The 72,089-nt window shown below is 35.9% G+C and overlaps 1 protein-coding gene, 1 long non-coding RNA gene and 2 pseudogenes across 3 annotated transcripts in view; 1 reads left to right on the top strand and 3 right to left on the bottom strand.

The window, feature by feature from the left end:
• Nucleotides 1–31,076: 31,076 nt before the first annotated feature.
• Nucleotides 31,077–34,640, bottom strand: LOC125846980 (uncharacterized). The gene is made up of 3 exons (XR_007444429.1): nt 34,462–34,640; nt 32,767–32,938; nt 31,077–31,244 (listed from the first exon to the last, which is right to left on the bottom strand). It is a non-coding gene; the product is annotated as an uncharacterized LOC125846980 (long non-coding RNA).
• Nucleotides 34,641–36,534: 1,894 nt separating this feature from the next.
• Nucleotides 36,535–38,936, bottom strand: LOC125846959 (equilibrative nucleotide transporter 3-like; annotated as a pseudogene). The gene is made up of 9 exons (XR_007444426.1): nt 38,752–38,936; nt 38,559–38,663; nt 38,307–38,462; nt 38,068–38,210; nt 37,883–37,988; nt 37,429–37,607; nt 37,176–37,336; nt 36,823–37,081; nt 36,535–36,730 (listed from the first exon to the last, which is right to left on the bottom strand). The product of XR_007444426.1 is annotated as an equilibrative nucleotide transporter 3-like (transcript).
• Nucleotides 38,937–62,086: 23,150 nt separating this feature from the next.
• On the top strand, nt 62,087–68,837 carry LOC125846949 (uncharacterized; annotated as a pseudogene).
• A 2,600-nt stretch (nt 68,838–71,437) lies between these two features.
• The window catches only part of LOC125846957 (uncharacterized), a 3,176-nt gene continuing 2,524 nt past the window's right edge, over nt 71,438–72,089 (bottom strand). The window contains exon 5 of the mRNA XM_049526671.1: nt 71,438–71,787. Coding sequence (XP_049382628.1) covers nt 71,574–71,787 — 214 coding nt within the window. The 3' untranslated portion in view covers nt 71,438–71,573. The remainder of the gene's footprint in view (nt 71,788–72,089) is intronic.

The raw sequence follows: 72,089 nt of genomic DNA on the forward strand, positions 1-72,089 counted from the left end.
TTCGGTTGTTATCAAGATGAGAGAATTAACTAGGGTATACGTTTTTCCCATAAGCTCATAACGCAGTAATCCTAGTAATAGCAATCATTTCCTAATGTACTACATGCAAAGTGATAAGTTAGGTATTTCTAAATCCTTGGTCCGGCATCTAGAGAATTTCACCCTGCACCTTGGTCCGGCTACATGTGTATAATTTATTAACCCTTACCTTTACCTCATATTAGACATCACATCGATGTTTGGCTAAGTTATTACTTCTCACTAATCGCTCATGGTTCCCACACCCCTAGTTGTGGAGTTTAGTTACCCATAATCATATGAACACAATTCATTATTTTAGATAAAAGAATTATGAACTTACGTAAGAGGAATAAAAAACCCAGAAATTCAACTTGAATTGCAACACCAAAATCTTCAAAACGAACATAGGAAATTAAGAATTGCTAAAGTTGCAAGTTAATCTCCCAAGTCAAGAACTAGAATAAAAGTAATAAAATCCACCCCCCCCCCCAAAACGAGGTTTACATGCCCTATTTATAGAAAACAAGTCCTAAATTAAAAGGGAAACAAAATAAGGAAAGTTTGTTCAGGCACGCGTCTTCATTCCACGAGACTGACTCACGGACCGTCAATGGATCTACGGTCCGTGAGCCCTTCCGTCAGCCAAGACTTAGAAAATATTCCAACTTCCCAAAAACCAACTTCTCTGAAGCAAACGACGGAACTCCAGTATGGACCGTAGATCGATCTACGGTCCGTCAATCCCTCTCTGTATCTTCATACTTAGAATCTTCAAACATTAGGTACTGGAACCCTCGCAGTATCATTCTACGGATCAACAGTACAGTCCGTAGATCAATCTACGAACCGTCTATGGCCACCAGTGGTTCCACACTTGGTCAGATTTCCCTAAGTTGATTTCCATGCCTTGCCTTCTAATCTACGGTCACCATCTACAGAGTGTCAATGGACCTACGGTCCATAGATCACCTCCGTAGATGCATTGTTCTACATTTCTTTCAATTGTCTCTTTACTTCCGCGCCTAAACATCTTTCCTGCAAAAGATGATAAGAACACATAAAAACCAATACAAAAAGGCCCTAGACACACAACTCTCAAGTGAAATGTATTAAAAATACCATAAAATCACTGTATATCAACACCCTTAACTTAAAATCGTTGTTTGTCCTAAAGCGACGCACTAAGACTCTAAAAGGCACTTGTATAGAAGCAAGCAATTTCAATCCCAAGCAATCACATGGCTCTCTATCCCAACTCTCTTTTCTGGTGCGAAGTCTGTTCTTTTAGACTCGACAAGCTAATTCATGCGGGTCAAAGTATGAAAAAGATCAACCAACCAACACACAACATACATTGTTTCACTATCACTAAGGTACCAACTTTCCGACAATGTAACAAGTGAACTTACTTCAAATGAAATCCTTTTTTCACACAATGAATATGAATTTTAGTACAAGGATTTATTCAACACTCACACTCAGAAGTAACTTCAAGTATAGTTAAAGCTCAATACCATAGTCTTGCCCTTATTTTCACTTCTTAGACTCTCTAGACTAGACTCTAGGTTCATTATAGGACTTTCTTGGCTTGTAACGTAGGCTCAGGGTCAGGTGTGGTACATTTGGGTACTTCTTAGTGACTTTCTACCCTCATTGACATTACAATAGGCGCTCAACCTCTTTTTGCCCTATTTTTGACATCCTACCTTTTTACCTTTTTACTTTCTTTCTCTTGATTTTATTCAACGAAGGAGGTGACTTTAGACGTTGTAGCTCTTTATTTTTCACTTTCATCTTTTTCTTGCGTTTTATTCTTTTCTTTAGATTTCAACAAGTCACATCCTTTCCTCTTTTTTTGTTTTTCTCTTTTTCAACATCAAACTCTTTTCATACCCATTTTTGTTTCAGTTTCCTCTTTCATAGCCACCCTCAACTTATGGGTTTTCCATTGGTTGAGGTACACAATATCCGATGTACGATCAGGGCCAAGGTTGAGGTTACCTTTTACAGTAGCCACCCTCAACTTAGGCTTTTGGCCTAAGTCGAGGTGCACATGTCCAAGGAGGGACTAGGGTCAACATAGTAGATTATGGGAAGGTGAGTTAGGGGTTTAGAAAGAAATGGTCTAATTTAGGCTCAAAGCATTTGGATCAAAGGAAGCATTTATTTCATTTGGTAGGACTCATTTTTTAAGCAATTTGCGGTCTTATCAAAACAAGGGTCTGTGATCACTTCCTAACCTCTAGAGTAGATTGTCTTAACAAGACTAACCGGGAAAGTTCTAGATTAGCATAAAAACTGTTTGAACAATCAACTATTCTCACACACTCTTGGCACATAGCTTCATTATCAGATTATCAGATTACCTAGTTCAAGTTTTAGCTTAAGTCATGCCATCAAGTTGATTCATTATCATGTCATACTCAAAGTCAACACATTCAACTTATCTTTGCCTACAAATGCTAGCACACAAAAATTGGACAGGTATCATTTTTCATATGCCATCATGCTTCATTCATTTTCATGCTTCTACACATACGATCCTAACACATGCCGGTTCAACAGAAATTAAACAGTTTCTTCGGGAAAAAGAACACAGGCAAGAAAACCCCAAGAGATGATTATAAGTTGGGTTACTCAGATTTCACCCCATCACTCACAATCCATTTACCCCACCTAAAAAAAATGGTGCAATTGTCCCCAATGCACAGAAAAATAGTAAACATTAAAGGATTTAGGTGAAGCAAACCTGAGGTGCATAGCGCTAATGAACCTCAGACACGGGCATAGAACTCGGTGCCCTAACAACCATCTCACGGGCCCTCTACTGCCTCAGCTACTCATCTATTATGGAGGCGTTATGTGCCTTCTTCTCCTGCCTGCACTGCCTTTTGCTAGCCTTTTCCTTGTTTGTGAGCTCAGTTTTGTGACTAGATCGGTGCCTCTTACCTCGAGCACGTGCAGGCTCGGGCTGTGCATCCGCATCATCTCCACTGAATAGTGCACCCAGAACTGTATCATCGCCTAACGCAGAGGGTGCAACATGTAGCTCAACAGTTAGTGTAAAAAGAATGGTGTTAACATCGGCCCGGAGACTAGCTAGCTCGGTCCGGAAAGAGGAGATATCAGTAGTAGGACTTGGCCTCTGTAGGACTCTCAACGCAAAGGCATCGAACCGCTTATGAACTGCTTGGACCTTTGGGTCTATTTTTAGCCTCCATCCTTGATTCTACTCTCTCTTCGAACTCAGCAATCAACTTCCGTATACAGGGCTTAATATGGTGCAGCAAGGTGGCCATTTGGGCCTCTAACTTTTAGACTTGGGCCAGTGGTATAACATTAGCTCCCAAAGGCGAGGTGGCTCTAGACGAGCTGGGGGCCTGACTAGCGGCCTGAGAAGAGGAGGCGGGGGCATCATCACTATGGGCTGGAAGGGCAGGTTCATCACCATGCATCTGCCCCACAGCATCTACTAAATCAGTACCCAATGGCATATCGATCTGTGGCCCTCTGCGAGGAGCAGCCACATTTGCCTCGTCCCGGATCAGGTCAATATCTAAGGTCCTCGTAGGGTGGATCAACCTATCACAATGCCAGAGCGGCACTCCAGATTCCCTACACAATTGGAAAATCAAACATGGAAAGGGGTAAGTAGTGGAGGTCTTGAACGCCCTCTCGTGAATCTCTGCCAGCAGCATCTGGGCAAAGTCGATCTCCAATCCTTCTACCAATGATGTAACCATGACGGCTCTGTCCCATGTGAGTTGGTTGTCAGTTTTTGTAGGTGACACCCTGTTTCGCACCATCAACCAAAAAAACTTGGCCACCAAAGTCAAGGTGGCCTTTCGAATACCCAAATGTGGTGAACTAACCCACTCCATACGTTCTCCATCTGCAGCAATGTGCCTATCCAACCACAGTAAGATAGCCTCCCTCTGCTTGGTATTACGTGTAAAGGCTCCACTCCTCACAGCATCCCATCTGTAATCAAATTCAGCCATGTTAAGGGCCCAAGTTTAATCAGGACCAAGGCCATAAAGGAATCAACTGATGGTGGCATATGAGATGTCTACTGGAAAACCTCGGACCATAGTAGAAGTGATAGGGTCCTGGGCTGTGGGCTTGGCCCTCTTGTCAATTGAACCTCGGAGAGTGGCAGCATAGGAGGCATAGAACTCCCGCATAATCTCCTCGCTATAGGTCCCAAGGTCTCGAGCCATCCAATCACACTTGTGAAGTTTAAAAAGCTGGTGGATGTCAGGGACAGTGTGCAAGCTCCCCGTGACGACTCTATGCTCCTCTGTAATGAGTCGGGCCATCTTCTCTTTGTCATTCTTCATCTTAGCATCCCGATAAATGTGCCATTGGCCTTCAACACACCATCTATTTGGCATGCCGGCCACTGGAGTATCATTTTGTGGTGCTGGTAGTGATTCTGAGCTAGTGGCCTCATCAGACGAGGCTGCTTGTTCGTTATCACTAGAACCTGTGGCTGATTTAGCAATGGACCCAAAACCCTGGGCAGACTCGGACCCTAAAGTATGGGCAGACTCGGACCCTAAAGCATGGCTAGAGTCAGAGCCGGATGCGGACCCATTCTCTGAACTGGAAGCAGCACCAGTTGGTGACCCAATCAGTGTGTGCTCCTCATCAGACTGGAGACAGTGACTACGTCGGGAATCACCCTCTGGGTGCCTCTGGTGAGTCAGGGTACGGTGGGAGAGGTCCTTGTGTTGGGTGAAATGTATGTCGGATCTGTCTCCATATCATTATCATCGTCAATTAACCTGAAGCTAGGGGCGACAGATTTTGACTTGCCCATTTTTGTGTAGCTGACTAGCTTCTTGGGTGCCATCGAACCTGTGGAAGAGTTATTAGTATTAAGACTAGCTAACAACACACTCAAAATAATTTTAGAACTAAAAACGAACACCAACCAAGACTAACAAAAATTTCAGACAGTGGTAACAGTGGTCATCTACGGTGGAGATCTACGGTTCGTGGATCCCTACCGTAAATTAGACAACCAAAAATATTGGTTGCAGAGGGAAACCACGGCTGTACAGAATGGTCTGTAGATTGATCTATGGTCCGTATTCCACATCTGTGGTTAAACACTTACTGAACTTTTCAAGTGCTTCCATCCACGGACCTTATCTACAGTCCGTGGACGGGGACTCATGGATGGGGTCTGTGCCAGGTTTTAGACCAACTTTACTTTCAATCACACATGTTTGACTATTTTCAACAAGATCCTAGTCTAATCATGCATTTCAACACTTAATCGTGCTAGTTTGTCATTCTCAGGATTCCGATTAATCATTTTAACAGGTATGTAAGACAAACTTTGGAACCCTAAGTCAAAACTTACATTTAGACCTATAATTACATACAACAAAGCAACACAATCACTATCTATCGTCCTAAGGGTATTGTAATTTCCAATTTTAGCATGCATTTTCATCCAACAATTACCCAAGGTCAAGACCCAATCCCTGACTTTCTATATTCTATAAATGAATCAAAATTCAAAGTGCGGAGAAAGTCTACAACCTTATAGCGACGGGAATGGGGTGATTGTGTGTTGACAGATGCTTGCAAGACCAAAAATCACCTCTTCGTTACCAACCCAAACACCGGACCTTTTTTGTGGATTATGGAACGAGTAGTATTCAGAATGAGAAAGGAATCGTGGAAATTATGGGGGAATGGAAGGGATGATTTTATGGGGGAATTATGGAGTGATTTTAGGGGAGTTAAAGTGTTTGAAATGGTTGGAGAGTGAATGGGGGGAAGTGGAAAAGATTTCAAATTAGGGGAATTTTAAATAGGGGGTCCGGGTCGGGTCAGACAAAATTAGGGTTTGGATCCATGAGACCCCGTCTACGGTCCGTGGATCGATCTACCATCCGTAGATGGGGACCGTAGATCAAACTTGCACTTAAAAATTTAGAAACCTTACCTGGGATCTATGGACACTATTAACGATCTGTGGCCTAAACCACGGACCGTCAATGGGGTTCGTAGACCGCTGTACCAAACCTTTTTTCTCTACTGATTATGCTTTTCGCCCCTGCACATGTAGCAACCATTAGCATGTTTTTTTTTTACATTTTCTAGATACGTTTTAGAAACGGACCCTATGCTATGTCTAGCCAACACTAAAACAAAAGTAAAACAACTATCTAAACGAGTACAGAAAAGCAACTCAACAAAGAAAATTACTAAACGGAACACAAAAACCTATTGTTGGCTAGATTTTACATCTTGGGTTGCCTCCCAAGCAGTGCTTGATTTAACGTCACGGCACGATGCAGGCCTCTTGATTACTCAGACTTCATCAAGATGATAGGCCTCAACAACTTCTTGCACACTTTCTGAGTTTCCCAGATAGATCTCGATCCTTTTCCTGTTAACCATGAACCTTGTTCCTTCACTATTTTCAAGCTCAACCACTCCATGGGGAAGCATTTTTGTGAGCAAAAATGGCCCGGTCCATTTGGATTTGAGTTTACCCGGAAACAAGTGCAGCCTAGAGTTGAATAGAAGCACAAGATCACCCACAACAAATTCTCACTTTTCAATTCTTTGATCATGATACCTCTTCATCTTCTCCTTGTACAAGGCTGAACTTTCATAGGCTTTTAGGCGAAACTCATCAAGCATATTCAAGTCATTCATTCTTTGATTAGATGCGGCGCCCCAATCCAAATTTAGCTTCTTCATCGCCTACAAAGCCTTTTGCTCTAGCTTTACCGGTAAATGGCAAGACTTCCCATATACAAGTTGGTAAGGAGACATACCTATAGGGGTCTTGTATGCAGTGCGATAGGACCATAGAGCATCATTAAGCTTTCTTGACCAATCCGTTCTATTGGGATTCACAATCTTCGCCAAAATCTATTTGATCTCTCTATAGGACACTTCAACTTGTCCGCTAGTCTATGGATGGTAAGGAGTAGCTACATTGTGGTGGACACCATACTTCTGAAGTAGTGCCTTGAACAACTTATTACAAAGTGGATACCTCCTTCACTAATAATCGCCCTCGGTGTACCAAATCTAGAGAAGATATTCTTTTTCAAAAATGCCGTGACACTTTTACCTTCATTGTTGGGGAGCGCAACTGCATCCACCCATTTTGATACATAATCAACCGAAACAAGAATATACTTCATCCCATGTGAACTCACAAATGGACCCATAAAATCAATGCTCAACAAATCTATCACCAATATAGGATTCATAGGAAGCTCTTGCCCCTTTGAAATCCCTCCTTCTCTTTGGCAACGATCACAAGATTTGGCGAATTCATGAGCATCTTGGTGGATGGTAGGCAGGTAGTACCCACACTGCAAAATTTTATACGCAGTCTGAATACCACTATGATGGCCACCAATAGGCGATGAATGGCATGCTTCAAGGACACTCAACATCTCAACCTCGGGCACACAGCGACAAATGATCCCATCAGTACTACGATACAAGTAAGGCTCATCCCAGAAGAATTTCTTCACATCATGCATAAACTTTTTCCCTTGGTGAAAAGACAAGTCTGGGGGCACCAAATCGCTTGCTAAATAATTAGCAAAGTCTGCGAACCAAGGAATCAGATCATGAGAAGCAGCCAATACATGTTCATCTGGGAAAGAATCATTAATTTCAGCCTTATCACCAAGCTTAAGCATAGCCTCTTCCTCTAATCTGGACAAGTGATCGGCAACTTGATTTTCGATCCCCTTTCTATCTTTTTACCACAAAATCAAATTCTTGCAGCAACAATACCCATCTAATCAGCCTCAATTTTGCATCCTTCTTTGTCATCAAATACCTTAACACAGAATGGTCAGTATGCACTATGACCTTAGTACCAAGCAGGTAGGCTCGAAATTTTGAATGCGAAAACCACTACAAGAAGCTCTTGTTCAGTCACAGTATAATTCTTCTGGGCTACATTTAGAGCTTTGCTAGCATAATAAATAGGATGGAGAATTTTCTCTCACCTTTGTCCCAATACTACACCAAGCGCCACTCCACTCGCATCGCACATTACCTCAAACAGTTGTTCCCAATCCGGTGTAATAATGATAGGTGCAGTAACCAGCTTCTCCTTCAACTCTCAAAATGCTCTTAGACAAGCATCATCAAAATCAAACTTAAACTCTTTTTCGAGCAGTTTGCACAAAGGATGTGCAATTTTAGAGAAATCTTTGATGGACCTCCTATAAAAACCGGCATGCCCAAGAAAACTCTTAACACCTTTTACAGAGATAGGTGGAGGATGTTTTTCTATCACCTCAACTTTCACTTTATCTACCTCAATGCCCTTCTTAGAAACCCGATGACCCAGAACTATCCCTTCTTTCACCATAAAGTGGCACTTCTCCCAGTTTAGCACCAGATTGCAGTCTTCACACCTTTTAAGCACCTCAACCAGATGATTCAGACATCGATCAAAAGAGTCACCTACCACAGAGAAATCATCCATGAACACTTCAATAGTGTCCTCCACCATATCATAAAATATCGACATCATACAACGCTGGAAGGTCGCTGGAGCATTGCACAACCCAAAGGGCATCTGTTTGAAGGCGAAGGTCCCATAAGGGCAAGTGAATGTGGCCTTCTCTTGGTCCTCCGAAGCTATAGAAATCTGATTGTAGCCCAAATAACCATCAAGAAAACAATACCAACCTTTACCAGCAAGTCTATCCAACATCTGATCTATGAATGGCATAGGGAAGTGGTCCTTTTCTGTCCAAGCATTTAGCTTCCGGTAGTCCATGCAGACTCTCCATTCAGTCACGGGCCGCATCGAAACAAGCTCGTTTCTCTCATTAGGAACCACAGTAATCCCGCCTTTCTTGGGCACACATTGAACAGAACATACCCAACTACTATCTGCAATGGGATAGATAACTCCAGCATCCAACCACTTGATGATCTCTTTTTTAACTACCTCTTGCATAGGCGGGTTTGATCTTCTTTGGTGCTCAATACTAAGTTTGTTATCTAGCATGAGTTGGATTTTGTGGGAACAAATACCGGGAGGAATCCCAATAATATCTGCAATAGTCCACCCAATAGCTCACTTGAACCTCTTCAAAACAGTCACTAAGCACTCTACTTGTCTCGCATTTAAATCTGCCGCAATGATAACCGGCAAAGTATTATCTCTACCCAAAAATACATACCTCAAATGTGGTGGTAGAACCTTAAGCTCTAATTTTGGTGCCTCCACAGTAGATGGTCTCGTGGGTGGAGACTCGTGATTCTTCATGTCTAACTCATACTTCTTTGGCTTTGACTTTGACTTATATTCGCACCTATCGAGTGCAGCTACCAACTAATCGTACTCTTCAATTCCATCACTAGCAAAGTTCATCATCACTGCTGCTAGTGCCTCAACACTGAGTCACTCTTCAATTTGCACTTTTGTTCCACTTTCAACTCTGTAAGTTATCGCAGATACCAATTGGAACTCACTACTCTGTTTTATGGACCTACAAATATTGAAAGTTGCTTCTTCATTGTTTAGTATGAACTTCAATATCAACCAATGCACGCCTTGTGGCAAGGAATGGTCTCCCAAGGATGATAGGAACCTCAAAATCAACCTCACAGTCAAGAATCACAAAATCCGCCGGAAAGATGAACGACTCCACTTTTACTAGCACATCATGGAGCACCCCAATAGGCCTTTTCATGGTTTGATCGGCCATAATTAATAGCATCATAGTAAGGTTTGGATCCCCTAGACCCAACTTCTTATAAATAGATAATGGCATGAGATTGATGTTGGCACCAAGGTCACACAGTGCCTTAGCAAAATGTAACAACCCTATAGTACATGGAATCGTGAAAGCACCAGGCTCTTTCTTCTTCTGCACAAGAGACCTTGTAGCAATAGCGCTACAATAAAACTCACAGACCTTTTCTTTGTCACCATATCTTTCATGAACTTCGCATACTCAGGCATTTACTCCAAAGCTTCTATCAATGGAACGTTGATGGAAAGCTGCTTCAACATAGTAATAAACTGGCGATATTTACCATCTTTCGTCTTCTTCACTAACCTCTGCGAAAACGGTGGTGGAGGTCTAGGTATGAGGACCACTTTCTGAGATATATCTACTTCTTTCTCTGTCGCATTCTCAGACTCTTCTCTAACCTCTACCACATCATCTTCTTTTCTAATCTCAACATCCACCATAGACGGCATAGGTTGATCAATGGTTTGCTTGCCCCCTCAAGTAGTAACTGTCATACAATGACCATCATTCTTTGGATTTTGGATGTTGTTGCTAGGAAGAGTGCCAGGTTGACATAGGTTCAATGAAGTAGACAACTGAGTCATCTACTTCTCTAGATGTTTTATTGACACTGCATGGGCATCAACTTTTTGGCCAATACCAGACAAGTCACTTCTCATCTCCTTCACATTCTCATCAGTTGCATCAAACCTTCTCATCATCTTCTGCATCATATCTTCAATACGCGTCATATTGCCTCCAGCTTTCCTAGTACCAGATTTCTTATTTTTATGGGGGACATAAGGTCCAACCCGATCGTTTATGTTGCCATAGTTGTTCCAGTTGTAGTTGTTATCACGATTTAAGTTCCCATCCCAGACATATTGAACCTCTCGATTGTAATTGTCATAGTTTCGACCTTGGTTTCCTTGACCTTGGCGCCAATTATTCGTGTTGGATCCTTGGGCATTTGGTCGAAAACCCCCCGTTTGATCATTCACCGCATAAGCATCCTCTTCATAATAACACTCTTCAACTGATGGATAATTTCTAGTCAAGCAAGTCACAGCATTTACCTTTTTCGCACTTTCGCTCACATGCTTCAATACCAACCCTAACTCGGTCCTCATCTGAGCCATCTCTTCACGAATCTCATTAGTTGACTGGTTGTTTGTAGTATAAACGGCAAATGTGTTTCTTCCAGTGTCTGACCTCCTAGTACTCCATGCTTTATTGTTGCGAGAGATCTTCTCCAGTTTTTCTGCAATCTGAGCTTATGTGCACTCACCATATGATCCTCTAGCTATAGTATCAAGCACTGCTTTATTGTTGTCATCCTGTCCTCGATAGAAATATTCCTTCAACGACTCATCAACAATATGGTGATTCGGAACACCTCTTACAAACGCAGTGAATCTGTCCCAAGAGCTACTCACAGATTCTCCAGGTAATGCCACAAAATTGTTGACCTTATATTTATGATTGAGCTTCTTTGACACTGGATAATATCTTGCTAAGAACACATCTTTCAGTTGTTCCCATGTATAGATTGAGTTATATGGGAGCTCAGTGAACCATACAGCAGCATCGCCTGTCAGTGATAACAGGAATACACGCAATCCGATAACATCCATATCCAAGTCTGGTAGACCTACACAGCTTTTGCAAACCACCCTTCGCTTGGCTATGTGAGCATGTGGGTCCTCCAATAGCGACCCCGAGAACAAGCCCCTTGTTGTAAGCATCTGCATCAAGCTACTGGTCACTACAAATGTGTGCCCCGGAGATAAAGGGGGTAGAACAAGAGGTCCATCTGAGTTAGCAATGTTTACGCTACCCCTAAAGTTGTCATGCAGTCGTGGGCCTGGTGGTACATGCACTCTCACTGTATCTCCCAATTGATTTTCAGCTAGAACATGGTTGTCTCTACCAACTACCATCGGAGGTTGCAACTCAACTTCATCTCCAAGGTTACCTCCAATAGGATTAACTTGAACTCCTTGATTGTTCATTCTTCACAAAGTTCGATTCAACTCTGGATCGTAAGGAGTAAGTGGTAAACCTTGGCTCCGTGTACTTGGCATACACTTGTGTCAGAACCTGAGAGAGACAAAAACAAAAAGAAAAATTAAATTAAGAAATATTTGACCAAAGTTCAATAATGTGGTTAAAATTAATCTAAAAGCTAATTTCCTCGGCAGTGGCGCCAAAATTTGATACGCTCAAATTACACCTCCCTAAAGATGTATAAGCGATCGTTATCAAGTAAAGAACCCAACTTGTAGGTTGGGGTCGATCCCACAAGGAAAATGGTTTAGACTTAACTTTAACCAACAATTATATTTGTTTAGTCAAATTACTTCCAGAAATAAGTAATTAAAAGGGGGGTTTGTGGAACAAATTGTAAGAATTCAGTAAGTAACCAGTAAACAAAAGTCAATTTCGGTTGTTATCAAGATAAGAGAATTAACTAGGATATATATGTTCCCCACAAACTCATAATGCAGTAATCCTAGTAATAGCAATCCTTTCCTAATGTACTACATGCAAAGTGGTAAGTTAGGTATCTCTAAATCCTTGGTCCGGCATCTAGAGAATTTCACCCTACACCTTGGTCCGGCTACGTGTGTATAATTTACTAACCCTTACATGTACCTCATATTAGACATCACATCGATGTTTGGCTTAGTTATTACTTCGCACCAATCGACACTAGCCTATTAGATAGTATCACACTAAATCTATGTTGATAATTCTTTTCTTGTTGATTACCTCCTTGATTCGGCAAGTAGCAACAAGGCGAGTTCTAACGTTGCGCACCATTAAAAAGACTTTTAAACGAAAGACTTATCAATACATGCAAAACACCACTCAAGAATTGCTTATTTATTATTCATACTTTGTTAATCGATCATGGTTCCCACAACCCTAGTTGTGGAATTTAGTTACCTAAAAATTCAACTTGAATTGCAACCCCAAAATCTTCAAAACGAACATAGGAAATTAAGAATTGCTAAAGTTGCAAGTTAATCTCCCAAGTCAAGAACTAGAATAAAAGTAATAAAATCCAACCCCCAAAAACGAGGTTTATATGCCCTATTTATAGAAAACCAGTCCTAAATTAAAAGGGAAACAAAATAAGGAAAGTTTGTTCCGGCACGCGTCTTCATTCCACGAGACTGACTCACGGACCGTTAATGGATCTATGGTCCATGAGTCCCTTCCGTAATCCAAGACTTGGAAAATATTTCAGCTTCCCAAAAACCAGCTTCTCTGAAGCAAACGACGGAACTCCAGTACGGACCATAGATGGATCTACGATCCATAAATCCCTCTCCGTGCTCCATACGTAGAATCTTCAAACATCAGGTACTGGAACCTCACAGTATCATTCTACGGATCAACAGTACGATCCGTAGATCAATCTACGAACCGTCAATGGCCACCGCGGTTCCACACTTGGTCACATTTCCCTGAGTTGATTTCCATGCCTTGCCTGCTAATCTACGGTCACCATCTATGGAGTGTCAATGGACCTACGGTCCATAGATCAACTCTGTAGATGCCTTGTTCTGCATTTCTTTCAACGGTCTCTTTACTTCCGCGTCTAAACATCTTTTCTGCAAAACATGATAAGAACACATAAAAACCAATACAAAAAGGCCCTAGACACGCACAGCTCTTAAGTGAAATGTATTAAAAATACCGTACACTCACGGTATATCACGATACCAAAATTGACATATGCGCACTTTGCCCCTTTATTATAGATCTTTTTTAGAAAAAAAAAAAGTGGGCAAAAGTGAATAATGACATTGCTTTAATAGGCGGCCCAACAAGCCCATATTGTCAAGAGGCCTGGTTCTAAAAGTGTTGTCTATGTTTGCAAATTTTTAATTTCAAACTTATAAAGAATAACATTAGTTAAAATCTAGTAATATCATCTTACTAAAAATAGTTGTTTCATATTAGTTGTCCACCTTACTAAATCAAGAAAAAATTAAATAAAATTTTCCTATATTACCATTACAATTAATTCTTTTTGAAAGTGTTCACATTTGTTTGTAAAATCCCAAAAAAATTTCAAGGGGTAAATTAATAAAATTATCTTCTTATTTATGATTTCTCAATATGCGGGTAAAAAGAAAATTGATCAACTAATATGGACATAAAGAGTAATATTTTGAGACAAATGGAGTAGGTTTTGGTTAAATTAATCTTAAATGTAACATCATTGAGCTTTTTAATTAAGAAGATAAACGAAAGTTAGATAAAGAACCAAAACTTATACCCTAAAAAAGGGGAAATTATACCTCATTCTAAAGTATAGAATTAATCGACAATGATATATAATTTAGTATATATCAAATTTGATGAAGTTTAGAATAATAATATAAATTTAAATAAAAGTTATCCAGTTTTATAAAATTCAAATAAAATTTATTGAAAATTTTCAAAGCATATATAATATTGTAGGAAGTTTCATCAATAACTTGATTCTTTATTTGCGTCTCTTTTCCTCTTTCAGGTGTTTATTTATTTCCATATTAAAGGGCTTCTCAATTTCCCTTCAAAATTAAATTACTCCCTTCTCTAAAATTGAGAAAATAAAAAAAGATTTATGGGTTTGGTATAACAATAAACATATAGATAGACCAATAAAGATTGTAGTAAAATGGTAAATACTCATTCATTATTAATTAGGGCCTATTAATTATACGTCATGGGTTTAAGTCTCATAGGTTAGATAAACTAATATTGTAGTTTTCTTTTATTTTTAGTTGTGTTGAACGGATAAAATTTGTTTATAAAGAGCATAAAAAGATATACAAATACGAGCATCATGACATATACAAATATGACATGGCGCACTTTCAAAAGATTATTATAAAAGTAGTAATATTAGTCGTAATATGAGTTTTGATAATGATTATTAAAGCATTACTGTCAGTGGTAATTGTAATGGGAGATAGTATTAGTGGTAATTGCAATGGGAGTTTGATGAGTCTGAGATTTGGACTCATTTACGGCTTTACTTACAATGATGTAGTGTCCTCAATTGCTTATTTTGTGCCAATAACTGATGTAAAACACTTGATTTCCAGGTATATGGATTGTGAAACAAAGGAAGGACACTAATTTTGCAAAAAGGAACGAAGCGAGCTGAAAGAATGAAGAAAAGCAAGCCTGGTGATCACAAAGTCCACTTGGCGAGTCGTCGAATGGCTTTTTGACCGCCTAAAGTTCCAGTGTGCCCAGCCCTGAAGGAAAGAACAAAGTTGGTAAGAGAAAGGAGCAGTCGGTGAATCGCCGAGTGGTTCCGCAATGCAGTGTTGGATCACCCAAAGTTACAGACCTTGAGTGTGTAGAAGGCCAAGGCAGAAAGGCGATGGAAATGAACAAAAGGCAGGTCACCAAGTTGTTTTTCGGCGAGCCCGACTTACTTCACTGAGTGACTCTTCGCAGCACATTTTTGGCGACTATATATACATTTTTGAACATTTAGTTTAGTATCGAATATCATAATATTTTAGTCCATTATTAAGTTTTGAACTGGGAGACAAGTTTTCTCTAGTTTTCCTTAGCTTTGAAAAATTGAAGTTTTCCACTTTTGAAAAATTAAAAGTGGGTCTTTGAAATTCTTCGAATTGGACCATTGTAAAGACGAAATCAATCTTACCCAGTTGATGGACACTCAATTTGATAACGATTTCAATCTTTTTATAATGTCTAGCTTGAACCCCAATTCTTGGGGTGTGATTATGTGATTATGGGCTAATTTAGTTTATGGGTATTGCTAATTGTTAGTTTAAATGCTATTTAGAAGTGAGTTTAATCAATAATTGGGGTTTAATTTAAGAATTATAGTTGCAAATGTTGTTCTACCCTTGTGTTTTTGGCTTACTTGAGAGAGAGGTTTTAAAACTAAGATTATTGACTGATGGTCTGTGGTATTGGGTTGACATGGGTTCAGCTCGAGAAAGTGAATCCTAAACCCAATCCCACACATTCAGCTCAAGCGAGTGAATGGCTAAGGTGTGGGTTGTTCTTGTTTTGCTTGCTTATTGATGTTCAAGAGAAATCAATTTGAATCGGGATAAATTGTTCGAGAGAAAGTTTATCTCCTTTATAGCCTAGCTTACTCAGTAATATTTAGCTATTTTCTAATAGCTACAATTACACATTTGTCTATATTAGCCTAAAATCGAATCACATCCCAAGAACCTAACTCATTATTATTATCTTGTACTGATTGTCGTTGTTTGTAGTTGATAATTTCAAATCAAAACCCCCATTTGACATTCGTGTCACCCCTTTATTTGAATTATGTCTTTATTCGATAATTTCTATTCCTATGACTGATTTGATCATATTCATACTTCCTAATTGATTCTTAAACACATACCGCTCCCTGTGGGATTCGATCCCAACTCATTTAGTTGGGTTTTATACTGACTAGCGATCATTGACACTTAGAATTGGAAGAAGTGTCCTTGAAACGTTAATCAAAATAGCGCCGCTGCCGGGGAGTGGTGTTGTTTGACATTCTTTTGGAGAAGTTGAATTTTGTTATTTTTAGTCATAGTTAAATCTACTTATTTTTAGTTTTGGATTGTGTGTTGCTATTTAAAACAGAGGAAATGAGTGTCAACGGAAGCAATGGTAGCCAAGTGGGCCACCAAGATGACATCAGCAACCTCAGCGATGTTAATGAGCCGAATGTTAATAACCCTCATATAATAAGTGGAATTGGTGTCATTCGCTTGCCTCAGGCTGAAGGGAACGATGTGTTCCACATTAGAAGTACCATGTTGCAGTTCTTGCAATTTAAAGGGTTGTTTGGTGGGTTGGCTCATGAGGATCCCCACAAGCATATAATAAACTTTGTTGATGTTTGCAGGCCATTCTCCTTCAAGAACATATCCCAAGACTCGGTCCGGTTGAGGTTGTTCCCATTTTCTTTAATGAGAGAAGCATGTAAGTGGTTGGTTGAATTGCCAAGAGACTCCATCACTTCGTGGGTAAAGCTTGTCACCGCATTTCAAGTGCAATTTTTCCCTCCTTCAAAGATGATGACACTTCGAGACAACATCCACAACTTCAAGCATTTGGAGGGTGAGCCAATTCATGAGACTTGGATAAGATTTAAGAAGTTGGGGCTGCAATGCCCAACTCATGGTTTGCCCGACAACGTTTTGCTGCAATATATTTACCGAAGCATTGATTCGGTGAACAAGGGCATAGCTAACCAACTTTCTCCGGGAGGTTTGATGCAACAACCTTACATTATAGCAGCTCAGCTTTTGGATGGTATGACCAAAATTAACCGGGAATAGTACACCCGTGAAGAACAGGTCTCCCCTTTCACTTTCAAATTGACAAAGGATCAGCTTGAGAAAGACCAAGAGAGGGACCAAAACATGGCAAAGATGATGACTCAACTTGACATTTTGGCCAAAAATGTCATGGAAGTTGGTGCTATGAGTGTCAATGTTGTGGGTGTGGGGTGTGTAAAGCCCGATGAGGCCAAGTTTGAAGCATTGTACAATGAGAACGTGAACTTCCTAGCCAACCAAGGAGGAGGTTATCGAGAAAACTACCCAAGGTAGGGTGGTAACCAAGGTTGGAATAGGGACGAGGGCTGGAGAGATCGTGATAGAGAGTGGAGGGATCATAACCCCACTTGGAAGGAAAGAGACGGGGAGAAGGATATGTATGTTCCTCCCCACGAGCGTCAAAAGCCCAAAGATTCTGAGGGTGGCCGTTCTGAGGATATGCTCTCTCATATTCTCAAAAAGGTTAAGGGGTCCGATAAAATCTTGAAAGAGATGAAGGAAGATGTATCGACCCTTAACTTGACGGTCACTTCTCATTTCGTCTCTATCAAGCAGTTGGAGACCCAAATGGGTCAAATTTCTTCTCATTTAAACCCGAGACATCAAAGGGGGTTGCCTAGTGATACTATAGCAAACCCCAAGAATGAAGTTTGAGTGAGCACTTGCGCCATGCCACGATGTTAACTCAGGCACTACTTGGGAGGCAACCCACGTTTTCATTGCTTTATTTTTGTTCTTGGAATAATCGTGATGTTGTGCAGGTTGAAAGTGTGGAACGTGTTTGAAAAGTGAAGGTTGATGAGCAAAATGTCCAGTCGGCGAGCCTGACTTGGACCATCGTTGGGCTCAAGAAATCAGAAGATGGAGTCTATAAAATTCAGCGGGCCCATGGACGAGTCGGCGCGCCTGACTTTGTCCGCCGTTTGGACCCCCACATTTATTGGAGGTCTTGTAAAACTCGGCGAGGTAAGTAACCACTCGGCGTGTCGCCGAGTGGTTCGGTGAGGTCAACTAATATTGCCAAAAGGGCGCAAACTGAAAGGTTTTAAAAGGCCAAAGGTTTAAAATTTCAAACTCTTTCACATTCCCTCACTTTTTAACTTCACAAAATCACACCCGCACTCTATATTTCCTATATTCTTGCATTTTCTTGCTTTTTGGTCGTTGATCGTGTGTTTGGAGTTGGAAATATTTGTCGCCTAGCATTTCAATTCTTATCTTTGGCATAAAAGGTTGGTTTTTCGAACCCCAAAACTCATAATTAGCGGTTATACTCATTTGCAATTGTTTTGCTCTTAATGATGTGTGATGGGCCTCTCTGAATTCATATAAGTGTGCTTGTTTGCTTGTTTTAATTCTAATATCATGCCTTAAATGCCAAATTGTTAATTTCTCAAGTTTCTTGCTTTAAAAATTAATTGAAATCTTGTGGTTGTGCTTAATTATTGATGGGTCGAGTCGGGTGAAGTCTGAGTAACCCAAATTTGTGCTAAATGACGTGCTTTGCCCAATGATGGAGCGGTTGACGTCATTCTTAAGGGCTAAAGTCGTCAAATGGACAATTTTGGCCAAACCAGGAGAAGTCTGAGTACCCCGATGGCATGGGGTCCTATGGGGTTGAGTCTAAATGAATAACTGAATGCTTTGATTTTAATTTTATTTTTGGGGTTTGTTTTGGAAGTTGGGGTAGAAAGTAGGCACGTTGGGTAGTTTGGCGAGCTGGGTCGAGCTCACCGAACCACTCGACGGTTCACCGAATCCCCTCGATCGCCTTTAATTTCATGCTAATGTTAAGTTTGGGTGCTGTAATTTTCGGCAAGAAGTTTGAGTTCACCGAGTGCACTTGGCGACTTGCCGAATGTCTTTTTTGTTCGCCCTTTCTGCGTCCCCCATCCCTAAAATACACTGTAACTTTCAGCAGGATTGTCTATACTCACCGAATGATGTCAGTGATTCGCCAAATTATGTCGGTGATTCCCTGAAAGGCCTTTTCCATCGCCGACAGGCCATTTTTCTGGAAAGTTTTTAAGCCAATCCTTTTGGCGAGCCCGATCTGGCTCGCCAAAGTGATTCGGTGACTCACCGATCGGTTCGGCGAGTCTTTCTACAACCTATTTTCCTGCATTTTTCTTGAATTGTTTCTAACTCTTTTTGATACATTTTGCAGATATGGCTAGACCAAAGGTAGAAGGCCGCGACATGCAGCCCCGCAAGAGGGCCAAGGGAATCACAATTAATGAGGATGCAGCTGCATCGATGGCAAGGGCAACAGAACTTCCTACCACGGGTGGGAAAGGCAAAGGGAACAGCAAAGCACCTGCTCCTGCGTCACCGGAGGTCAGCTCCGAGTGTGATGAAATTTATGCCACCCACTCACCACCTCTGAGAGTGAGGGTGAGCACCAGAATCCTCAGGCTACCACTTCTGAGCCTGGGGATGATGAGCTACTGATAGCCCAGAGAGCAGAGCTGCGATCCAAAAGGATGAATGATCCGTCTAGGATTAGGACTCCCTAGACCACTGCTCCTTCTCCTGTTCTAGACCAGGTTGTGGTTCCAGCACCACCTTCACAGGGTCCTCCTCACCAGTCAATAGATAGACTGAAAACTGAGGGATTGAGGACCATCATCGAGGAGAAGAGGCTATCTATTGATGGATTAATAGAAAGATACCCAGAGTTTATGAGATGTCTGAGATCCCACAAGTTCCAGATATTCACTAGACCTCGTGGCCCTTACGTTCCAAATTGGGTCTGGGAATTCTACATTGCATACGGAGCCCTAGTGCCACAAGGGAAGAAGCAAGCCGCCAAATTCATGCCTGTTGATTATGTGGTTGTCAGGGGCAGGAAGGTGAAGTGTAATAGTGATCCTATCAGTGCAGTTCTGGAGTGAAAATGATATTGAGGATGATTGCCAATACATGATCAGAACGAAAACGATGGAGAACATGTTGGCCCCTCTATTATCAGACGGTACTCCTAGGTAGATCAAGGCTGGAGCACCCATTGAAAAGGACAAAATGTAGCAATAAAGTACTTATTTGGCTTCATCAGCAATACTATCGTTCCATCCCAGAATGAGTCGATTATCTTCCACGCCAAAGCAGCCAGCCTTGGTTGCATCATTGATGGGACAAGGCTGAAGTTGGGTATGATCATTGCACGGGATATGGTCATGAGGGCCAAGCAGTGCCAAACCTCTCTTTCTTCTCTGGTATTGATAACTAAGTTGTACAGATGGGCTCGAGTGCCTCGACATAAGAAGAAGGATGTGGAAGTGATTCCTACATCTTCTACCGATATCTGGCATATTGAGGCGGAGTACTTGAAGGATGAGGCAGAGAAGAAGAAGGCAGCCTCGGTGGACACCTCCCCGATTGTTTATACTGATACACTACCTGCAGAGGCAGTATTGCCTACTCCAGCCCCTGGGCCTTCAGGTATGTCTAGTGTTGTTCCTTTTGTGACTCCCAGTTCCTTTACATCTCCCCTGCCTCTTAGGTCTACTGTTTCCTCTTCCCAACCTCCACTCACCCACCTACGATATTACGGATGGGGCAGCTAGCCCACTTTGCTGATAGGAGTGCCTCCAGGCTTGAGGCCACCATCCCCGAGATAACTTAGAGGGCCCTCACTACTGCTGTGACACCTCTGAGTGTGTCTATTGATGCCCTTGCGGCAAGGATAGCAGTATGTGAGCAAGGCCAAGGGACCACTGAAGAGGTGACGGCTCTAAAGGCCGCTATTGTTGAGCTGAGAAAGGACGTGGACCAGTTGAAGTCCACATATATGTCCATGATTTTTGGGACGGTGGAGATCCCCGACATGCCAGCTGATACAGATATGCCTCCGGCTACCACCAGAGTTGAGGTTTGAATTAAGAAGATGTTTGTTGTTGACTCCGAGGCTAAGACTGATGAGGAACAGCTTGATGTCGATGATGAGGCTACTTATGAAGTCCTTACAGTAGTTGAAGAGGTGATGGTAGATTCAGTTGTGCATATCTCAGTGGTAGACACACCCATGGCTGACACTAGTGGAGCTAGGAGTGCTGATGCTACATCGGGCACTGATGCCCTAACAGATGCAGCGACTGTGTAGACAGGACCCCTATTTACCTCCCTCTCTATATTTTTTTATTGACTTTTTAGTTTTTGGTTGCATTTTAGGACAACTGCTTTTTGTTGTGGTGGGGTGAGGTATTTCCATACCTACCTCTTGTGATTATATTTCTTGTATATATATTGGGTTTTTGTGCTGTAAATTGTGTTTTGACACTGTTTTGTGGATATTTGAGCTTGTGGCTAAGTATTTTGAATGCAAATGGTTTTTGATGATTTTTTACCCTTTTGAAAAATTTTGCCACCTCTTGTTGTGCTTAATTATGGTTGTTCTCATGCAAATTTGAGTATCGGTTATGATCAATACCGATGACTTGAATAGTGCTCTTAATCGAACAAAAATGAATGTGCGGCTACAATGAGGCCAAATGAAGTTGCATAGACAATATGTGAACTTTTTGCATCTCGTTGTGACTAGTCGGTTATCGAATTAGTCTCTTGTGATGAACATTGCACACTAGTGAAAGTGTGGAGTCTTGTTTGATATAGGTTCAAATGCCTTGTGTGATGAACTTACCGTGAACCTTGTGTGATGACACCTAGAATTTTCCATGTTGGTCCGGTTGACTAAGTGATACAAGCTCTTGAAATGATCTTAGGCAACAATTTTGAAGAGTGAAACAATTTGTTATTATACCTCTTTTGTGGCCTACCTTGTGAGTGTGTGAACTGTGCTTGAACACTTTTTCAGCCTTACCCTTTTCTTGGAAGAAACTTGATGAAATTATAACCCTTTTTTACCCATTCATCCATAATCCTCATGAAGTGTGGTTTGTGTGAATAGCCAACTTAGGCCAAAAGCCTAAGTTGGGGGTGTGGTGAAAAGAGAAGGTAAATCAAGAAGTGCAAAGAAGTCTCCCTTGATCCATGGTTTTGAGAAAGATGGAACCCCTTTATACAAAAAATAAAAGAGAAAAAGAAAAGAAGATTGAAAAATAAAAAGATCGAAAAAGTTGAGAAATAAAGCTGTGAAAGTTGCAAAAGAAATGGGATATCCAGTATTCCATGAGAAGTGAATAATGAGGTAAATTTTGAGCACGAGTGGAAATGACGAAAAAAATAAAAAGAAAGAGATATGCATACCACATTTCATGAGAATAGCAGCCACTGAGCCTAAATTACCACATCTTTACACTCAGCCCCGTTACAAGCCTTGAAAAGACCTTTTTTATCTTGAGTGAGCTGAAACGAATGTTGGCTAGAAAATAAGAGCAAACCTATGGGTGAAGTCATGCATGTGTTCATCTCTGTGAGTGTGAGAGTGTGCATTCATGATTGAGTCTTTTGCAGCACTGTTTCAGACATCCTTTTTGAACTACTGAACTTGAGTTTTACTTGAGGACAAGAAAAAGTTTAAATTGGGGGTGTTGATGAGTATGAGATTTGGACTCATTTAGGGCTTTATTTACAATGATATAGTGTCCTCAAATGCTTATTTTGTGCCAATAACTAATGTAAAACCCTTGATTTCCAAGTATATGGAATGAGGAACAAATCAAGGACACTAATTTTGCAAAAAGGAACGAAGCGAGCAGAAAGAATGAAGAAAAGCAAGTCTGGTGATCGCCAAGTCCACTTGGCGAGTAACGGAATGGCTGCTTGACCACCTAAAGTTCCAGTGTGCCAAGCCCTAAAGGAAAAAACCAAGTTGGCGAGAGAAAGGAGCAGTCGGCGGATCGTCGAGTGGTTCCGCGATGCAGTGTTGGATCGCCCAAAGTTACAGACCTTAAGGGTGCTGAAGGCCAAGGCAGAAAGGCGATGGAAATGACCAAAGGGTGGGTCGCCAAGTGGTTCGGCGAGCCCGACTTACTTCGCCAAGTGACTCTTCGCAGCACATTTTTGGCGACTATAAATACATTTTTGAACATTTAATTTAGTATCGAATATCATAATATTTTAGTCCATTATTAAGTTTTGAACTGGGAGACAAGTTTTCTGTAGTTTTTCTTAGCTTTGAAGAATTGAAGTTCTTCACTTTTGAGAAATTGAAAGTGGGTCTTTGAGATTCTTCGAATTGGACCATTGTAAAGACGAAATCAATCTTACCCAGTTGATGGAAACTCAATTTGGTAANTTTTCTGTAGTTTTTCTTAGCTTTGAATAATTGAAGTTCTTCACTTTTGAGAAATTGAAAGTGGGTATTTGAGATTCTTCGAATTGGACCATTGTAAAGACGAAATCAATCTTACCCAGTTGATGGAAACTCAATTTGGTAACGATATTTATCTTTTTATAATGTCTAGCTAAAACCCCAATTGTTGGGGTGTGATTATGTGATTATGGGCTAATTTAGTTTATGGGTATTACTAATTGTTAGTTTAAATGCTATTTAGAAGTGAGTTTAATTAATAATTGTGGTTTAATTTAAGAATTGTAGTTGCAAATGCAGTTCTACCCTTGTGTTTTTGGCTTGCTCGAGAGAGAGGTTTTAAAACTAAGATTATTGACTGATGGTCTGTGGGTATTGGGTTGACATGGGTTCATCGAGAGAGAGTGAATCCTAAACCCAATCCCACACATTCAGCTCGAGAGAGTGAATGGTCTAAGGTGTGGGATGTTGTTGTTTTGCTTGCTTATTGATGTTCGAGAGAAATCAACTTTATTCGAGATAAATTGTTCGAGAGAAAGTTTATCTTCTCTATAGCCTAGCTTACTCACTAATATTTAGCTATTTTCTAATAGCTGCAATTACCCATTTGTCTATATTAGCCTATAATCGAATCACATCCCAAGAGCTTGTCTCATTATTGTTATCTTGTATTGATTGCCATTTTTTGTAGTTGATAATTTCAAACCAAAACCCCCATTTTGACATTCGTGTCACCCCTTGATTTGAATTATGTTTTTAATCGATAATTTCTATTCATATGACTGATTTGATCATATTTATACTTCCTAATTGATTCTCAAACACAGACCGCTCCCTGTGGGATTCAACCCCAACTCATTTAGTTGAGTTTTATACTGACTAGCGATCGTTGACTCTTAGAATTGGAAGAAGTGTCCTTGAAATGTTAATTAGAGTTCAGACCCTGATTACGAGCCAAGTTGAGAATCGATTACAAAATTTCTAAAATCAGGCGTCGCGTGAGTAATGTGCAGACGCCTAGCAAGATTCTCTAAACATCGTTGTAAATCATCGTTGAGGGGACTAAAAATAACGGAAAACACACATCCATTGCATAAGTTGCCTGAATAATATTTTGTGCAGGCCAACACGTCGTCATTGGAAGATGTAGTTTATCGAAAAATAAGAATAAGAACAAGAAGAAGTATTGAATTGTGGAAGCGTATGAATATATATATATATATATATATATATATATATAATAGCAGTAACCAACGAGCAATTATAACTAACTTTGTTACTATCCTAACAACTTTCACACTAACACTAATAGAAAATTTTTTTAGACTTTCTTATTTGGAAGCTTTCGTGGAGTTCATAGTATCTTTGTCGTTGGTTGTAGAATAGCTAGTCCAAGCTCGTCGCAACACCTTTTCATCTCTTCTATTTCGATACGATATTTATAAGATTAGAAAGTCTTTGTTACTGTTTGGTCACTGTTTTCTTTGATTGAGTTTTTGTGTCTTCATATGCTATAGGAGCCTTTATCTAGTTTTAACATTGATTATCATTGTATGATTAGTTTTGTTATTCCTTCGTTTATATGTTCAATTTCGCTCGTTTTATTATGTTTCATCTTGAATACATATGTGTATGCCGTGAACATGTTTTTTAGCTTACCCTAGCTTGTTCTAGTTCTTGTTTTTCCTTTCAAAGTTGTCGCATGTTCATATTCTTCATACCTTTAAGTCTTCTGAAGTTGAGCCTTGTCGAAAGTGTAGAGTTCTTATAGTCGTATACATGTGTGAAATCTGCTCTTATCTTAGTTATTTGCTATAATTGTTGAGAAAAGTTCTTTAAATGGTGTATTTATTATTCTGAAGTGATATCTTGATCACTGTTTCTTTATAAGTTATGTGAGATGTATCTTTGTTACTAAATGCTTATGCTTTTTGTGTGCAGTTTATATGTCCAGTGAATAGTTTTCTCATGATAAGCTTATTAGCTTAAATGTGCAAAAGATCCATTTGTTTGGGCTTGTCCATTAATGAGAATTTGGAAATCTCAATCGATATTGTAATCATCCTTTAATTTCCATTTTCACTTTGGTATACTTATTTATAATTTTTGGCTTGTTGTAGTGTCATGTGAATATAATTTCATTTTGACTTAAGCTAAACAATGTGTTCTTAGCATATCCTTTCATGTGTCTTTTAATTTAGTCGTTATATACTTCCGTCTACTATTCTTGAACGCTATATGATGCTATGAGCTTTCAAGTTTTAATATTTAGTTTGGTCAAGTTAGCTTGTTTAGCTCCTGGTTGGATTGAAAATATTTTGGTATAACTATGGTAAGTCTCAATGTTAAAAATCAGTAGCATCATCTTGGTGTATACATGTGCAGTGACCTCATTTTGCTTAAATATCTTTTGTTCTCAATGTCCTTTCCTTTGGTTCTCTTTAGACTTTTCAATTTCATGGTGTTGCTTTTTCTTTCTGGTTTGTAAAATTATTTTTTAAAGTATCTAATTTACTTGATTTTTCTTTTTATGTATAATCCCAAAACTTCACGTAACATATATGTCATTATATAATTTAATGAGAAACATATATTTATTTATTACTATTATTTTATCATCAGTTAAAATCATTTAAAGCAAGTTATATAAATTATTATTTTAACTACCTCATGTTAAATTACTGCAATATATATTATATTAACTTTTGTTAATATTTTTAAATTCTCATTATTTGAGGTAAAACATTCATTCATCAGGTATATAAATTACTTAAGAAAAAAAAATTGTTACTATACTAGATTGTTCTCCTAATTTAATGAATATAAAGTCATAACTTTTTTTCATCCTTTTATCACTTTGTAAATAATGAGATGATTCATTCTAATTTTCATCAAGTAGGTCATTATTTTTGTTTGTTAAATACCTTTAAACACAAATTTATAAGTGTGTTCAAAATTAATCTATAGATGGATCAGTAGACTTTATTGCTTCATATATTTTATGAAAATTGTTAATATATTGAGACTCATAAATTTAATCTATTCTGTTGAATAATTTTCAAATAAAATAAAAAAATAATATCATAAAATTAATTATTTAATTCGAATATATATGTTTGACATGATGTTATAATAATCACTGGAGCATGTGATATTTTATTATTATTTTTTATCTTGTTTATTTGAAAATGTCATAATAATTATTTTTTAAAACTAATTAAATTTCTATTATAAATATATATAATATTGTAATATTGGGCCCGTAAACGAGCCTTTCATTATATAGGAAAAACTACAAAATATGGCAAACGTCAATATATATTTAAGAGAAATAGCTATATTTTGTTTTTTTTTTCATGTTATATGGATATAACTTCACAATAAATAGCAAAGTTACTTATAGACAAATTATCAATTTTTTTATTGTATTTAATATAAATAAATATTAAATAGGAAAGTTATTATTACATGCCTAATTAATTATGTTAGGCATGTTTTACTTGATATTTTTCCATGTTTATCATCATCAATATTTTCTCTTTCATCAATATCATTGTATCACATACTTTCTGTTTTTCTTCCCCCAAATTCCTTTCAATTGAAGATCTTTTTGCATCATTCTAGGAGCATCTTTTGTGATTCATCAAGTATCTTTTAATTACATTTTTATCTCAATCTTATGAATATTATATTTCTATACATTTATATTTCCATCTATTTTCATAGAATTTCGATTGAAGAATTTGTTTTTCAATTACAGTGGCTGAAATTTGTACTCCAAAGAGAATTACGAGAGGTATAAATTGATTTGTCAAATTATTGGATGAGCTACCTTCTTTTGATTTGTGTCTTACTCAACGACAAGTCAAAATTTCAGACTCTATTGCTGCAATGTAGAATGAAAGAAGAACAAGAAGGTTAATGACCATATACTTTTGAATTTACTTAAAGAATTCGAACATGCAAAATCAATGAAGATGAAAGCAGGTTCAAACCTTGTGAAAACTACTCTGGAAAAAAGAAGAGAAATTAAAATCTTGATTCAAGTGGCAATGGAAAAAGAGTAATCTAGCAGGAACATGAGGCAAATGAGATTAAGATTTGTTTGCTTTATTTTTTTTTGTTTAATGTCATATATTTATACGTATATATTTTGATATTTGTATTGTATGACATTGTCATTATGAATTGTCCTCTTGTATTGAAATAGTTAAACAAATTGAATGTGCATGTATATAGTTGTAGAAAAATGAGTACAAGAAGAACATGAGCAAAAAGAGATTGAGGGTTATGTAATTGTCATTTTCAAAATATAGTAGAATATCCATATACACAGATACTTGTAATATAATATTGACAAAAGTTGAAGTGGTGATTTGTGAATATAAGTGTGTGTGTCTATATATATATATATATATATATATATATATACTTGTAAGCAAAGTAGTACACAAGGAACATGGGCGAAATGAGATTGAGGTTTTGTGTGATTATCAATTTTGTATATAGTAGAATATTTGTACACATAGATACTTGTATTTTTATATAAACACAAGTTGAAATGTTGATTTGTGAATACAATTATATCGGATACATAAGTACTCTATCCAATTAAAAAGATTGATTAGGGAATACAAGTATAGTTGGATACATTAATACTGTATTTTTATAATAAAATACTTGAGTTAACACCAAATATCAAGTATTACAGGAAAGTTGACCAAAAAGACATTGACATTTGTTGATTTTTTTAATTTTTTATATAGTCGATTACTTATACAGTTTGATACCCACACATTGTATTAATTTTCATTTTTCTTGCTTTTGGATTGTCGAATGTATCCATCTATTGTTTAACTACAATGTATTCATATGTATACTATAGTAGTGTATTCATTTTTTATTTAACAATAGTGTATCCATTTTTATAAATTGTCGTGATCTTATGTTAAATTTCTATATTTTACATTGTTTGATATATTAATACATTGAGTTTTAATAAATACTTGTACCTTGGATATATTAAAACTATAAGTTTTATATGCTAATTGTACAAAATATATTTTTCATTTGTAGGAAATTAGATTATATGTGTTAGATCGTCCGATTGAAGTCCACATATGTAGATATACGTAACTCATAACATAGTTCATTATTTGAAGGAGAAGTTTCCGCATGTGAAGTTTAATAAATTTAAGAATATATGTTTTTGGTGTGTAGACTCGTATGCATGGGTGTCGTGTTCAAAATCAAATCTTTAGGTGCTTAATGATTTGCAAGTTGGAGGATAATTCATCAGATATTTTGTTCATTCATATAAATCGGACCATATTTCAATTCAGTATTCGAGAGTTTGCCATCATATCTTAAAAAAATAATATGAATACAACATCGATGAAGTTCACCTATTTAAAAATCAAAATACTTAACATCCGTTCACAAATATAATAATTAGTTGACATACAATAACTTGAGTGAAGAAAACAAAGTTTATGAATACTTTTAGGATGCCTCAATAAGAAATACGAAGACAGCAAGAAAATTGAGTATGATGTATAACAATTTTCGTTAAATTGATTAGAATATGATCGGATATGTCTTCAAATATATATAAGTAATTATTAGTTGTTAATTTAATAATGGGAAGTTGCTCCTTTTATGGACGTAATATAAGGACATAGTGTTATGTTTACAAATTCCTTATTTAGTTCATTGTAATTAAAGTTGTATCAATGTATAAATAGAAAAATAAAAAACATATACAAAAATAAACCAACAAAAGACATAAATTGTAGTCATTTTTTGTAAATAACATACTTATAGCTAATGAACTTCAATAACCGAGAAAATGGCCAAAAGTCCCCCTAATCTATAGTCGAATTCCCAACTACACACTCATACTTTATGGGGTCCTATTACCTCCCAGAATTTTATAAAACTAAAATTATTACCTCCCTAAATGTTTACCTGGCAAAGTGAGTGTATTTCACTCTCTTTGAGAGAGTGAGCAGCCAAAACAATATTAAAATTTTATTTTAAATATCTCTTTCCAATAAATATATTTATTTTAAATTATTTTTCGTTCTTATTTGTTTTCTTTCTTCACCATAGCAATATAAATCACATATCTTCATCTTTCACCATCTCTAAGTCATTGTTGTCGCCACCATCTCCACCAAGTTTATCATTATTGATTCACAAATAAAATTTCAAACTCATGTAAAACTCTTGCAAAATCAATCAACCTAAATCAATTGTAGATAAATTTACATATTTGTATCACCCCAAAATACTTTAGATCTGATTTGAGAAAAATGAACCTGGGTTTACTTTATATTAAAAATAAAAATAAAAAATTAATATAATATATTAATTTACTTGAAGAATTCTTTGGGTACAAAGTGCACAATCTCTTAAAGATAATCATCAATGTGTACAAAAGTGCACATTTTACATATGAACACATTGTGACTCCAACCATTTGACAATACCGTGCTTAATCTCTCCATGGAGTTCAAGGATGCTTGAACATTCCTCCCAGATTCGTTGACCTATTTATGTTCATATATTCACCTCATTTGGGAGACAACACTAGACACTGTAGAATGGGGCACACCATTTTTCTTCTTTCTTGCCTTTTAAGAACTAGCATCTTGGGGGATCTGGGTTTACTTCAAATTTAATTTTTTTTACTAATAGATCTTTTAATTATCAATCTCAAACCTCAGTCAATCAACTACATCTCAGAAATTGTCGCTATCAATTTCGTTAATTCATCAATCGTCGGTGAATCGGGTTTTTCCTCTTCGAAATTATCGATGATGATGTGAAATATATCGTAGGCTCCTCCTCCTCATCTTCCTCGAGAGCTTCAGTGACCTCCATTAATGGCAATATTCTACCATGTTCGTCCTCTCTCCCCTATTCCTTCACTTTTTTTAATTTGTTATTTAGATTTTCAAAGCAATGTCCAAATAACTAGGAACGAGTTCTGCGATCATCATTCACCTATCTTCCTCAAAGACTCAGTTCATTATTCACCTATCTTCTTCAAAGACCCAATTTTGATGAACTTATGGTGTTCTAGTAATGATGAAAATGGTGAAAGTGCTTTGGTGATGTAAGCGATGGATGAAAATATAAAAGAAAAGGGTAAAGAAATATAAAAAGAGAAAAAACATAATATTTTAATGACTTTTCCACGTGTCAAATGCGTGAAATTCACATGCCAACATAGATCTGGTTATGGATTTTTAAGGGTATAATTATTTCATTTTTAAACATTTCAGGGGGTGATAGGACTCCCGTGAAGTTTAAGTGTGTAGTTCGAAATCTGGATTTACGTTGAGGGGGCATTTGGACATTTAAATGGCCAAAACTCCCCCTAATATATTGCCGAATTCCCAACTACACACTCATACTGTACGGGGGTCCTATTACCTCCCAGAATTTTATAAAACTGAAATTATTACCTCCATAAATGCTTAACTGGCAAATTGAGTGCATTTCACTCTCTTTGAGAGAGTGAGCAGCCAAAACAACATTAAAATTTTATTTTAAATATCTCTTTTCAATAAATATATTTATTTTAAATTATTTTTTGTTCTTATTTGTTTTCTTTCTTCTCCATAGCAATATAAATCAAATCTCTTCATCTTTCACCATCTTTAGATCTGATTTGAGAAAAATCAACTAGGTTTACTTTATATTAAAAATAAAAATAAAAAATTAATATAATATGTTAATTTACTTGATGAATTCTTTGGGTACAAAGTGCACAATCTCTTACAGATAATTTTCAATGTGTACAAAAGTGCACATTTTACATATGAACACATTGTGACTCCAACCATTTGACAACAACGTGCTTAATCTCTCCATGGAGTTCAAGGATTCTTGAACATTCCTCCCAGATTTGTTGACCTATTTATGTCCATATATTAACCTAATATGGGAGGCAACACTAGACACTGTAGAATGGGGCACACCATTTTTCTTCTTTCTTTCCTTTTAAGAACTAGCATCTTAGGAGATCTGGGTTTACTTCAAATTTAATTTTTTTTACTAATAGATACTTTAATTATCAATCTCAAACCTCAGTCAATCAACTACATCTCAGAAATTATTGTTATCAATCTCGTTAATTCATCAATCGTCGATGAATCGGGTTTTTCCTCTTCAAAATTATCGATGATGATGTGAAATATATCGTAGGCTCTTCCTCCTCATCTTCCTCGAGAGCTTTGGTAACCTCCATTAATGGCAATATTCTGCCCTGTTCGTCCTCTCTCCCCTATTCCTTCACTCTTTTTTAATTTGTTAGTTAGATTTTCAAAGCAATGTCCAAATAAATCGGAACGAGTTCTGCGATCATCATTCACCTATCTTCCTTAAAGACCTAGTTCATTATTCACCTATCTTCTTCAAAGACCCAGTTTTAATGAACTTATGGTGTTCTAGTAATGATGAAAATGGTGAAAGTGCTTTGGTGACGTAAGCGATGGATGAAAATATAAAAGAAAAGGGTAAAGAAATATAAAAAGAGAAAAAACATAATATTTTTAATGACTTTTCCACGTGTCAAATGCATGAAATTCACATGCCACCAAAGATCTGGTTATGGATTTTTAAGGGTATAATTATTTCATTTTTAAACAGTTCAGGGGGTGATAGGACTCCCGTGAAGTTTAAGTGTGTAGTTCGAAATCTGGATATACGTTGAGGGGGCATTTGGCCATATAAATGGCCAAAACTCCCCCTAATATATTGCCGAATTCTCAACTACACACTCATACTTTACGGGGGTCCTATTACCTCCCAGAATTTAATAAAACTGAAATTGTTACCTCCATAAATGCTTACCTGGCAAAGTGAGTGTGTTTCACTCTCTTTGAGAGAGTGAGCAGCCAAAACAATATTAAAATTTTGTTTTAAATATCTCTTTTCATTAAATATATTTATTTTAAATTATTTTTTGTTTTTATTTGTTTTCTTTCTTCTCCATAGAAATAAATCAAATATCTTCATCTTTCACCATCTCTAAGCCATTGTTGTCACCACCATCTCCACCGAGTTTATCATTATTAATTCACAAATAAATTTTCAAACTCATGTAAAACTCTTTCAAAATCAAACAACCTAAATCAATTTTAGATAAATTTACATATTCCTGTCACCCCAAAATACTTTAGATCTGATTTGAGAAAAATGAACCTGGGTTTACTTTATATTAAAAATAAAAATAAAAAATTAATATAATATATTAATTTACTTGATGAATTCTTTGGTTACAAAGTGCACAATCTCTTACAGATAATTTTCAATGTGTTACAAAAGTACATATTTTACATATGAAGACATTACGACTATAACCATTTGACAACACCGTGCTTAATCTCTCTATGAGGTTCAAGTATTCTTGAACATTCCACCCAGATTAGTTGACCTATTTATGTTCGTATATTCACCTCATTTGGGAGGCAACACTAGACACTGTAGAATGGGGCACACCATTTTTCTTCTTTCTTTCCTTTTAAGAACTAGCATCTTGGGAGATCTGGGTTTACTTCAAATTCAATTTTTTTTACTAATAGATCCTTTAATTATCAATCTCAAACCTCAGTCAATCAACTACAACTCAGAAATTGTCGCTATCAATCTCGTTAATTCATCAATCGTCGGTGAATCGGGTTTTTCCTCTTTGAAATTACCGATGATGATGTGAAATATATCGTAGGCTCATCCTCCTTATCTTCCTCGAGAGCTTCGGTGACCTCCATTAATTGCAATATTTTGTCATGTTCGTCCTCTCTCCCCTATTCCTTCACTTTTTTTTAATTTGTTATTTAGATTTTCAAAGCAATGTCCAAATAACTCGGAACGAGTTCTGCGATCATCATTCAACTATCTTCCTCAAAGACTCAGTTCATTATTCACCTATCTTCTTCAAAGACCCAGTTTTGATGAACTTATGGTGTTCTAGTAATGATGAAAATGGTGAAAGTGCTTTGGTGATGTAAGCGATGGGTGAAAATATAAAAGAAAAGGGTAAAGAAATATAAAAGGAGAAAAAAATAATTTTTTTAATGACTTTTCCACGTGTCAAATGCGTGAAATTCACATGCCACCATAGATCTGGTTATGGATTTTTAAGGGTATAATTATTTCATTTTTAAACAGTTTAGGGGGTGATAGGACTCCCGTGAAGTTTAAGTGTGTAGTTGGAAATCTGGATATACGTTGAGGGGGCATTTTGGCCATTTAAATGGCCAAAACTCCCCCTAATATATAGCCAAATTCCCAACTACACACTCATACTTTACAGGGGTCCTATTACCTCCCAGAATTTTATAAAATTGAAATTATTACCTCCATAAATGCTTACCTGGCAAAGTGAGTGTATTTCACTCTCTTTGAGAGAGTGAGCAGCCAAAATAATATTAAAATTTTGTTTTAAATATCACTTTTCAATAAATATATTTATTTCAAATTATTTTTTGTTTTTATTTGTTTTCTTTCTTCTCCATAGCAATATAAATCAAATCTCTTCATCTTTCACCATCTCTAAGCCATTGTTGTCACAACCATCTCCACCGAGTTTATCATTATTAATTCACAGATAAATTTTCAAATTCATGTAAAACTCTTGCAAAATCAATCAACCTAAATCAATTGTAGATAAATTTACATATTCGTATCACCCCAAAATAATTTAGATCTGATTTGAGAAAAATCAACCTGGGTTTACCTTATATTAAAAATAAAAATAAAAAATTAATATAATATATTAATTTACTTGATGAATTCTTTGGGTACAAAGTGCACAATCTCTTACAGATAATTTTTAATGTGTACAAAATTGCACATTTTACATATGAACACATTGTGACTCCAACCATTTGACAACACCGTGCTTAATCTCTCCATGGAGTTCAAGGATTCTTGAACATTCCTCCCAGATTCGTTGACCTATTTATGTTCATATATTAACCTAATATGGGAGGCAACACTAGACACTGTAGAATGGGGCACACCATTTTTCTTCTTTCTTTACTTTTAAGAACTAGCATCTTGGGAGATCTGGGTTTACTTCAAATTTAATATTTTTTACTAATAGATCCTTTAATTATCAATCTCAAACCTCAGTCAATCAACTACATCTCAGAAATTGTCGCTATCAATCTCGTTAATTCATCAATCGTCGGTGAATCGGGTTTTTCCTCTTCGAAATTATCGATGATGATGTGAAATATATCGTAGGCTCTTCCTCTTAATCTTCCTTGAGAGCTTCGGTGACCTCCATTAATGGCAATATTCTGCCCTGTTCGTCCTCTCTCCCCTATTCCTTCACTCTTTTTTAATTTGTTAGTTAGATTTTCAAAGCAATGTCCAAATAACTCGGAACGAGTTCTGCGATCATCATTCACCTATCTTCCTCAAAGACCTAGTTCATTATTCACCTATCTTCTTCAAAGACCCAGTTTTGATGAACTTATGGTGTTCTAGTAATGATGAAAATGGTGAAAGTGCTTTGGTGATGTAAGCGATGGATGAAAATATAAAAGAAAACGGTAAAGAAATATAAAAAGAGAAAAAACATAATATTTTTAAAGACTTTTCCACGTGTCAAATGCGTGAAATTCACATGCCACCATATATTTGGTTATGGCTTATTAAGGGTATAATTATTTCATTTTTAAACAGTTCAAGGGGGTGATAGGACTCCCTTGCAGTTTAAGTGTGTAGTTGGAAATCCTGATATACATTGAGGGGGCATTTGGCCATTTTCTCTCAATAACCCTATAAATATAGTCATTTTTGTATGTTGCTCTATATTATATTGGGACCCATATCACGGGCCTAAAATGATCTAGTATATATATATATATATATTGTACATACCTTCACTTGAAATATATATATGATTTTCACTTTTCATACTTTTTACAACAAAAGAAAAAAAAGTGAGGAAGGTTTTGCACAGATTGGAACTTGTCTTGTATCCTTTCAATTTCAAAATTTGTAAATGAATCATATGGAGATCTTCTTCTAGCCTAAGGTACCATCTCTTCCAAATATTAGACCAATCAGTTTTTATTTATTTATTAAATATTAGACTATCAATAAAGAAGCTATTGAATTAAAATTGATGTGATAAGTAAGCAAACAACTATTAAAAAAAACATAATGGCTATATCATAATAGAAGAGACAAAGAAATTAATTGATATTGTAGTAAAGCTTTCCTCACTCTCATTTTCTTTCCAAAAGTATTATCTATGTATGGAAAGAGAATAAAAGAGAAAATCATATATATATATATATATATATATATATATATATATATATTCATTTTAATAATGAAAAGTTGAATGAGGCATATATAAGATTGAATTTTAATTTTCAGTCTGTCCAGATAAACGCTATTGTAAATCACATTTTAGATATAAAACGTGCCTCAGAATAATGAATTATAAAACGTTACTGACAATAATGTTTTCTGTCTGTTTACTCTGTCAAGTCTTTGTCTTTTTGTCACTGAATTTTTTTGAATAAAATATAACCTAAAACATTACTGAGAAACGTGTTTATACTAGTTTTGTAAAGTTTAAAAAAAACGTATTATTCTGGTGAACTGATTTTAATATTGACTTATTTTGGTAAAAAATTCTTATATTTTTTTCTTCGAACCCTCTCAATGGAAATCCTCGATCCGCCACTGGTTGGCTTACCTACTAGTGGGAGTTAGTAGGTGTCATGATGACCTGAGTTTTTGAGTCATGACATAAAATAAAATTCAATTGATTGTCGGTAGAATAAAAGTAACGAAATATGAAAAATGCTAGGTAGGTTAAGTGCAAATTTGTTATACAATAAAGCACTTTCACTAGGTATGTTGGTATTGTAGTATACCTGTTCTAGAGCAAATATTTGTAGCTTTGCTAAAACTCTTGAGTGATAATCTAGACTTTTGTTCGTGCATTTGTTGCACATTCAGCATTTTGTATTATATTCGTTAATTTCTTATGACATGTTTTGATTGTTGATGGCATTTTCCTGTCCTTTCTTTGCCTTTATTTTTTTCCCTGATGTGCAATATATATAGTTATATTCATTCCTTGAGAAAATATTGATGATCAAGTAAACTAATTAATTACATCTTTGTGAAGAAAATATTGATGATCAAGTAAACTAGAGCTTCAAAAAAGTTGTAATTTAATGCCAAAAGAGAACATCATATATATACATTGAATGAAATTAGATAACTATTCCAAATTTTGGGAAGTAGCTAAAATGGATGCTTTACCAACCTTTGCCTATAAGCCACAACCAATCTAGAGTTACACCAGCAAATATACCTCCTAAAAGAAACAAAACTAGAAGATTTCCTAGTGCATTTTGCTCTGGTCCCTGTAGGATAAACCCAAAATCAATTTTCACATACATGTATGTAGTCATGACTTTGAATATAAGTGATTAATTAGGGAAAAACATCAACTAACCTTGTAACCTTTTGGTGCACAAGTGAGGACACACATTGTGAGGTGCCCATTACTTACTCCCAACAAGGATGTTAACATAATCATCCATCCTTGATCACCATATTTGGCTGTGAAGTAGAAAGCTGGGACAAATAGAGAACGCAAAAGAATCACTACCATCAGCCCTTTCCGCGATTCCAGCTTTAAGCATTTGATTAGTGGGATGTATCTCCCTATGAGATCCCACACATTGTACATAGCGATAAGGACAAGTGCATACCTATAATATTACAATGAATTTGTACAAACGTAAGAATGAGTTATTGCACATTTATAAAGTTAACGAAAAATGAGAAGAGAAATCACTAATCAACCATGATCCTAAGCTGTGAGATCCAGTATCCTCAGACAAGAATCCAGGGAAAATCGACAATGTTAAAGCATATATCAGAAACAAATCTATTGCATAGTCTATGTTCTGCAATAACAATTCTTTGTTGTTAAGTCGCTCAACTTGTTGAGGATCATGCTCATCCTGCAGCAAAATTAACACAAGAGCAACAACGTTAGCACCATGTTGTGTACAAGTTATAATGACCCATCAATTTAAGAAAAAATTGCAATGACCTTTGTTTCTGGTCCTTGTTTGTAAACTCCGGCTGCAGCAAGGTCACTAGCAACTGTCTTTGATCCCTCTGAAGCTGCTTTTGCATGATAGTACTTCACTATTGGTAGCTTAGGGAAGACAAATGCATATAGGAGGACACAAAGCAGCTCAAAGAGTGTGGATACCGCGAAGAACAGAACTGCAGTAGGGAGTTTCAACAACTTATTGGGGGATAAAAATGGAATAGCATTCTAAGATATAAAATCTTAACAAAACTAAATTCCACTCGTAAATCAATTTATTGGTAGAAATGAGGTGATCATCTAAATGTTTTCAATGAAGTTAGAAGGAAATGAGCACAAGACTATGTCAAAGTCATTTTGCACTTGCCTTTAGCAATTTGGATCATTTGCGAAAGATAAACAGACAAGAATTTATATCAATTGAAGCGGACATAAATGTTATGACACATACTTGCACCCTTTCGAAGACCGTGCTGTGAATTGTCAAATGCTGCTTTGGTAATTAGTCTTAACGAAGATGTTAGAGCACCAGAGGCAGCCAAGCCAGCAAGGAAAGACTGAAAATAACGTTTTATTAAAACGAGAAATGTATAGAAGGTGAAACAAATGAGAAAGAGATGATGTAAATTAATTAACCTGCAAAAATTCAGGTAACATGAATGAAAGGTCTCCAATCATTCCACCTTGCACATGAGCATCTGCAGCTCCAAAGGCACCACTAATGAACATATCCCAATAAAACTTCCTAATCCTCCCTTACCAGATGTAGCTAAATCCAACTGTTAATTAGTTAATGAGACATAGAAAACCAAATTAGATGAACAATAAAGAAACTATGGAAATGTGAAAGAGAAAAATGAATGCAAATTACTTACAACAAGAACTATGAATGTAGCGATAAAGAAAAGAGTATATCCAAAAAGATTCCTTTTCCTGGTGTTAATTTTTGCTTCATTGTAAGCCAATATTGCAAGTGTTCCCAATGCAAATGGTTGATAAATGAGTGTAAGGACCCTTGAGGGATGGTAATTCTGTGCAAACACCAAATTTCAAACATTATTGTTTGCACATTTCATAATATTACAATATTCAGCTGGTCAAGTAAAACGTGAATAAATTGAAGTTACCGGAAAGAGGGCGACATAGTAGTCCTGAATAGTTAACATACTGTTCCAAGAGAAGAGGCATCCATTGCCCAAAACCCAACAGACAAGCATTGCACCATACTTGCCCTGCAAAACTTGAAACGAATTAGAACTGAGTATTTATATAGTAATCGATCACATGTATGTTACGGAATACGGAAAAAGAAATACGAACCTCAAGTCTAACTGGAGCTCTAGTTTTACCCTCAGCCATGGCTAGTATTATAGATTGATTCCAGCAGCAGTATGCATTTAGCAATATATTAGTTATCAAATTTCATTTTGCATTGGGAGATGATTTACAAGGAAAAAAAACCTAAAAAGATCTGGAGCAAATCAAAACAAAATAATAGAAGGCCCAAATAAAGCGGATCGATCACATCTCCTAATCCCATTATTAATAAATAAATAAAAACCTAACTAATTATCCCTATCCATATTTATATCTAATCAAACCTTAATTCTAATTTATTTGTCCTATTTCCTTCACATAAATGTAAAAACTATAAATAAGACTTTTGAACCTTTTTCATATAATTAATCTCATGATTTTAAAAATGTCATATGAAAAATTTAAAGTAAAGAGTTGCTAAAAATAGAAAAAGATATACTCCCTCCGTTCACTTTTATTTGTCATAGTTTCCTTTTTCAGAGTCAAACTATAATAACTTTGACTAACATTTTAAGACGTATTTTTTCATCATATTAATATGTAAAAAACTACAATTTATAGTACTTTTCATATAGTTTTTGAATATTTAAATTTTTTGTTTAAAATATCAAATTAATGCAAACTAATTTAACTTTTAAAATTATTCAAATTATTTTTCAAAAATGCAATATAACAATTAAAAATGGAAAGAGCTAGTATTTTTTAAAACACACTAAAAAAAAGAAGAATAAATAAATTGAATCGAAGAGAGTAAAAGAATATACTATATGAAAAAACACAGTACTATATATTAAATGGACCTAAGCAACTGATGCATCTAACTCTTTACCAATAAAAGGATGGTTCTGTCTTTTTATAAACTAGTTGAATGTACATGTTTTGTTCTTATATCACATGTTAGTTAATAAAACTATTAAAATACACTATGTTATACTTATATCTATTTAAATAAATGACATAAATAAATATTATATCTCAATTATGTTAATATCGGTTGGGTGTATATTTATTTTTGTCTCTTTGGCTGTTTTATCATAGTATATTCTTTATTGTCGACATTGATTGTTTTTTTAAAGTGCAACATATTCATTCATGTGAAATATAATATTGCGAAAAAGTACACTTCAACCTTTAATATAGTTTGACATTATAATTTGTTTATTATAATTACAAATCACAACTATATTTGAATCAATGAATAATTCTTCTAAATTATGATTAAAATATATTTTTCATTTTCTTACAATAGCTTTTTATTTTATAAAAGTATGATTGTCACAAAAGAAGTATTAACTGGAATATATTATGGACAAATATATAATAAACACCTTAATAACATAAATAATGTCAATATGAATGAGAAATAAAATTCTGAAAAAAGAAGAAGCGTGCCTTAAATTCTACTCTTAATCGGCACGAAGTCTCATTGACAAGCTCTACATAAATCTCCCTTAACCTGCATGGAAATTATGAACAATTAATAACTTTATAAAGTCAAAGAAACATATTGATGAGTGAATTTTTTTTTAAAAAAAACAATAATATTATTGAAATATTATATCTTTAAGAATTAGCTTTTGTTTTCACCTTGGATACATGTTGATCAGGGGTGGAGCTAGTAAGGGTCCAGGGGTTCATCCGAATCTCCTTCAGAAAAAAATTACATTGTTTATATATGATTAAAATTATTTTATATAGTAAATATTGAATCCCTTCGACTTTTTTATATGTGTACTTCTTCATATTTTAAATCATTTTAGTGTAAATTCTAACTTCACCACTAATGTTGATATGTAACTAAAATTAGGAAGAGATATCCCTAGCAACTCAAAATAGAAAAAGAGTTCCGAACTATTCCAAGTAAAACAAAAGAATTTAACTCAGAAACTAATATTTTATAACCCAAAAAGTACTCTTTAACCTAAAGTAAGTTGAAAGTGCTCAAAAATTTGACCTACAATATTTATGACTTTATGTTTAATTTATAAATATACACTCATAACACTGTATCAACATTAAACATTGATTTCTAACTTTTTAGCTAATTTCTTTTACCAATATGTTATATTACATTGTTCAGATAATGAAAAATTTAATGAGCAAAAATTAGTTGATTTAAAATTTAACTCTTAAATATTAGAAAGGCTTAAGTCATATTGTCACGACTCGAGGCTACACTCTGGACGTGGCCGGCACTCGAGAATCATTGTTGGCCCTCAAGCAAACCCTCAATCTGGCTGACTACAAGCGGAAGACTAACTTGAGCATATATAAGCATCAAATTGAAAAAAACCGTTTAAAAACAGTTTATTGAATCTCAAAACTTTATTGAATATACTTAGTATGAAACATAAGTTTTAAATAAAATATTTGAAACTGAAAGACTCTCCAAGATTGTTTATCTATGAAGCCTCTACTATTAAGAAAGGATGTCGGGACAAGACCCACGACAACTCAAAACTACTCACTGAAAAGTAACTGTGAAATCCTCTGGAATAAAAGGAGGCTCACCAAAGCTAACTAGAGTGTAGAGTGATCTCAACAAAGCGTCTGTTGATAATCATGAATACCTATATTTGCATCATAAAAGGATGCAGGTCGAGTGACATCAGTATATGGAATGTACGAGTATGTAATATGGCTGAATAAACAAATAATTGAACAGAATGACTGAAAACTACTCAACTAAATCAATACATGAACATGAAGTGAAAACCATTTAAGCTTTACAATAAAATATACAGAAAAGACATAAAGTCACCACTGAAGTTGTCCCGTATTTTCATAAAGACACCTTAACTTTGGAAGTGTCATGTTACCCCCACAAAACTTTTTAATATCTTTTTAAATGGACCATCTTGATCCATTCCCTCGTCTGGATTGTGACCACGCCCATGAGGTGCGTGATGCAGTGTTTTCACTTCCATTAACTAGTTTAAAAGTGCCACGTGTCGCTTTATTTCTTTATTATTGATTATTTAATTAATTTACATCATCTTCCCTAAATTTAAACTCAAAAGAGCCATTGGTAGCCCTCTCTTCACAATTTCATTTTTTTTCCAAAGCAAGATCAATGTTCGTACTCTCTCTTTGACGAATTCATCATCTTCCCCAAGCGCAATAAGGTGGGAATTTATTTTCTCTTTTAATTTCCTGTAGAAAGGGTTAATTTGAAGTTTTTTAAGATTTAATTTCTTCTTAATTTTGTGAGTAGGTTTTGATCAAAAATGTCAAATTCAATTTCTTGTTCCTCCAAGAATCTTGACCAAGAAACATCAACAAGGAGATGATTAGCACAAAATGGTTTCACCAAGATAGACGGGAAAATGTGAAGAATTGGGAAAGCTGAGAAATAACAAACGGAAAAAAAAAATTCTAGTAAAGAATCGGGCTGGGCTGAACAGGTTGAAAAGAGTGAGCATCACGCTCGATAACCGAAACGAGGAAATGAGTCAAAATGACCCATTTACAAAGATATCAAAATGTTTTGTGGGGTGATAGGACACTTCCAAAATTAAGGTGTCCTTATGAAAATACGAGACAACTTCAATGGTGATTTTATGTCTTTTCTCTAAAATATACAATGAAAGCAACATGAAAATAATATACTTTACTTGTGGGGAGTTTCTCTAACCGACAACCATTACCATGATCCTAGCAATGATACAACGTTTCGCCTCACGTTGTCAGGGTCATCCTATATTTTTTCGGGTATAAGATGATATATTGACTATGGATCCATCTAATTGGCCTTCTACGAGGCAGTGAGGAGTCGCATGAAGAATCACTACTAAAAAATTGCTGAAAAACGACGGCCAAAGGCGACGGACTGTGTCACTTTTTTTGTCAAAATCAACCGAAAAGCGACACAGTCATGTCCGTCGCTTTTTGGCTCGACGCTTTTCGAAAAGCAACGGACTACATCGCTAAAAAGCGACGAACTGCGTCGCTTGTTGATTTTTTTTTCCAGGAATTTTTTTTAACAAAAGCAACGGACTCCGTCGCTTTTTTAAATTTTCATTTTTAAAAAATTTCCAAAAGTAACGCAGCTCGTCGCTTTTTTGGAAATTTACATTTTGAAAATCCCAGAAAAACAATGGACTAAAGGACCCTGTCCGTCTCTTTTCTGGAAATTATTTTTTTGAAAAACCCTGAAAAACTACGGACTAAAGGACACCGTCCGTCACTTTTCTGGGTTTTAAAAAAAATAAAACCCAAAAAAGCGACGAACAAAACCACCCTGACCGTCACTTTTTCTACAATTTTTTTACAGCAGAAATTGGCTGCCCACCTGCAAATGCAATTCAATTCAATTCAGCCTAATCAAAAACACAACATTATAAAGAAGCTACACAAAACATAAAACAACAAACTTAAATTAACATTCAAAGTATCTAAATCAGAATTTAAAGACTTATAAAGTCTTTCAAAATTCGTTTCAAAAAGTTCATAAAAGAGACCTAAACTAGGGAGTGTTATCTACAAAATCATCATCCTCATCACTGTCGTCGTCGGTGTCCTCGGCAGGAGAAGATGTAGTGGGTCGACGAGAGAGGTTCAACACTTGTTCTTTGATTTTCTAAACGGTCACACTCATGCTTTGTTGTTCAGCTACTCTTCTCCGCTCCGTCTTTGCCAGTGCCGATGTAAGTTGTGCTATTTGAGCCAACATAGCAGCAATTTGAACACTGTCAAGTGCCTCGGGCTTGACGTGACGATCCAATACCTTGTAAGCCTGACTGGAGTCGTCTTACATCATTTTGAGAGCCTAGACCATAGACTCTACCCTTGTGTGTCCCCCCTACGAATTATTCTGTTCAAATTTGGGTGGACAGTTCAAGTGTCATTTGGACCGAACTATCTATATTTGTTCAGCGACGTACTGATGAAACTCATTATACATATTAAATATAAAGATTGACATCTATATATACATATATATATATATATATATATATCATAAATATATTCACTATTAATATATATTATTCATATTAAATAACTTACAAAAGTTAGTTCGATCCTTTCCTCCACCCACACATTCGAATCCGGCTCATTTTCTATCTTCTTCACATGAGTCTTCTTGAAAACCTCCGGTCTAATGGGAGTGCGCCCCAATTCTTTTTCCTTTAAATAAAAACTGAAATTTATAACGATTTATATGAATCAACTAATTATTTATTTAAAAGTTTGAATTAGAACTTACCATCTCTCTTGTAATTGTTCCAACAGTCTTTGCACCTTCGGTGTGCAACGAGCCAAGACTGCCTCTAACCCTTTCGGCTTGTTTTGGCATTGCCTTAAACTTATCTGTGTTCCAATATTGACGCATTTCATCAAAAACATGAGGCAACATCCAACCCGGACGTTGATCAGTATCCCGATCTTTCTTTAGTCAACTAGATAGTCTCGCGGAATCCCTTCTCTTAAATGTGATTGCAATGACCAAATTGTACCTTGACTCCCAAGTACACATAGTCTGGAAAAAAAATTGAATAGCGTTAATTAGATCAATAGTAAAAAAGTAAAGTATACTAAAATTATTAAACTTAACTAAAAAATATATACCTTAAATTCATTAAACATCGCTTGGCGTATACTGTTTGGAATCTCGCTCCAAGAGTGATAAGTCTGTGTATAAAGTCTTCTAACACAATCTTTTAAAGTCCAGGCAGCATCCTTTGCAGGATGCCACCTGCAAAACACATAATAAATATGTTAGTTCATGAATAATATATTAAAGTATAAGAAATAAATAAAATAAACTAACAAATAGATAACAAAACAAACTTACGATGATCCATCCGGCTCAATCATGACTCTACCAAGTCTATCCTTCTGGCTAGGAGCTAGAGCTGGCATCTCATCATCTAGTGTAGCACTAGGTGCAGCTGTAGATGAAGGTGATACACCAGGATGCACAAAACACTGACTCAATGGAGGTGTATCGTTCATAACATATGATTGCACGCTACTAGAATCTCCAATCATCATGGCATATAACTGAGGAGTTGTACCTATGGGAGATGGAGTACCATCCAATATCCTACTTGCCGATAAGGGTTGTGGTCGACGAATAGCCTGTAAAGGTATGTCATCGTAGAGCCGTGGAGGCAATGCCTGTGAAGTAGAGGAAGCACCGACTGGTCGACGATAATTAGGATAATATGCCTGAGGATCCGCCGTACCAAATGGAACAACAAATAAATGAGTATCATGACTGATGCGCTCTGGCACAAAAGAAATAGATCCTGGAATATCCTTAGGATCTATTGGTCTCCAGACTTCTTCTTTTTAGCCTTATTAGTTTGGCTAACTCCAAGATGCTCGCAATGTCTATCACCATCACCGCATGATGACATCTATATGCAAATTTACATGTATAATATATAAAAATCATAAATTAAATGAAATTAGCAAAATAAATTAACTTACATATATACTAGCTTTCATTCTACTACTATTCCTCCTCGCTTGTTTCAATTCCATCATTCTCCCATTCTTCCTCCTCAGTTGTTTCATTTTCATTATCGTCCCATTCTTTATTATCAAATGATTCATTTTCCTCATTCTTGGATATTTCTTCCTCAACATTCATTAAATCATCATCAGATATTTCTTCTAATATGTGTTGAGGATGTTGTAGTGTAGTTTCCAATTCAACATCAACTTGTTGATGAACAATTGCAACATCATTTTGATACGCCACATCTAAGACATTGTCAATTTCAATTATTTCCACATGCTTAGTTTTATAACAACCTACCAATCAGCTTTGTCTCTACGTAATGAATATGGAGCGTAATACACTTGTTTAGCATTTTGTGCAATAATAAAAGGATCATAACTTCTGTATTTCCTGGTGTGCTTAACTTCAATTATATTATGTTGATGGTCCACCTTTGTGCCTCTATGTGATGGGTCAAACCACTCACACTGAAACAATACAATCTTCTTCTTAGGCCAACCTGAATAGCTCACTTCAATAATCTTATGAATGACACCATAATATTCAATAGTTTGGCCAGTACCATCAACCTCACCTTGTATTTAGACACCGCTATTATTTGTTTCTTGTTCCTAGAAACTTCTTCAGTTTGAAACTTAAAACCATTGACACAATACCTATTTATTATCTGTACTTAAGATTCAGGTCTAAGTGTTACTTCTTTCACTCATTGCAAATGTTGGACACTTGAGTATTCATCGTAAACCTACGTGATTGTTCTTTCTAAACTCATGGTCCATTGGCAAGAAATGGCGATGACAATCAAACCATATATTTTTTCTGTCATACTTTAAAGTGAATGCCTTACTATTTTCCATGCAATACGGACATGCTAGCTTTCCAGCTGTCATCCAACCAGACAACATCCCGTATGCAGGAAAATCCTTAATAGTCCACATTAAAGAAGCACGCATAATGAAATTATGCTTAGTTCATAAGTCAAAACGCCTTCAAACCACAATTGTTTGAGCTCATCTATCAATGGTTATAGATAGACATAAATCAAACTTTTTTTATTATGGGGATCTGGAATAATTCTACTTAGAAAAATGTAGGGACTGGTCATGCACATTTCAGGAGGAAGATTATATGGAGTAAGAAATATCAGCCAGCATAAATAAGGGGAAGCAGCATTAGAGAATGATGTGAATCCATCTGCACACAACCCCAATTTAACATTTCTTGATTCACTAGCAAAATTAGGATATACATTATCAAAATGCTTCCATGCTTCACCATCAGATGGATGAGACAAGACACCCGACGACCTTCTATATTCACAATGCCATCTCATATGTGGGGAAGACCTCATTGATGCATAAAGCCTCTTTAACCTAGGAATAAGAGGTAGATAATGCATCGCCTTAACTGGGACCATCTTTCCAGCCGGAGTCCTCTTATAACGAGCATGTCCACAAAACTTACAATTTTCTAATTCACTATCAGTCTTGTAAAATAACATGCAACCATTAACACAACAATGAATTCTATCATACGTCAATCCTAACTTGGCAACCAAATGCTTTGCTTGATAGAAGTTCTTAGGTATGTTAAACTCCGGATTAACTAGTTCACCCAAAAGATCAACCATTGAGTCCATAGCCGCATTAGGAACATTCCAATATGATTTAATATTCATTAATCTAATCGCAACTGACAAGGCCGCATGCAGACTCCCTTCACATAGTGGACGACTAGACTCTTCTAATTGATCATTGAAGTGTTTTGCTTTTTCATTAGGAGCTTCATCAAAATATTGTTCGGGTTCCATCCCACCTTGAACCCTGAAAGCATCATTGATCATTTCATGAACCCTATCATGTTCAACCCTAATTTGGCCATGTGGTGCAAGCATATTATATTCATCATCCATATCTTTCTCCATGATCAATCCATACAAAAAATTTAGGCTTAAATCCATTACGGTACAAATGAACCATGATTGTATCCGGTTCAAACACCTACATGCACTACAAGGACACCTAACCAATCCATCATTCTTGAAAATGTCAAGTGTCATTGTATGTTCAGTAAAATCTCTAACACCGTTGATAAACTCAGGTTTCAAACCAACATCAGTTTCATAATGCATATTATACATTCATAAACGATGATCCATCTACAAAAATATAGATATTCAACTATATTATAATTAAATTTAATAATGATTTTACTACATTAATTAATTGTTAATATATATATATATATGTGTGTGTATATATATATAATTAGTTCATAAATACTACATTTCAAGATCTACAAAGTGCAAGCTTAATTAATTCATAAATTTTAATTAAGTTTAAGATTTCAAATAATTAATTATATTAATTCTAATTAAGTTCAAGTTATTATAAATTAAGTTCAAAGTTTTAATTAAGCTCACATATATTAAGGTCAATAAGATTTTAAGTACTTAATTCAAAGTTCAAATTAAGTTCAAGTTCTAATTTATTAACTTCAAATTAAGTTCAAGTTCTAATTAAGTTTAATTATTAAGTTCTAATTAATTAAGGTCATCAAGAATTAGTTATATTCAAGTTCAAGTTCTAATTAAATTCAAGTTCTGAGTTCAATTAGTTCAAGTTCTAAATTCAAGTTAATTCATATCTAATTTCCAAACTTAATTATATATAAACTTCTAATCCATGAATTGGTTATATTCAAGTTCAAGTTCATATCAAAGTTCTAAAATTAGTAAAATATAAACTTCAAATCCAAGAATTAGTTATATATATATATATATATATATATATATATTCAAGTTTTAACAAGTTCAAGTTTTCAATTCAAGTTCATATCTAATATATTTCTAAACTTAGTTATATATTCAAGCTAATTAGTTCGAAGTTCAAGTTCAAGTTAATTCTAATTAATTCAAGTTCATATCTCTAATCTATAAAATTAGTCATATATAAACTTCTAATCCAACAATTAGTTATATATTTATATTCAAGTTCTAATTCAAAAAAATCCTCATATATTCATTCATGGCATTCAAACATTCATCTTATATATTCATGATATTCAAACTTCATCAATACTAACTTCTAACTTCAAATTAACAATTTACTAACTAACAATCATCAAATTTACAAAAATCCCAATTCACAATCAAATTAAAGATTTTCAAATTCAAACTAGTACTTAAATAAAAAAAACCTAATTCATTTGCTAACAAACACAACCAATCATTCAATAAAATACAAATTCAATAACTAATTAACAAAATCAAACATACCACAAATTGAAAAAAATATTTAAAACTAATTTGATGAAATTCTAGCATTAAATTAATGGAGAAAGAGACAATGGAGAGGAAGGGCAGCAGCAGCAGCGGGGACAGTAGCAACAGCGGCATCGGCAGTGATTTTAGAGAGAAGGAAGAGAAGGAAAATGGGGAAAATCGTGTCTGGTATATGCAGATATTTTAAAGAAAGCGGCGGACAACGTCTCTTTGTCTGTCGCTTTTTTTTTAAATGGTTGACCAACATTTTGACCAAAAAATGACAGACTAAGAGACATTGTCCGCCACTTTCTTAAAATATTTGACCATATATTTTGACCAAGAAGTGATGGACATAAAGATGACGTCCGTCACTTCTTTAAAAAATAATTAAACAATTAAAAATTAATAAAAAGTGACGGACGGTGTGGCTTTTTTTAAATTTAGAAATAATTATTTTTAATAAAAAACGACAGACTGCATCGCTACCTATATAAAATAATTAACTATTGATTATATATATATTTGACGTGAAAATTCGCAAAAAAAAGAGATGGACTAAGAGATGCCATCCATCGCTTTTTGTAAAATAATTTAAAAAATAATTTTTTTAATTTAAAAACGATGGACGGTGTGGCAATTGGTGTCGCTTCAAAAGGCGACACCGTATGTCACTTTTTCGTCCGTCACTTTTTGACAGTTTTTTAGTAGTGAATCAATGCTATCCTATCCTATGAGACTTCCAAATTATAAAAGACTCTAACCCAACTCGGTGCTCGATACTATTCTCAAAATAATTAATATAATTTTGTGCTCAATTCACCCATTACAAAGAATGGGGTTCTTACATTACTTGAAATACTTTTCAAAACATGAGACGTGTTTACCTTCTTGAAAACATGCACTTATGAACTTATCTTTCAAGTCTAATAATTAACATAGGTACATATGTACATATATAAATAAAATAACATTAGAAACTCTTAAGTCTTTATGAAATAGAACCTTTAAAGTTTTTTCTCAAAACTCATCTTTACTTCCTCAAAAATCAGTTTTAAATTCAAGTGTTGGCTTTGAAAAAACTTCTCAAGATTTATAACTCCAAATAGGGTTCATGCTGAATTATAGACACGAACAAATCAACTCAAGATTCTCAATAAAAATATAGAAACTCAATACTTAGGAATAGAATTTCAAAAGAATCAGGAATTCAAGAACTCAAAATCAATTTATCTCAAGAATACTCAAATCTAGGGGTAGAATCCTAGATTTCTCTTTTACTAATTTGAAAGTAGATGTAGGGCGTGAGGATGAACTAGTCCAACACTATGATAGCCTTACATACCTGGAAGAACAAGGTTCTTGAAGAATCTTGAAGAATAACTTGATTAGAATCCTTGAAACCCTAAATTGAAGGAGAAAAACTCAAGAAAACCTTTTGTGAGATTCTTGAATTAGTTTCTTGAAATCTCTATGGCTAAGAATTATAATTTCATTAGAGATTCAAAATTGTATGGAGGAATTTGAGTTGTAAAGAATGGAATTCTCGGAGAAGAACTTACCTTGAAGAAGAATATTGAAAGAGATGGAAAAAATCTTGAATGAAGTCTTCTACTTTGATTTTTCCTTAGGGTTTTACCTTAAGGTTTGAGAGAGAAGAGAATAATGGATTAAGAGATAAAAATTTGATTGGTTTAGGTCCTTAATTAGTTGAGAAATTCGTTTAGGGTTTTCTTAGAGGTAAAAAGACAAAAACGACCCCTTTTAATGTTTTTCTGTCGGCTAATTCATCACAACCTGTATCAGGTTACTAAAATGGTCATAACTTTTCACTCAAAAATTGAATTGACGCGAAATTGTTGGTGTTGGAAAGTAGATTCAAATACCTTTAATTTGATAGGTTATAGGCCACGTAACTCTTTATATTCTAAGAGATATGGTAGTTTGAAAGTTGACCCAAGTAGAATCTTACATCAAAACTTAATCGATAAAGAAACTTTCAACTCTACTTTGTGATAGGGGATTCTAGTGACCTTCATTCATATATTAATCCTTCCCACATGAATTTACCTTTACACATATGAGTAATTTATGAATGACCTGATATGACTCTACAAGTAAATGAAGAATGGTTCGAGTCTTAACTTAGAAATTTTCGAGGTGTTACACATATGATGCCCCTTAAAGTTGTCCGTATATTTTAGTTAGATACCTTAACTTAGGCTAGTACCTATTGAACACTTTAATCTTAATAATATTATACACATTTAACACAAAATGAAAATCAGTTGAAACACAAAAGTGTGTATTTCTCAAACACAAATACATAGCTAATGAACCAATGAAATCATGACACGTGGAAATTGACCCAAAAGAAACTTTAAAACTTGATTTACACAATTCAAAAAACATTTAAAAAAAACAAAAAAAATATTTTAAATCAACCCATGCCATGCCCATGCCCATGCCCACGCCCACTGCCACGCCCCGAGGCTACACCCTGGACGTGGTCGACACTCGAGAACCATTGCTGGTCCCTAAGCGAACCCTTGGCCAGACTGACTACTTAGCGGAAGACTTACTCAAGCAAAATGGGAGCTCCAAATGCAAAAATTAACTCAAAATATCTCAATAATAACTCAACTCTGTAAATGTCTCGAAATGCTTAAATAAACATAATTAAGTAACTCAAAGTCTCAAAACATCAATAAGGGAAGTAGTGGGAGACTCCTCAACTTCTAAATAAACCTCTAATACTACGATAGCTATTGGGATAGGACCCTCGACAACTTAACAAAGCAGAAATGATAATGTGAAGCCCTCTGAAAAGCAAGGAGGCTCACTAAAGCTACCTGGAGTGCAACTGGTATCAATAAAGCTCTGGTTGATGAACTTGAACACCTGTATCTACATCATAAATAAGATGCAGGTCGAATGACGTCAATACATTGAATGTACGAGCATGCAAGGGAAACTGAAACATAGATAACTGAACTGATAACATGGGGTGACAATACTCACCTCAACTCAACTCCAATATGAAAGTAATAATAAGAGATGCAATAATAAAAGCTTTTAAAACAGTAGATATCAACTCAAAATGTATAAAAATACAACTCAAAAGTCTTTTCTAGCATGATTGCATAACTTTTTACGCATTGCTATCATAACTTCTTATGCATTGCTATCATACTTGGTACATTCTTTGTACTAATGCATACTCTTGCGTAGGGTCAGATGCTCCTATTCCGCATCCTCGTGGCTAGCGATCACATTAGTAGCTTTTGAAGATTGGTGAGTCCTTATGTTCCGAAGATCGAACCCTTTATTTCTTATTGTCTTTACTTTTACATATTGTATGTGATGTATGGGTTACCTCCCAATCACTCTTCGTTTTCTTGTCAAACATCTATGATATAAACTGTCTTTTGAACTCTTTAATTTTATTATCTTATATGATGTATGCTAAGTGGCTTGTGTAGGTCTCGGGGTCTTATACGTCATGTCACGTCTAGGGTGTACTTTGAGTTGTGACAAATTCAAATACTAATCCAAGTTTAAACATCATAGAGTAGCTCGTTAAATCTTGAATCAAGTCTAAGTGAGAAAATTTTTCATCAAGTCATGATCCCTTAAGCATGAGAAAAAACCTTTCACAATTCATTGATACTTATCTTAAATCAACGTAGATCATAAATCATTTCTTTTCATAAATCATGCATAAGTTTTATGAAAAGGTCATTTATTGATTCATAGCTTCTTAATAAATTCATGTAAATTAAGGTCCATAGTCAAAATCATGATCAGTGCATGGGTTCATATGAAATTGATTGGAAAACATATAATTGAATCTAACTAGTGGTGACAAATGGGTGGGTTGAGTCAAATTTTGGCAAGTTGAAGATGGGTCAAGATAAAATGGGTAATAATTCAACCCGTCCATATTTGATATGGGTAAAAATGGATTGGATAACAAATGAGTTGGGTAAAATACTAGTTTACCCATATTTACCCATATTTTCATGAGTAAATAGTACTCTGCTTTAGAATTCAACATGGAGAAAATATTTTAGTCTTTTTTTAGATGAAAAATGTTGAAAATACTTCATTTTAGTTTTATTGAATCATAAAAGTAAAAAAAAAAATCCTGTAACTTTTCATTATAAAATAAATTTATGTAATAACAAAGGGAAAATATTTTTAATTTCAAAGTAAATCAATATTTGCATTTTAGGACTAAAGCATGCTTAATGTACTTTAAGCAATGTCAATACTAATACATGATTTGCTTATTTTACACTATTATTTATTATCCAATATAAAATTAAACAAATAAAAAAAATATAATTATAATTAACAAAAGTACATTTAAAATATATATTTTTGGAGGGCCAAAGATTGCACCTTTTCAATTATAGAGAAAAATAATTAGTTTTATAGAAGAACATAAAAAGGAAGAGAAGTTACAATATTTTTAGTGATATCATGAATTTTGAGTAAATAAAACTTAGAAGCTTAACCCATTTGGCTAATCCATATTTTACCCATTGTTTAATGGGTTGAATATGGCTATCAACCCATATTTTACCCATGTAAAAAATCACTCACCCAACCCATTAAAATATGGGCGGGTTGGACATGGGCTCATTTTACCGATACTAAATCTAACTAATCATATTATGATCAAAATCAAATAATTGAATCCATACACATAGAATCCATAAGGAATTGGATGAAAACCTAATCAATTGAATTGAAATTAAATTGGAGAATTGAAGAATCTTTAGGGACTCAATGGGTGAATGGATGAAGCCCTAACCAATGATGAAGAAAAGATACTTGAACTTGAAGAACCCTAACTTCTTCTTCCTTGATCTAGAGAGAGAATTTTGGAGAAAACCTTGGAGAGAATTTATGAATTTGATTGAATGAGGGAGTTAGAGAAATTTTTAAGGGTGAAAGGTAGTTATAGGGCTTAGAATTAGGGTAAAAACAACGTAGTATAGGCATTAACTACATAGGAAAAGACCCAAATACCTTTTTAAAATAACTGTCGGACAAACCTACGATTGTGACCTACAGTCCGTAGAAATTTCTACGGTCCGTCCTGGTCAACTATAAAACCAACTTCAAAAACTCAAACATTCAATTATTTCCCACGAGACCATTCTACAGTCCATCAAAATTCGTAGGTTCGTAGATGTCACGACCCGAGAGCACCCCCAAGTCGCGACACGACGTACTCGACCTCTCGGAGGTCTAATACAAGCCTTTTAGCATTCATTCATCGCATAGACACTAAAAATCATAAGGAATTTAGAACTTTCTTCACACACGAAGAATACTTTCATTAATAAGCAAGCGGAAGATTTTAAAACATCCAACTTTACAATATATATGTCTCATAAACCATCTAATACTTTGGAGTACAACATAGGGACTAAGCCCATACAAGACTTAAACAAAAATACTAGAAATACATCAAAAGGAACATGTAGGGTATTGTCCTCAAATCTATGAGGACTCACCAAGTCTTCATCTTCAACACTTAGAAACCTATCAAGTAGCCATGACAAGTCACCATCTCCCAATCCCTACACTTTAGTAAAAAAAAGAAGGAAAGCAAGAGGTTAGCACAATTAAGTACTAAGTATGGAGACCATGCAAAAACATGCACAACGGACATTTACAAGGAATGTATGCTTTCATATCATTTTGATAAAACCTCCACTTCACAAGTATAAGAGACATAATACAAGTCAACATTCACATATAAGACCATAGCCAACCATACACATACTCAACATATATCCATATGCAACCCATGCTTAACTTTAAAAGAACACATGCCATTTCATTGCCGAAAGCCTTTTAGTCAACAAGTACGGATTTTTAGACGGACATCTTAGAATAAGAAAGGATTGTTCCTGATTCGGAATTTGCAACACAACATAAGTAGAAGCATGCTATGCTAGCATAGAATAGTTGTACCAAGTGAAAACTTCTTTTCTTAGGATGAACAATATAAAGAAGTGACCGCCCATACAACCTCTTCAAGCACACTGAAGTGTTCCTTAAGATTACCTTAGATAAGGACATTTCCTTTACAACATAACATCAATAGACCAACATTCTTTAAGAAACCATTTAGGAGACATTCAATCACATAAGGGAACTTTCACATAATAGTCGTTAGACTTAGAGAACTCACTTTAGTATCTTTTAGGACTATTTGTTCTATGTATAGGTAGCATCCCATACTACTACCTACACTTTGTAGAACCTATCCAATACTAGAGTGCACATCCCATATGATGGGAATAGGCATAACCGACATAGACCATACTAGCTATGTATGGAATCCGGAGTCTATCCTACTCCGTGGAGGTTGTTCTACTTGCCAAGGGTAGAACTAGTAAGCAACCCATGTAGGGACATGGTTTAGGGGATGTCCAAGGAAGTTCATAATGCCTAATCTCATACTCAACTAGGCCACCTTCCTAACCACATCCACTCGGTGCTAGCCTTATTTCCCATAGAGTATTCAATCACATATGTACTTAGAGAGGGTTCCTTTTCAAGTTCAACCAACTCATAGTACCTCTTCCCAAGAAAGGCCCCATTTCTTAGTCATAGTCAATCAAGGTTCATAAGGATAGCTCATTTAACTTTCTTAGATAAGGATCCTCATGTAGTTCCAGCTCCATCCATCTCTAAGTCTATCATTTCACTCAAGAAGGGAACATCGCCCTAAGGCCCATCTTTCAAGGTTATCGATTTACTTAGGAAAGCTAGACTTATGAAAGAGCACAATTTCTTAGTTCTACCGATTCAAGTCTTGGCCTAGAATTCCTCTTTTAGCATTTATAGAAAGGGCACCATTTCTTAGTTCTAGCCCACTTCACACATTCATGCATTCAAGACTTTAAGTAACAAGAAGAGACACTTTAGTCTACTAATCAAGTCACAACATTATCATCTGAGGACACTTCATAATCCAACATCATCACATATATATATCATGAGAAATCATACTTTAGATCACAATGCTAGCCACTTTACATAGGATCGTCACAAGATCACATAAACTCATTCACATCATATCTTCACATATAGCTTCACATAAAACTTTACATATAGCTTCATATAGAACTTTACATATAGCTTCATTTATATATATATATATATATATATATATATATATAATAACACAACAATACAACAATACTCATATAATGCCCTTCATGGCCACAATCATAATTCAAAAGCAACAAGCAACACTTCCACCAAAGGTTGATCCAACCTAAGAAGCAATTATAGCAATATTAAGTGATCAAGCCATCTTACCACCTTTCAAAGGCCATAAGCCAAAACACTCAGTTCCATGCCAATTATACAATATTCATCAAGTTAGGTTAACTTTCCCTCTTTCCATAGCTATCTTAATCATCCTCATATTCCAACTATTAATCAATACAATAACAATGATAATAACAACATTCAACTATACAAGCTACGCTAAACAATATCCAATAACCAATATAAAGGCTAAATCCCAATTTATGACCATTCAAGGCTACTACCTCACATTACACAATTCAATAACAATTTCCAACAATTCAACATAGCTAAGATCATATAAGAACAGCCCACATCAAACCACTCAATAATCCTTCATCAATTACTCAAAATCAATAGACACACTTTAGGCCAAATTTAGAGAATTTGAGAAGACATGGGTTCATGAAGATTTCTTTCTTAAAACCATAAATAATCATTAATAACAACATAAAACATCATTTAAAATCAATTAATGCAAGAACCCATGCTAGAACTGAAATTAGGTTTGTTTTTGGGTTTTCGAACAACTTTTGAAATCTTTTGAATTGACTCTTTGATTGAAGAAGGAATCAAAGATGAAGAGTCCCCATACCTTAATCTTCAAGAACCAAACGAAATTGAAGAAGAAACACCATGAAATCTTCAACCCTAGCTTGACTTGACCTTGAGCTCCAAAGGAGTTTCTAGAGAGAAGACTTTGAGAGAGAAAGGAAATAGGGTTTTGATTTGGGGTCTAAAGATAGTAAATGACTTGTTCAAAGACTTAAAACCTTATATATTTATCATATAAACCATTTAAAATCAACCCCAAATAATAAACAATTAAAATGAAATTACTTAAAAACCCCTCACTAGGGCAGCCCTGTCAAGGACCAAGGAAGACTTTACGGACCGTGAAGGGGGACCACGGCTCGTGAAGGTGCCCGTTGTCCCTAGGCAGTAGCTCCCCTAAGGTTTTCCAACCTCCAAACGGCCAAGGAAACTCCAAGGCCATCTCTACTGTAACACTCCGTATTCAAAATAGACAAAAATGTAGATTTTGAGAAGTTGCAGGTGCAACTTACGGTCACCATCCACGGACCGTAGGTCAGACCACGGCCAGTGCTGGTGGTCCGTGGTTCACCACTGCAACCCCTCCCCAAACCAGCTCAGAAAATTGGCTAAGTCCCGACTCACGGACAGACCCACGGTCCGTAGATCAGACCACGGTCCGTGGTCTGTGTCCGTGGATCGAGACCTCCTTTACCCAGCCTCTGACACGAACTACGGTTGACTAGCATGGACCTTCATTCGATCCACGGTCCGTAGGTCTGACCGTAGATCGAAGGTTAGCAGCCAGTTAGCTGAAAATTCTGATGGGTCAACTTCAGATGGTCATAACTTTTAGTAAAAAATTAGTTATGTGTCCCATGACCTATGGTTAGATAGATAATTGAATTATCTTTCCAACGCCACCAAATTTGCTAAATTCCGACCTCCGAGTAAAAAGTTATGCTCATTTTAGTGAAGGCCTGCCGAGCAGGCTTGACTTACGGACGCAATCTACGGACCGTAGATTGACCTACGGCCCGTAGGTCCAATCCGTAGGTCACTCCGACAGTAGTTAATTCAAGGGTCCTTTGGTCTTTTTCTATTTCGTTTAACCCCTAAGATACGTCGTTTAGACCCTAAATCATGAGGTTTTAATTAGTTTAAGCCTAAAAACATAACTAGAACTTACCTAAGTCAAATTCATTAATCAAAACTTAGAAAATTAAAAGCAAGAAGGGAGAAAAAGGTCAAGAACCCTAGTTCAAGAACGCAACAAGGTTCCATCAGTTCCAGCCCCGAAATCGAAAGATTTCTCCGTGGAATTCGTCACCAGGTATGTGGGATTTCACTAGTGGGTTCCTTTCGCCCATTAGGTCCCTAGAATTCAGTTAGATTCTTGATTCCATGATTATGAACAGACCTAGGGTTCCTAGAATTTCAACAGATCATCATGAATTAGTTATTTAAATGTTCCAAATCAGATTATCATGTTATTGCTCAGTTTCTTACATAAATTTCAGAACCCTAGCTATGTATTTCATTAGTTCTTGAATTACACATGCTAGGTCAGATATTTCAGTTATTCAGATATACATGCTCCAGTTTTATGCCACATTATCAGTATATTTCAGCATAAACCCTATTTTGAGTTATAAATCATGAGAAGCTTTTCTTTAAGACAACACTTGAGTTTTAAACTGAGTTTTTGAGAAAGTTAAGATGAGTTTTGAGAAAGAGCTTCTAAAACATGATTAGTATGACAATTGAGTAGGTCATCAATGTATGAATAGTATGGTATCTAGATATACCATCAATGTTTATGCAGTATGACTTCCCAAGTCATCAATGATCAGAGTATTGTTTTCTAAAAAGGAGTTTTCAAGTATGAGTATCTACATGTCAGTATTTTAAGCTATTCAGTATTTCAGTCATAATATATTCAGTTATACATGCCTCAGTTTATGAATGCATCATTATCAGATTAATTGTTGCATTCTCAGTTTGCATGTTCAGTTTCGAGCTATCCAGTATTTACAGAAATTCAGTCATAACCAGTTAACCACTTAATTCATTGGGAGTAGCATAATACCGAGTTGGACTAGGGTTTCAGCGTACCCATATAGTCCCAGAACTACGAGCCACGTAGGTGTAAGTCCCCTCTGTGGGCAACATCAGTTTAGTGATCACGCCAGCATGCCTCTATACCTCTGGCAGGGTATATTGGGTCCTCTCGATGGGGCGTATACATCGGACTCCACATTTAGCTCATGTGGTTTTATGTCGGTTATTAGTAGCTCCCACAGTTCAGTCAGACTCTATTGCATTGACCATATTTCAGTACAGTCAGTATTCAGTCTCAGCATGTTATAAATTTGGTCATTGCATCAGTTAGCTCAGTATTCAGTATTTTCAGTATCTATATCATGTTCAGATTATTTCATTGCTTTATTGCTTTGTTCAGTTATATGTTATTTCAGCTTTACTCTATCCTGCATGCTCAGTACCTTTCAAGTACTGACGCATACGTGCGCTACATCTTCTCGTGATGTAGGTTCAGGTTCTCAGCATCCAGATCACGCTTAGATCGGTTCCCGATCTCCAGTTCAGCAGAATCAGTGGTGAGTCCTCATTCTCCGAGGACAATAGTCATGAGTTTCTTTTCAGTATTTTTAGTCTTTAGTTTCAGTTTTGCTAGATCTAGTTGGGGCATGTCCCAACATTTCTAGTCAGTTTAGAGGCTTATTTCAGACATAGTTAGATTCAGCTTAGTATTTTGAGTTTGATATTTCTTTTGTATTAAACTCTCAGATTTGATATATTCAGTTATAGTATATGGGTATTCCCCATCTTTTCAGATTTATTTATGAATTTGCTTCCGCATCAGTTTATTATCTTTAGTATGCTCATGATCATGCCAGCAGGGTTTTGTGGTCCTAGGTCCCGTGTCCGCGTCTTGGGGGTAGCTCGGGGCGTGACATCTACGGACCGTCATCATCACCACGGCCCGTCAAACGGGTCGTGAAAAAATTCCAGCCTGACAGTGCTTCACTATTTTGGGCATAACCTTTTACTCCGAGATCGGAATTAGGCAAACTCGATGGCATTGGAAAGAGGACTCAAAGATCTTTAATTGGATGGGTAATGGACCACCTAATTCGTTTTGAGCTATGAGATACGACCATTTGAAATTGACCCTCACTTACCTAGGCAGACTTTTGGACAACAACAAAGTGCCAATTAACGGCCACCATCCACGGACCGTGGATGGATTGACGGCCCGTCCTGGCTGCTCGTCAAAAGGTTCAGAGAGGGTGTTGGGGAGGCTTTGGTGAGGATACTAAGTCTCAACTCACGAAGCCAATCCACACCCCGTCAATCTATTGACGGCCCGTCAATGGGGCTCATGGATGGCTGTTGTTTTTTTAACAACTTTTAGGTCAACGTTTGGGGTCCTCTTCAAGGACCCTTAGGGTGGTCCTTTGGGAGTCGTACCCGCACGTTTAAACCCCGAAACCCATGTTCAAACCCCTAGGGTCATCCCCACATGCTTCACACCAACACACACTGATTTAGACAGTAAACACCACATGACCAACCATCAAAACACATGAGAGGCTTGGTTCACCTAGTTCATTTTTTAGGGTCGTCACAATAGACTCTATCCGTAGAACTCAACTTTCACTCTAAAATTTCACCAAATCTGGAACCTTTCTATGATCCAGAGAACTAATGACGACACGTCAAAACCTTCCCTAGAACTGAGGTCCTAAAACAAATATCTAAATCAATACCTGTCAAACTTCCTACCATTCATCTTGTTCGTCTGTAGGTCTAATTTCAGAAACTTAATTTTTCAAAAACTTATCTCCAAGTCTACGACTCCCTTCATACGGTCCGTAGTTTGAACTCGTAGAAACTTGTTTCAGTCAAATTTTTTCCATTTCCCTTTTTCTTTTGACTTTTCAACTTTTGGGGTATTACATAATGAGACCAACACTAATGTAGGAAAGCTTCACATACCATGGATGTGTTGAAACAAGAAGGGGTCTCCACTGTGAAAAAGTTGATTAAACAAGTTGACTCCCTCAAAGTCAGAGCTATATCCTCCAACACTAAGCTTGTTGTTTCTATCCAGACTTCCTACTCCGACTTCTCAAAAAATGTGGAGCGTTCCTACAATACCTTCTGTAGAAATGTTCTCAGCACTCTTCATTACTTCCCCGATGATAGTTAATCTTCTTCATTCTTTATTTTTTTTGTCCATTTAAGACAATATTCTATTTGGGTCTGTCACCATGTTTATTACTCTATAATTCGGGGTTTATATGTCCTCTTAAAATGCTCTGCTACTTTCTCATTTTGCCTATCTAACCTACTATCTACATATTATCTATGTTTTTCTTAATAGGTTTATGTGTGTTTCTATTCTCTTTGTATATGTTTTTTTTATCATGCCAAAGAGGGAGAAATCTAGCACAAATTCAGATCAAATTATAGAAAAGGGGAGCTTCACACTTAAAAAGAATTGTCTCTCTAGAGCTTTAGTCTCTTTCATTTATGTATTAATTATCACTATCAAAAAGGGGAGATTGTTAACCCTATGTGATTCATATTAGTTTTAATAACGACTATTAACCTAAATTGTCCCCACTGGAAAAGAAGAACGCAAGATACAAGGATGATTCAAAAGGATAAGAAGCACGCCAGTTACAACGACGATTACAAAGGAAAGAACATAAATAAAAAATAATAGAAACCTAATCAGGGAAGTAAATCATGGACTAATCAAATCAGTCAAAGATCAACTCATCCATCCAGATAAGTAAATCATGATAAAAGCAATGAATAATCAAGGAAGAAATCATTCTTATTTCACCAAGAAATCCGCAAACCAAGATTAGAGGAGACGATCATAAAATCAAAACACAAGAAAGGAAATGCCACAACGGAAAAGAAGAAGATATGAGAGAAAATTTAACTAGAATATCAAGAAAAGAAAAATCTTATTGTACGCATGAACATATTTGATATGGACATGCAATCTGCAATTATTCTCAATCAAGGAATCATTACAAATTTTTGATTGAATGAAACACATTTGGATTTTCCTTTTGGAGTATAAAACAATTATAAGAAGTTTGCGCATTTCACTTGAACTTATGTACTATCTTTCTTTTATCCTTCGTAAAACATTGTACTCTGTCAGTCCACAATTGTAATGGGGAAGAAAGGAGAAAGAAGAGATAAATGTGACTTATACAAATAGAGGTTATGTCTATAAAGTAAATCTAATAGAAGTCAAGAACCACAACTATTGTAACCACAAGTCTACGAGAAGCTCTAAAAAAAACCCTTATAATGCAAGGGGACTGGATTAGGAACCACTCTTTATCATTTACTTTTGTGCTTTATATTTGCTTATCGTCTGTCATACTAACCCACAGAAAAATTGATAAGTAATCGACTAAGGAAGAGTTTTTTAATTCATCCCATCTTAACTTTCAACTCTTTGTGGAAGCAAGCTTCTACTATTTTGTTACACACACATCCAATGTTTGAAAAAAATAAGTTGATGCCAGCAAAAAAATAGAAAAAGAAAATACAATTCAAGAAAGTTGGCAAAAGAAATAGGATTTTATCTTATTTTAAACCCAAATTGGAAAATATGGGACTATTTTGGCTTTTTTCTTAAAAAAGAAAACAAAATTATTCAAGGAAGTTTGCTTCTGCCCCGGCAAGCACATTATTTTTTTCTCCCAATGTCATCTACTGTTTCTTTGCTTTTCTGCCTTTCTGCTTCACATATTATCTTTTCCTTCACACATTTCCTTGTTTCTTTTTCAATTTATCTTGGCAAATCAATGAGGGTCTTGAGCAAATGGATATGTAGTTTGATTCTGGTTGCTGCATCTTTGATATAGAAGAACGGGGAAGGAAGCTATGTCGACTACATTGCCTCAAGAAGCTCGACGTTGTGGAGATCTGAGGGGGGTGCAATGGCGTATTGATTTGGGTATTTTGCCTTCTTCCCTCGATTCATCCATCCATGATCTTCGCCGCGTCACAGCCGATTGCCGTAGGAGGTATAAAAATTGAAAACTTTGCAATTTTCTTAATCCGGTCAGTTTTTTTTCCTCTTCTTTGTTTCCTGAGTAGGCGTCCGCGTTAGTTTGGATGTGATTTGGTTGAAGGTTAAAAGAAAAAATTATTTGAAGTTTAGAGTACAAAAAGGGTGTTTGGATTATTTCACTCGAATTACTCCTCAAACTTCAATTTCTCTATTTCAAGTTTGAAGTTGAATAACAACCATATTGTAAAATATAAACTGTAATAATCTTCAAAAATTGTGTAATTGTTTCATTTATTGATACTTTGGTAATACTGAACAGCCATGTGTTGCTTCCTTACCTTAAATGGAAAAAAAACTTAACAGTCATGTGTTTTTGGGTCTTTCCCTAAATCAGATTGTGCTAAGTTAGGTGTTAGGTGACTTAACAACCACAGATAAGTAATGCTGTTTCACATGTTAGGTTGCCGAGTTGCTCATTTCCATAAAACTTCAGCTGAGAAAGCTCATTTTTCTCTAGTATATCTTGGTGATAGGTATTGTTTACAGATTTGGAATTTTCGGCATCAAGTTCAGTGACAAAACAAAATCTACTGATGTAATCTGTTTGAGCATGTTGCTTATTCTAAATTTTGTTCTAATGGGTATCCCAGCATATGTTTGTAATTTTGTTACATGAAGCATTCTGGTTATAAAGATTAGCTTATGCATCTTTTAAGGTGTTGTTTTTGCTATACTTCAGGTATGCTTCTTTGAGGCGGCAGCTTCTAATTGATCCACATGTTCCGAAAGAAGGAAGTAATTCTCCTGATTTTGTCATGGACAATCCACTCTCACAAAATCCAGGTAACACACCTTATAAAGTGATCTTCTCCCTTTTCCATATGTCCATGATGAAAATAATTCACTTTGAGCACCTTTCTGCATTTTACCTGTATCTTATTTTTTTACTAGAATAATCTTTGATCTTATCATCCCTTTGGACATTTTTATTCACTACTGCAACTTAAAATGGTTCTTCCATTGAGCTTTGTTTCTAAATCCTGCTTCTCAATTAATCCGTCCTATTTCAGTTCCTTGGTTTAGAATTCAATCAGCCCTACTTCTGCCATTTGGGAAAAGACACTTTGGTGAGTCAGTAGCTTGTGGTGACATATGCACTAATTGTGGGTTTTTCCTGCAGATAGCATGTGGAGTCGCTTCTTCAGGAATGCTGAATTGGAGAGAATGGTTGATCAAGATCTCTCTCGTCTATATCCTGAGCATGGTAGCTACTTTCAAACACCTGGTTGTCAAGCCACATTGAGAAGAATATTGTTGCTTTGGTGCCTTAGACATCCAGAGTTCGGCTACAGGCAAGGTGAATATAGTATTTCATGCCGTTTGTAGCTCTGTTTCCTTTTGATTAGGTGCCTTTACTTGTTTCTGTTGTCGTGCATGAAAGAATCTTTTTTTGATAAGTTGCTAAAAAAAATTGTGTTGTAATTAGTCAATGGAGATCAAAGTCTTTCAAATTACATGCATGTTCTAATTCTTTGCCCATACACAAAATTTCCCATTATCAATCAAGACTCGGTTCTCTATTAGTTTGTCACAGATGGGAAAAAGAAAAAGTGACATCCTTTATGGTGTGTCTTTATCCAATGTTCTATGTTGTGTGCTGCTCCCTTTAATTTACATTTTGCGTAGCACCGTGTGATGCCTAATAGCCCATTTTGTCTTAAAGTGATTGCTTTGCTCTAACCTCTGTTTTTAAAGCTTTTTCCCGGGCGCTTCTTTGGGTGAGGGACATAAAACATACTGCTGGATGCCGCAAGGTTCACTGGAGGAACATCCCAAGTTTTAGGCGAGGCCAGAGGTGATTCTCCAATTCACATCACAAATAAGACAAATAAAATCATAAATCTCAGTATTTTCAGCCTCCAACTTAATCTTCCATAAAATTTACTGAACATTAAACCTTCTAAATATTGTTTCTCCATTAACCATCTCAGATTGAAGGTTCAGTATCTTTAGTTTGTAATCCACTATAATTCTAATTCTAGTTACTGGTGGGAAAGAAAACAAGAGAGACAAAGATGAGAACTTGAAGTGCAAGGTCGCCCAAGAAGAAGAAGTAGTTGTGTTGGGGTGGGGCGGAAATTAGCTGATTCAGAGTTGACGATAGAACATTCTCTGAAGAGTTAAAAGAGTAAATTCTAGAAAATACTAATAATGACGCTGGTAGATGAAATGAATTATTTATCTTCTCTTCTCATTGGGTACTATTCCTTACATGTAAAGACTTTTTAAAATAAAAAATCAATAAACGGACAATTGATGGTTGTAGATGAAAATGGGCTTGGGTGCCATTCTAAACAAAAAAAAATTGAACAAGAATCTTCTTGTTAAAAATAAAATGAACATAGAATTGAACCAAAATATAATTCTATAAATAGTATTCAAACCCTAGCAATCATGTGTCAAATATTAAAAACCTCTTATGTACACATGCACAAGTAAAACTTTGGAGAGAATGGCTCCTTTAATCTTTTATATATGTGCATTTTTCTGTTTGAAATAGGCAAAAAGAAATAGTTTCATGGGGCTTACACTCCGCGTCTTGAGACATACTCCTTGCCTCGTGATAGAGAAAACACTTTGGCGGATCCCTTCACCTTTTAAGCGCTGACGCTGAAAAAGCTCCCCTCTTTTTCTACTCGCTTCGATCTGCTTAATCTAACATAACCTTGGAGTCCACATTAGCGACCATGCCACGTGTCTTTTTTTTTATTTTTTTTGGGGGGGAAAGAAGGTATATATGTCATGACTCATGTGCCTTCTATTCTTGTGATAATTGATCTTTTTTTGTCCTCTGAGTAAGATGATAAACCATTCTGCTTTTGGTTTGCAGGGATGCATGAACTGTTGGCCCCACTTCTCTATGTTCTTCAAGCCGATTTTGAGCAGCTTACTGAAGTGAGGAATCTTTATGAAGATCATTTTGCTGACAAATTTGATGGTTTTTCATTTCATGAAAATGATTTTACATATAAATTTGATTTCCGAAAATTTTCAGAATCTGAGGAAGAAGAAAATAGATCTGAAAGCAGTCCACTGAAAATTACTAGTTTAACTGAACTAGATCCCAAGATACAATGCATTGTTTGTTTTGCTAAGTGATGCTTACGGCACTGAAGGTGAGCTTGGTATTCTTTTGTCTGAGAAGTTTATGGAACATGATGCATACTGTATGTTTGATGCTTTGATGAATGGGGCTAGCGGTGCAGTTGCTATGGCAGAGTTTTTCTCCCATTCACCATATGGTACTCCTCATGTTGGCCTTCCCCCTGTCATTGAAGCTTCAGCAGCACTTTACCATTTGCTTTCACTTATTGATTCCTCTCTCCACAGCCACCTTGTCGAGCTAGGGGTTGAACCACAGTACTTTGCACTTCGTTGGTTACGAGTACTATTTGGGCGTGAATTTGCACTTGAAGACCTATTGATAATCTGGGATGAAATATTTGCATGTGAAAACAAGAAGTTGGTGAAATCTTCTGAAATTGCTGCTGAGTCCAGCTGCAGTGTCTTGAATTCAAACAGAGGAGCATTCATCTCAGCTTATGCAGTTACTATGATACTTCACTTGAGACCTTCACTACTTGCCACTGAAAATGCTACTGTGTGCCTTCAAAGATTGCTAAATTTTCCAGATGACGCAATTGTAGAAAAACTGATAGAAAAGGCAAAATCCATGCAGGCTTTGGCAATGGAGGCCAACAATTCAACTCCCTTAGTTGGCCAAGGTGGAGACTATGGTAGAAGTAAGTCAAAAGTTGTGAGAGGTCATAGCCATTCAATTGATTTAAGCTCCCAAAGGACTCCTCTATATTTGGTACCAGAAAGCTATTGGGAAGAAAAGTGGAGAGTTGTACACAAAGAAGAAGAGCACAAGCAAAATTGCATACAGAAACAAACTTCAAAGCAAAGAAAAGGTTGGTCTGAGAAATTTAGATTGCATCTTAGTAGAACTGAGTCTGTTCCATCGCCATCTAAGGTTAATAATGGAAGAAAAGGTCCCAAGTTATCGGTTAGGAAAAATTTATTGAAAGATTTGCCTCCGCAACTTTGTTTGGATGAAAATGTAAATAATCATATTGGTGATGATAATGTACCGGAGAAAAATCCAGTTGAGGTAAATGTACAAGATGGTGACAATAGAGATGATTTGACTTGCGCACCTGAGCAAACGTGGTCAAGCAGAAATGCTGCTAGTGTACAGAATGCTTCTATTTTCTCAGATCCCCCAAGTCCTATACATGCTGGTGATCCTGAAAATAGATCTGAGAGTAGTGTTGCATCAAACTCATATGCAGATGAAACTAATGTTGATGCCAATAGAGGTGAGGTGTCTGGAACCAATCTGGGAAACTCACCTCCCCGAATTTTGTATCCACCACAGCAGGCCTGTTTAAAATCTGAACCTAACGATGCCTCTGGAGGTAAATGTACAACAGGCTTGAAGGAGCGGAGATCTGTTTCTGGTAAATTTCAGAGGTTATGGAAATTTGGACGAAATGCTGATGAGGAAACGTCTGAAAGAAGTGGTCTGTGTGATTCCATAAAAGCTTGCAATGGTGGGAATAATCTGACCACTCCAGCTGATTCTTCTACAGCTGATGCATCTCAAAACTATGAAGTAATCAAAGAGGAAACTGTAGACCAGAATCTTATAGCTACATTGAGAAATCTTGGACAGTCTATGCACGAGAATATCCAGGTTAGAGTGCTTTACTTTGTTACTTTATATGTAGTTATCTTATTGAATATTGGAATAAAATGATTCCAAATAGAGCAAAATGAATCATGTGACAATTCATTCAGTTGACCTCCACTAGCTTGGGATTCAAGTGAAGTTGTTATTTTTGTATATACTAGTCTCATATAAGTCACTCAATTCCTCTTATTTGGTTCTAGAACAGTCTCCCTTGAGAAGTAATTTTTAAGGAACTTGTTTTCCTAGAGAAAATGTTCTCCAAAAATTTTGAAAATGGAAAACATGTTTTCCTCCATACTGAACACACCTTTAGTTAATAAATAATTTATCCATCCTTTTGATGGTTAGCACTCTCTAATTTTGTTGGAACATTCTTAACAAAATTTAATAAAGTTACCTATGTGGATTTAGCTCTTATAATTTTCTCAAGACATTCTGGAGCTTCAATTACGAAGTTGAACGAATTATATAATTTTTCTGTATAGGAATTTTACTAATTTCTTCTATTTTAGTCAGACTTCATCTTTCCAAATTTGTGTATTTCATCTTAGCATGATCTCTTTGTTCTTTTATCTTCTCCTTTTCCCTTTATATTTTTCTTTTTGTGAAGTAAAGATGTTTTAAGATTCTATCTGATTATTGATTTTGCTTCTAAAAAATAGAAATTTAGAGATAGACCTGCAAACTCAATATTAATGAGGCATGCATGCCTATTAGTTTAACAAAAGAATTTTGTCCGGCACCTCCATATAGCAAGCTTTTCAAAGGGATAGGAGCGATGCGACATATTAATGGGCTTGATATGTATTTGCAGTCTGGTTATCTATCAGATAGAACTAGATTGGTTGTGTAATACAATTAGTACTGGATTGTACAGACCTTTCATTTATTGCTTTAATAATAAAATAGTCAATGGGATAAAACTCATTAACCGTGTTTTTTAAAAAAAGAAGAAGATTAGAACTGGATTATTATTTTATATTTTGCAAAGTTAGTGGAACATGCACAAGGAAGCAAACACATGCACTCTCTATATGTAGTTGTCTTTGTGGATGAACTAGTCCAAATGTATGGAAATAGTTATGATAAATTTCTTGCCCAGTTTAAATGTTTTTGTGATTTCAATTTTCAATTGTTAGCAAGACCTGCAGCGCGTTGACTTGGTTCCTGTTCCTACTTAAAAGATTATTGTATTTAGTCTAATAGCGGAAACCTGGTTCAATAGTTTATGTGGTCTATTTTTCATTCATTTATTGCTGTTCTTTTTTCCAGGTGATCGAGTCTGAGTTCCTGCAAGATCAGGGTCATGTTGGGACCTTCAAACACGTCTCTAAGAATGATTTGGCTGGTCAAAGTCAAGGAACAGCCATGACAGCTCTTGAGGAGCTTCGGAAAATCAGCAACCTCTTATCAGAGATGTAAGGAGGGAATAGTCTGTCCAAAATGTATATAGGTTAATATTATTAGTGTAATTTTTTTTATAATGCTTCAGTGCCCCTCTAAACTTGTCCCCATATCCCAACTATACACTTACGAGTCGTTTGGTGTGACTTGTGAGTTATAAGGTATAATAATCCTAGGGATACATTTTATCCTGCGTTTGGTCGGAGATATTAGACAGTTGATTATTTATCTCATAATTTATACCTTAGTGATGGGATACCTCATGGTGAAATAACCTATCCTGGGATAATATAACTTGTTTCCAACCAAACAACCCCTTAAACTTTGCAGGACCTATTACCCCCATTAATGTTCCAACTGTATCTCCTAACACCCTGAGACCCAGCAGTGGTAAACAAGCGCTGGCACGTCTTTAACCAGTCTTTGTTTCCAATTTTTTCACATCTCGTATGATCTCAGTTCTCTTCCGTATATGATTTTGTGTTGTGTTGCATCTCTCTGAAGTCTTAATAGTTAGCATAGGTGAATGGCGATGAAATTTGTATGATTCTGGAAATTTCAAGTCCGACTTATTAAAGGCCAAACCCATCGGTGGCCCCCTAAATTTGGCACGAAGTTTCACTTAGACACCTCAACTAGACGATGTTCATTTTAGACACCTCATGTAGGATCCCATTGTGTCAGTTTGACACTTTTTTGACAATCCACTAAAATTACAATGTGCGTGTAACACACTCGCAGATAATATAATATAATGGCTAATTAAGAAAAGACACATGATATTTAAGTACAAAATAATACTTTAAAAATACATTATAAGGAAAACTTAATTTCCAGCCAAAAATAATACTTAGTAAATAAAAGCATTTAGTTTCTAAAACCCCACCAAACTATCCCACCCCTTCTTCCTCATTCTTCCAAACTTTTCCGGTGCCTCCTCTTTACTCCTAATTTCTTCTTTTGCTTTTTTTTTTCTTTTTGGGGTTTTTATTAAATTCAGATTTCCATTTTTTTTGTTGTAGATTTAATTTGTATATTATCAATTTCATGCTTTTTAATTGTGTATCTAATATTACAATGCCTCCAAAAGGAATAAAACTATAAAAGGAGCACATATACGAATGCTATGTATTATTTGTATGTTGTAGTCCCTCCCGTTTAGAATGAATATCTGCATATATGAACTTGATAGGTGTGATAGATGTACAATGGTGTGTAGCACTGAACTTGAAAGATTGCAATAAAAGTTGTAATTGTTGGATCTAAAGACTAAGAATGAGAAGATGACGATGGTTGTGGTGATTTTCGGAACTGAAAAAATTAAAAAAATTATTTGATTGTATTAATAGCGATGGTGACAGCGGTAGTGAATGGATGGTGTGTGGTGGAGGAGAGAATGAGGAAGAAGAATAGTTTTGACCTTTTAAATATTATTTTTTTGGCCTGAAAAAGAGCCCCTTCACGCGCTGATTTTGGGTGCATTACACTTACAATGTTATGTCAGCGAAAAGTATCAAAATGACATAGTGGGATCCTACCTGAGGTGTCTAAAATGAACATTAGCTAGTTGAAGTGTCTAAGTGAAATTTTGTACCAAATTTAGGGGGCTAGCAACGGGTTTGGCCTTTTTTAGTTGACCAATTTTCTTCATCCAGTGACAGTGTGGACGACAATAATGCTCTGCAATGCTTTTCATGGCGTATCTGCTTCACTAATGCCACTTTACTTCAACTTTCACCTCTGTGGCAGCCAAGAATGCTGAGAAATTATTCATATCCAGCAAGTTGACACTACTTTTATCGCATACCCTGAATTCTGTGGCATTGCTGCATAGACCCAAAGGTCACTTGAATACCTTTTAACAAAATTTCTAGCTTTGTTGTTGAGTCCATTGGCTGTCATTCAACTTCAACAGTGCCACTAAGGGCATTGTAAGCAAACATGTTTCTTTTATTAACTTTTCCCAATCATCAGACACAGAAGGAAACATATTAGTCTCAATGTGTGGCAACCCAATTTTACCTTAGCCGTGATGACATCTAACCATTCTCATGTCCGGTCAACAGTTCGATGAAATATAAACACAAGAAGCGTTAAGTAGGTCTAATAGGATAATAAAGTATGAGAAATATAGCACAAGTTTAAACCATAGTCCAATACCTATTGTATCACAAGTCATGAGTGACAAAAGATCTAAGGGTACAAATGTCAAAAAGAGAAATATATCATGTGAGATAGTAATGCTACAACAATTAAATATGTACAATGCATGACTTAACAGTTAAACCACGTAATTAGACATACATGAAATCTATAATGATAAATGCACAGATACTGATGCTATGACAATTAACAAGGTATACAACGTACATTACACCCCATGCATATTAACTTGTTATCCGCATATATACTCGTCATCTTATATATACAATAACCCCATATGCATAGTATTTGTGTAACACTGTAAATTTGAAAAAAATAATCTCATTGAGGTCAAAATCTTAACTTAACTTAATCTGAGCAGAGCCTTAATACCATTATAATACTAGAAATGGATCTTAACTTTCCAATCAGTGTCTACACTACTTCCATGTAGTACAATATGTTCACTTGAAAGAGGAAGCAAGATAACCGTAGTGTTGTCAACTGATAAAAGCCTTCTAATAACATATACAGTGTGTAAAAGGGTTTCAGAGTCCCAACATTCAACACAAGGGTTTTGGGTAAGTGGTGCTGAATATAGCTTTAAAGATAGTCTTGGAAACACCAGGTAATTGCAAACCAAGAAAATATGACCAATGATGATTTGGTCAATACACTAAAAACTGCTTAAGTTACATAATTAACAGTTATTAAACAGTGAACAACAAGAAGATTCCACAAAAACCTAAAGGTAAATCATTTCTTGTCCTTTCACAAAAACATTAGCCAGACGGGAAATTGCAGCTCTGCCTCCATGATCACAATTTGGCTAGGATCTATTGGCACCAACTTAAGATGCTGTCCAGATATATACCTGCCCACCACTTGTAGCCCCTGCAAGCATTCCAACCTCTTTTTGATGTGCGTCAAAACGGCATGGAATAGCAGTCATGTGCTCGCTTCTTAAGGTAAAATCAAGTTTCTTGTCAGCTACTGAGATTACATCAACTCCTCTTTCCATATTACCAATGTAGATGTAAGAATCATCCCAACCCCATATTCCTCTGCTTCCCCAAGTAAACATATACAGAAAATAATGTTGTTAGTCTATGATGACTGAGCATGCACAAGTGACAAGTCTAGTGTAAGTATTGGCCATATTAACTTCTGGAAATATGCACACAAACAACTGCCTAATCTAACCGATTACAAAATTGAACAGATCACAAGTAAACATCTTTTTTATGCTCAAGGTATTATCTCAAAAAGGAGGAATAAGTTTTGAGTGATTCTGTCCCATAAACTAGATGCTCAAAGGAGAAGAATTGATATACATTATAGCAAATTATCTCAATGTCACATCAAT

This window comes from Solanum stenotomum, chromosome 12, assembly GCF_019186545.1.
Source record: "Solanum stenotomum isolate F172 chromosome 12, ASM1918654v1, whole genome shotgun sequence".
Taxonomy (NCBI): domain Eukaryota; kingdom Viridiplantae; phylum Streptophyta; class Magnoliopsida; order Solanales; family Solanaceae; genus Solanum; species Solanum stenotomum.